Raw genomic sequence first — 67,148 nt, 5'->3', positions numbered from 1 at the left:
TATTTTGTTATTTAAAATTTTAAGTTAAATTAAATTAATTTAATTTATCTTGTCAAACCACCCTTACTGATTAATTAATATTCAGATAATAACCTTTTTTGTGCAAGAAAGTATTTCTTTTAATTTAATAATAATATAATTATAAAAGATGTAAAAAAATTTATAGCGAAGTGGGCCGGACAAATAAAGGAAAAGAGAACATATAAAAAAAAAGGTATAGATGCTGTGTGTTTCTTTAGAAATACAAAATACATCATCAACCCAATCATTTGAAAATACTCTCATGTTTCATTTAGCCAATCTAGCAACATAAAAAAAACTCATGTCAGATTATCTTACACATCAATTTTACAAGAAAGATGTTCAAATCGATCCGATTCATGAAAAATATTACGTTTAAAAGTAAATTATTGCTTTTCATTTTAAATATGAATCATATTAACTCGTTTCACGAAAATAGATTTACGAAACCGTCTTACAAAAGATCTACTCATTCAAAAAACACTGCAGATTATAGACACTTATGGTTTTATCCTAAGTTATTACTTGATAATAATTATATAATTCAAATTTTGTAAACCTTACAACATGTTAATCATCATGTTTCTATCACTATCATTATTTCTATTCAATTCGTGTTTATTAGAATTAGAATTTTCGAGTATAGTAAATTAAAACTTAAAAAATTAGTTTAAATAATTCTTGATTTTTAAAATGAGGGGATTTAAGAACGTACATGGTCTTATTATTGAGTAGGTCTCTTATAAGACGGTCTCACGAATCTTTATCTGTGAGACGGGTCAACCTTACCGATATTCACAATAAAAAGTAATACTCTTAACATAAAAATTAATATTTTTTTATGGATGACCCAAATAAGAGATCAGTCTCACAAAATACGACATATAAAACTATCTCATTCAAGCTTTGTCCTTATTACTTTATTGGGCAAAAGATATAACAAGATCTTGATTGGCTTCATAACATGGCCTAATTTCTCGCACAAAGCACATGAGATGCTGCTCTACACGGAAATCATTAGCAATTTCTATGGGCTCCATCTACTCAAAATATGACATAGTTAATTTATCCACCTCATTCCTTTGTTCTCAACCTAACCTTATAATAAGTAATAAATAATCTCTTTCAGCTTCTAAGCGGTGTCCGATCTCGACCATCAACACATTTTCGGACGAGCTTGTCGTACAAGAATTATCCAATGTAATTTATCTGACTAGCATGTGATTTTGAAACGAGCTTGGTCTGTATGTGGAGATTAATGTTTGGAGATGCAATTTAATGACATGGTTAAAATAGTTGTATATTTCATGACCTACCCAACTGAAGTTGGATAAATAAGAGTTTTATAATTAGCGATGTAGATATTGATGATAGGAATCTCTTTGCATGGATTCACGACTTTATCATTTAAAAAAAAAAAAAAAACAAGAAGAAGTCGTGCTTTCTATTAATTATTTCAACCATGACCTACTCGGCTAACCTCATCAAGAAAATATACGACAAAACGACAAAAACAGTGACATATATAACTTTGAAAAAAACATGTAAAGCGACTGAATCTATTTTTGCTCGAATATATTTATTTTCAGACATAATCGAAAAAATAAAAGATGATAAGCTCAACCAAACCGTAAATTTCAAATTCAAATTGAAATTGAATCTCATTCCATATGTTAGGGGTGCAACACCATTATTATCGACTATAACTTTTGGTAAAAAGACAAACATTTGATCATACTGTATAAATGATATTTACGGTAGGACTTATGTTATACACGTATGGACCATATATATGCATATACTCATGTCGAACATGGTACTTGGGACTTGCAAACTAAAATCAAATTTCAGTTATTTTTTTATATTTGTGGCAGTACAGAGCGCACCTAATTAGGTGCTAATGGGACACGTTGTTAGGTCCATGAATCGAGAAAGTGCATGTCTATCTGCTAGTACTGTTTCATATCCCTTAAATATCAGTTTTATCATTTTCTTACTGTCGATCTGACCCCAACAAAGACATTATCACCCATTAAGATCTGACGTTCAACTAAATCAAGCGAAGAACACACAATAACTTCCTGAGATATCATTCATCTCAATATTACTCACACTCATACGCGCTTAACTCAATATTTTTTTATTGGAAAATTAGGATCGAAAACCTGTCTCACAAAATTGACTAGGAAAACAATATCATATGAATTTTGTATGTTTTTATCAATCGTATTTTTAAGATTAAAAGAAAATATTTGAAGTGAATCCAACTCCAATATTCGATGCACACTTCTTCCTAAATATCTGCTTTCTCGAATTCAATAGAATTATCGATTAGTTAAAGTCAATTCAATCTGTAATTGACTAATTAGGTGCACTTTGTACTGCCACAAATGCTTATGTCAAACATGGTACTTCGAACTTGCAAACTAAAATCAAATTTCATACTGTGGTTCTGTAATTGGAATGAGAGGACCAAGTACTTTGGTTCGATTTAGTTCGGTTCGATTTCAATCCCAAGGAATGAAAAACTGAAGCCATATGGAATAGAAATTGTATCTGTAAACTAGTCTTAAATTAAATAAATTTTCTTGATGAGGTTAGGGACCTATCTGTAAAAAAAAACAATATTATATGGGTAAATTTACTTTAAATTCTTACACTCAAACTTAAATTTGCATTTAGTTTCTGTTATAAAAATTATGATCAAAATTTTTTTTAAAAAAAACGAATGATAAAAATAGCACATAATGTGAGACATTAAGGGGAGGGATATTAGCCCAGTGGATCCGAAAAACTGGGCCTGAATTACTCAAAACGATTTAGGCCTCCTTATCAGAAATTTGATTTGACCCTAACAAATAAAAATCCACTTGGTATGTAATTCTGTTCTATCAATGAAAGAATCACCCCATTTCGTTATCCAAATATATTTGACAGTAAAACTTGTAATTCTATTCAAATAATATCTAAGGTCCAAGATTACAAGATTTACTAATCAAGAAGGAAAAGTCCCTGACATCCACACAAACGAGGATGGGAAAAAATAGCAAAAGAAGCTAATGAATGTGTCACTTTATTCGCTGAGCGCATCACATGGCTCAAAGTTATGGAAGCATGATTACCTATAAGTCGTCGGATATCAATTGCAAAAGTGCCAACATAGCTAAAGTCCTCTTCTGGTCGTGTGACTGCTTGCACAGCTAGAAGAGAATTCGAGCAACTTTGATGAAGTTGAAGGTGATGATCCTGTACTAACGAGAGTCCCTCCGCAATAGAATGAATCTCCAAAAATTTCCTCATTTTATTTAGTTGTGTCAGGTCAATCTATATCCAATTTTTTATTTTTTTTTACAAAATTACAAAAATAACAAATATAGTTAAATAAGAGTTTAATTTGATAACGTTGAAGAGTCAAGTCATGAGATAAATATATATGATCGAAAGTGTAGTATTTCATTTTACAAAATTTATAACCTAAATAAAAAATATAAATAAAATCATTAATCTAATTAAATTTTGATTTTTTCGATAGGTTGGATTAACACACATAACCCGAAAGTTGGTGGTTCGAATGTTTTTGGAGGTGGCGGCAGAGGCTGATTGAAGATTGAGCCTGCTGGCGGTGGTGGTAGAGGAGGAGGAGGAAATGGTGGAGTGTAGGTTACTGAAAGAGGTGGTGGTGGTGAGATTTTGAATGAAGGTTTCGGTAGGTTTTGTGGGATTGGAGACACTGGTACCATGGCGGCAGCGTAGCACCGGTGGAAATGGCGGCTGGACCGGTGTTATGTTAAAGCATCCTATTGCATCAATTCCTCCATTTCCATGTCTTCGTTTCTTGGTTAGCAAAATTGCCACGAATATAAATGTTAATCCCTATATGATTATGTTGGTATGGTATTCTTTTGACTTGGGAAATCAAGGGATAGAAATAGGTAAACCAAATGGCTATGAGAAAATAGTCGAGGCAAGAGTTTGACTCTTTTTCCTTAAAACGATATTGCCCCGCCCCGGTGCTCACAGTTGTTGGCAATTCGTTTCCCAAGATACAACGACTACGGCTTTAAAATAGTAGCACTACAAATTTCAAAGCCACACGAACTTGAGATGTTTAGAACGCTATCAATATGGTATGCAAACTTTCTAATTTCGAATTCTAAGCGTTAAACTTAAAAATCCAATTCCAAGAGTTTAAATCTTGCAAAACTTGGATTTAAGCGCAAATGCTTAAAAAACTCAAAACTAGAAGACAACTTTCAAATTTAATTCCAAAGTTCGAATTAAAGCGTAAAAACTTAGAAAATTCAAACTCAAGATTTTATATCTTGAAAATTTGAACTTTAAGCGCTAATTAGGGATGTAATCGAGTCGAGCCGAGCAGAACTCTTGAATGTTTGAGCTTGGTTCGTTTATAATCGAGCCTAAACAAACTTAATAAATATGAATTATACATTTAAATTTTCATTAAATTAATTAAAAAGTAAATTATATATTTTAAAAAAAATATATTATTCTTATTAAAATTTGTAAATTTATTATAATAAATAAATTTAATAGATTTTTCTATATATCTCATAAATAATATGCAAAATCAATAAATCAAATATCAAAACTATTATTTTTTTCATTTAAAAGATTACTCACGAAACTTACCAACGAACATGTTCACGATCTAACGAGCCAAATACTGTAAAGCTTGAGTTTGGTTTGGTTATCTTAACGAGCCTCATTAAACGAGCTCAAACGAGCTTTTATCGAATCGAGCTTCGAATAGCTCTCACAAACGGTTTGGTTCGTTTACATCCCTAGCGCTAATGCTTAAAAATTTGCATATAGAAATAAATTAGAGAGAAAGGAGAAGAAGAGAAAGGTGTAATGAATGCAAATGAGAGGGGTTCTATTTATAGTAGATGAAAAGCCTTCATGAAATGATGCATCACTTCAACACATCACTTCATAATTGAATCAAAACCATCTTGAATGGCCAAGACCAAAGTGAGAGGCGCCATATTCACTTGGCCGTGTGATTTCAATATTTTTTTTAATTATATATATTTTATAATATATATATATATATATATATATATATATATATATATATATATATATATATATATATATATATATATAATCCTTTCGTTTCAATCTTTTCGCTTGATAAAATTGAACTCAATTAATTTCTTATTCACCCTAATTGGTAATCGAGAAATAATTCCGTTTGCTACGTAGCATTTTTCAAATTATTTTATCGATTTTAAATGAGTACAAAACTCATTTTTCCAACAGATTCATTGCAGAAGACAATGTTACGTTCCTAAAATCTTGGAAAGAGATCGGTATAGGAATGTTAAGGAAGAGAGATCTTCTCCATGCAATCTTATGATTGAAGTTGAAGATTTTGAGTGACCACACATAATAAAAGTGTTGAGACATCGAATTATCGCACCAAAGACGTAACAGAAGTTTAAAAATTTTGCGTCTCGACAATCAAAACATTGCTTGGGTGTCGTGTGTTAAAAAATCATTCATAGGGAGTTTTGAATTTATACATGCGCATATAAAACGCTGGATTTCAAACTATTCCGATTTTTAAGCAGAGATAGTCCTTCTTGTAATTCCATACGAACGGAACTCGCCTTCGATCGTCTAATTGGGTCCATGAGCTAATAATGTCTTCTTCGCTTGGATTGCAGTAGAGATCGTAAGCGATTTGCGCGTTGAGACTATAGCCTCAAAATTTCCAAAATTTAGTGACAAAGCAGCGACGGCGGTGCAACATAGAAGAACAAGGGATGACCGAATTTTTTTTTCAAAATTCTTCATGTGGCTGAACCTTGATGTTCAAAGGATATAGTGTTTTGCCAATTTTTTGTGTGAAAAATTGTGAGAAAAAATTATGTACAAATTATGATTCTTCATGGTGTATATATAGAGTGAGACTCCTAATCAAACTATGTGTCCCAGTCCCACAATGACTCCTTTGTGGTGGTAGAACTCTTATATTCCATTATATTAAAACTCTCATATAATTAACATATAATATATATATTTATTAACTTTTATTAATACATGATATATTAATATCATATAATACACACATATTTTATATCACCATATAAAATATATATGTATATTAATTAAATTAAATAATCATTATTTAATTTTTAAAATTAACTCATTAGTTAATTTAATTCTAGACTCCTATAGAACATTTATAAGAATTTGTGTATGTTAGTAGTCACTACTACTAGCACAAATATTTAATTAGTAAATTCTCAATTCACTAAATAACTGATTCCGAACTCATTATAACCCCGATCGACAATCCGAGAACGTCGATATATCAAGGATACAAATCTTGTTCATATAATTAAAAATAAAAATTTCGAAGATCAAAATTTTCACCTACCATATTGGGAAGCTGTCAGTTCAGTGAATCCTTTACCAAAACAGTCACTTCCACTCTCCTTCCTTAATTAACAATTAAGCTAACTTTTATTTCTTTCATCTTACGGAAGAAACTCATAAACTTTTTTATAAGCTTCATGTTTGATCTCCATCAAACTATAAGTCGTCAAGTTCAACTCTTTGAACTTTGATTTTCTCAACGGGAACACATAGTCTGATACTTGTGTGACTCTCAATGGTACAAGGATACAGTTAGCCGTGGGTTTACATCTCAATGTGATTCAGAATAATATTTATTCTCATTCGGACTTACCGTAGTTAGTCACATTCTTTTCATTAACTTCTTGATCAAGAATGTCAAAACTCATTTCTGATTGCACCTATCAGATCATGTTAAGAGCATCTAGTAGCACTGCCTCATGATCTTTTAGGTATCACTGCTAGTGCCTGCAAGAACCTTAAGTCATGGTTAGCGTACAGGACAGTCTCTTCAACACATATAAACCTATTGAATCTTCAACTATTGGTATATCGAGAGTTGTATATGAATTCGATAACGATGTCATTTATCTTTGAGTAGATATGTGCAACTAGGAAAACACATTTCCCTAAAGCACATTTATTGCTCTAGCCAGAGACTCCTTTCACTATTAACTCATCATATCACATACGATATCTTCACCAGCAAGCAAACGATGAATTCCCGACTACAATGCATTTGCTCTTACGTATTTCGAAACTACACTCAACCTCGTTACCTGATGACCCTCAATGGAGTCGGTAAACGGATTAAAGTTCATGCTAGTACGTATAACCCCTACATTGTCCCGGGTCAAAAGGACTAATATTGTACAACCATAACCGGAGATTATTTCACTTGATAAGTGAGAACCACTTGGACTGTCCGAGGGAGGGTTGTTTAGTGTATCGTTATATGATCACCCATCTGTGTGAATGGACATCTCCATGCCCTTGTCAATGAAACACGTCGTTTACATCACAGATGTTAGTCTCGAGCTCAAGCGACCTTTATCCTTGTTTTAGGCGACTGATTCGAATAGGAACCTGTTTAGAATATACGATACACTTCCTAACGAGTTTCATTATCTTACGTTGACAGGCAGACCTCATGGTACCTATTGTATATGTTGGGTGCAATAATTGTCCCTGCTTGGTAGAGCGATCGAACCGTGGTACTTGAGCTGCTGTGCGATTTAAAAGATTTGAGTTGCACCATTACCACCAGCTATAGCTTTTGGTAAAGTGAAAAGCACTCGATCCTACAATTGGTATCATAGCCAAGGTCACGGGTTCGATTCTCATTGATCGCAAGGAGTGCAACTATTGGGAGATAGATTGTTGGATGCAATAATTGTCCCTGCTTGAAAGAGCGATCAAACTGTGGTGCTTGAGCTGTTGTGTTGTTTAAAAGATTTGAGTTGCACCATTACACCATCTATAGTTTTTGGTAAAGCGGTAAGCACTCATCCTACAATATATTGAAAGACTTTATCTATGCAGATTGTATGCGTATACAGATAAATTATAATTTCATAATTGAATAAAATCGTAAAATATTATTAAAAAATAAATGTTGATTTACATTAGAGTCAATAAAAATCCGAACCACAAGTTGTTTTGATCGACACGTATTCTAACAAAAAATATATCATCGAACATTGGACATAGAACATAAGATTTAATCATTAAAAGATTATTCTACATGCAACGAGGCGATCTTGTTCGTCAAATTTTTTTTTTTAAAAAAATTGGGAGGTGTTTCTCTTCAAAACACCATAAATCAACCTTTTCTCTTGCATCACTTGCCCCGCGAAAGCGTACCTAAAGATGGTTTCTTCTTGCGTTCTCCGCAATGTACGAGTCCAACAATCTTAACCCTCACATTGTTGCCTTGACAGAAGCTTAGAGCTAACAGTAACAAGACCCAACAGATCGTAAGCTTCAGTTGAAGCTCCATGGAGAATTTAAACAACTCGATGAATTCGAAAATCGAGTAAGAAACACTAAAAACTTTTACTCAATATGATGGATAAGCCCATACGAATGCCAAACCAGTGACAGCTAGTGATTTCAATATTTCCAAATCAAACTCATTTTTAACGAATTTTGATTTTGCAAAAGATAAAAAATGGCTATTACGAATCTGTTCTTGGGCCTACATCATGCAAGAACAAAAGCGTAAGGATCATGTACTAAAGCCAATTGCATGTTGAAAGAATAAAAAAAACACGGTTCTGCCAGTCCAAGTGAATCTCTTTCAACAAACCACAGTTCTTCCCGTACAAGTGAATCGTTTTGGTTCAATGCTTCCTTTAAGTAGTTTACCATTAATACTCCATGATGATCACCAACTTTTAACTGATGTCACGGTACAAGAAGAGGAAAAATATGCCATTTTAGTTTACCGTATACACCAAGACATAGAAATCAATCCCCGTGAATCGTGTATCGCTCCCATTTCTTTGTTGGATCATATATCTGCCAAGGACGCAACCAGAATTAGATAACTGGGGAAATGGTCTATTCATGATGCAAAATAAAACGTTCACCATAAATTGTGACACAATCAGCAAACTCACAAAAGTTTCTTCTTTTAGAGAAACGTCTTCTAGGTTGGATTTAATGACGAATTTTGTTTAGATGGAGGGACTTAATTGAAAAAAATTCCAAACCTTGATATCAAATGACTAAGATCTTGGATGTATTTAAAACGCATCACAATTATTAATTATCATATAAGTTTTAAGTTGATAGTGGATAAATTTGACATTATGCCACTAAGGTCCATTCAAACAAGTCAAATGAAATGAAATCACATATTTGGGATCCGTTATTTCAAATTATTCGCTCCAAACACAATCTTTGTAAATTTCAAGATATACCAACTAAAGAAGACAACACAGGATCGTATTGAAATAATGCCACATTTATATGACTTCAACATTCTTATTGTCAGTCAAGACTCGACAAGTCTTACATGATAAGGAGCTTATACAATGATGTCTGTAATCGTTCAACATTTTAGAAGAAGAGTAAAAAAGAGACTTCTTGGCAGTTATTTAACCCAGATGCTATAAGCTCTTACATCTAGTTTTATCAAAACGAATAAGAATCATCTTTAAATATTATACAGAGCGTAAAAGTGGAGAGATTTACCTCCCATCTTGAAGCTGGAAATATGTGCTTATTCTTCTCATACCAATGTCTCTCCACAACTTTACCAGCATGTGACTGTTGAACAAGAGGGACCCATTAATCAGTAAACTGGTTTACAACTACCAAAAGGGCCAATGAAAAAAATAAAAAATAAAAAAAAATAGAGTGAATCGTGAAATGCTGAATTTCTAGATCTAAAACAACCCAGAATACCTCGTGGCCATGTAATAAACATTATGCAAATGATATTTGTGGAGTATGATGAGAAGGAATGGGGTTGAAATCAGTACTGAAGACGATTGATTAAACATGTTTCAAAATCGATTGCATACTTCAGAAAAACTCAAACGGGATTTATGCTGAATAATGAACATTACTTCCATATACCCGGATATAGATGTGAATCATGTAAAATACAAATATGATTTATCCCAACATGCTGCTGGCGCTTTTCATGTTAGTTATATAGGACCATTCACGAGGAAAATTCTCAGGCATACATACAATCTTATAAATCATGATACTAAGATGCATACCCGATTGAACATGCATTTATATCTTCTAATAAGAAAAACTCACAAGTACGCTTAGATTTATTACCTCATCCTTCTCGATTGTAGCATCAGCAATGGTTCGAACATCCTCATGAACATCAAAGTGGAAAAGCTGTATAACAAATGCAAAAGGCAAAACACACTTAAGAGGTTTTCACAAGCTAGGCCAATTTTATTTATTTATATATTTATATAATATATAAAAATATAGAAAGGTTCGAATAACATGCATAATGAAGTAGTAAACACAAGATATGCAGAGCGAACAAGCAAATTAAATACACATGAAAGTTCAAAACATAATAAATGAAGTTGACCAACAACAAGAACAATTGCAGAAATGAGGCCTCCCATTCTTAAATTTTTTTAGCATGTCTCACAACTAAATACTGAATACTGCAAAAAGGGAAAAAATGAAATAGAAAAGGAGGAAGAAAGAGAAAGAAGAGGTAACGGAGCGAGGGAAAGATTTTTGTCACTGTTTTAGAGAGATTATATCATATGATGCAAACGTATAGATCCCTAAACTAGAGAATGACCTAAAACATAAAAAAAAATACCACAACTGTTCATTTGTTCGCAGGAGTTCCGTCTCATAAACTTTCTGGGGACACCAATTAATTTAGCCGGTTATTTAACATCAATAATGGGAATAATATGTCACCTAACAGTTTGGTCTGAAACTTTTTTATGCTAAGCAGTTCATTAGATAAAGTCTCTCATGATATTGCTTTGTCAATAAATGATCTAGATGAAATTTAACACATCACTGATCACACAAATCATGGTTTGCCACAAAGGACACCAACCATTACACGGTGACATCTACTAAGCAGAAATAAATGTAGTACAAGTAAAGTTGTGATACTGATTTAAGCCAGAAGACGACATTACCGGTCCACTTTTCCCTCTAGCCTTGTTCACGATCAAATCATAGAAACTGTGTTGCTGCAACAACAAAAAAATATTTTTACAATCGTAGCAAGATGCACAAAACACTTGCTTGTGGTTACTTTGCTCTTATATTTTAAGATCTAATGTGGAGATTGGAGATTTTTTTGTCTTTAGCTGAAGATCTTACATGTGGGATGATGAGATCTTCTTTCACATAAAGTAAATTCTCCACTGAGGTAGTCCGAACCTCTCGAAATTCAGGTGCAAGCTGCTGCTGAACAGAGCGAAGAAACTCCCCAATTGTATCACCTTTCCGAACCTATATTGGTGTAAATGTGTAATGATAATACCAGTAGACAAAGTAAAGAAAAAACTGTACGAGGATAAAATTTCACCAACATGTAGGAGGGAATGGAATGAAAGAAGAGAAAAAGTAAATCTCAACCTGAATCACTCGTCTATGGCCAGTACCATCCCAATAGCTGTAAGTAATTTCAAGAGGCTCATCTAACACAAAAAACAGAAAGCAAACACGAGAATCAGAAAAACAATCCTTAGCACATCAACACTCATCAGAGCTATAGGACTTCTAGACAAACTTTTGATCTGCTGTTGTTCTCGAACCCACTGTTTCCGCAACCTTTCGCGCTCAGCTTGTTCCTCAGCCTCCCTCTCACTGTAAGAGTATGCTTCAAACTCCAAAGGCCAAGGATAAGTAAAGAACCAAAAGCAACAGAAGGTTGCGGTTATTTGTATGAGGGAATGATAGCTCACCTATCCGGTAAAAAGCTAGTTTCAACTGTAGGGTCTTTGCCAAATTTTCTATGTGCAGGCCTTTCAAAGTCTTCATTGTCTTCAGACAGAAGGTAAACGATGTATCAAAAGGAATACAAATGCATAAGAATACTCGACTTTATCCCAACGATAACGATGGGAAATTTCAATTTTCTCCAGTTGCAATGAAATATCTTACATGCCTATCTCCATAAATACTCCATAGAGGTAACACCATTTATATAACTGTCCTACATACTTGGAAAGGGAGTTCCGGTTTTACAGCACCTATTTTCAAACAGATGCATACTATATTTTCAACATTCCACCAAAATAACTTCAGACAACACAACCAAGCAAAATGTGGCCTTTTAAGATAAGATTTTGAATCTTCATCTTGACAAACAGACCAGAAAAGACATAGATAAAGCAAAAAAGATAATTACAAACAACCTGTTCCAACAAGAGACAGAATATCAATGAAATAATGACCAAAATAAAGAAAAAAAGATGCAAAGACAAATCTAAAAAATATGTAAAACAACCAGGGGCAAGTAACAATGACCAAAAGACTAACTTTGTATAGCCATCAGAGAGAAGTAACCACAAATCAGCAAAAAAAATATAAAGACCAACCACGGAAACATGAGAATCATGGATTTCTGTTTACTTCCAACAACAATTATACTAGAGCGCACTGTCCAAAAGATCGAATCATGGGAAAATAAAGTGGCTCTTGGAAAATTTAAAGGGAGCTATCAAACCTTAGTTATAATAACATCAATGTATTTCAAATTCGATTCAAAGAACACCAGTAGCAGAGATAAATAGTGCAAAAGGGTCTAAACTGATAGTACTCACTGTTTTCCTCGTCTTCCTCTGCGCTGTTCTCAAAATCATCAGCAAAAGATAGTCGAGGGTCTGCCTTTATTTTCCTCTTCTTCAGCTTCTGCAGCTGAAGCTCCTCCTCTCTACACAAAGAAGAAATGATAGAAAACACTTACATAAAAGCCTAAGACCAAAATGTCAAATATTCACCAGCCAGAAAATTCACTCACTCTTGCTGTAATTTTAGGAGTTTCTCCTTCTCTTCCTCTTCTATTTTGTTCTTAATATTCACTCTCTGAAGCAGGAAGCATCATTTCAACAAGTAACAACCCAAAAATCCAAAAAAAGGGGGAAAGAGTGTAATGCACCTTCTCAACATATTGCTCCCGTGTGACCAAACCAACAGTTTCCTTCTTGAATGCAGTCTCAAGAATCTGGGCACAAATGACAGTGATTCTCCAATTAAATACAGAAGAATAACAAATAACAGGATAACAAGCATTTATAAAAACTAAACTGAATATTGGATATATTTTCTCTCGCTCACTATTTTAACCTTTTTTTTACCTGCCATTATACTTGGAATCATGTCCAAGCTTGATTTAATTGTTTATTGAGCTATAATCAAGTTTATCACAGTACCTACATAATTATACAAATCACAAACCCAGATTTGGCTTTTGAACATGAAACATAAAATTCAATCATGACTTGAATATTTCCATCAAGAACTTTACTGTGGTTAAGCCTGATTTAATAGCTAGCAAGCCTAACATGAGAAAACAGTGTTGTTCGGTCTTTTCCAAACATAAAAAATGAATTACAATGCACTTTCTGAGCTTGATCAAATTATTTTTAGGACCTGTGATAGTACTTGAACTTGGCTAGATTGTTTAAGGATCCAAAATAACTCAAAACTCAAATAAATCCATATCTTTTTTCCACAAAAAAAACCCCAGCTTCAGGTCCTTCTTTGATACGCTTGACCAGATTTGATAGTTTGAATACCTTGAATTCTCAATCCCATTTTATAAAAGTTAAAATAATACTTCACAAATTATAATCTATAAATTAGAAGGCTTTGATCATATTACACAAACATTAAAGCTTGGCAATACCTTAAGCAAGCAAATTACATTCTAGCTAAATTTGAATTAAATGTGGAGTAAAACCCACTTCAAAGCAGGAAAAACTCGAATTTCAAGCAACTTCAACAATCCTCCATAAAAGGTATTGAACGGAAACGCGATAAGAACTAAGAAGCCAATTTTAACTGTGAAAACGCAACGGTAAATTCTTCAAATGTTGGTGATAGGATACCTCAGAAGTGCTGGAGCCGAACTGGAGGAGACCCGGTTGGCCTTCAGAAGCGGCAGTTTTCTTCTTGAGCTCTTGGATCTTACGGCGCTCGGCTTCTCTCTGCTTCTCCAGTCGGCGGATCCGAACCGCATCCTGCGCCGTGCCCACGTACCCGTCACCCATACCCGCCATGATGATTCCCTCCTTCCACACAATCAACCCTAGGGTTTGATTTTATTTATTTTTTTAACCAAGATTTGATTTTTCTTTCAGCTGCCACCGCTGCTGGTGTGTATTTATTCAACTACTGCGTTTCTCCACTACCTATTATATTATATTATGTTAAAATAATATATCAATTTAGCCCAAATGTTAGCACTAAATTTAAAATTGGCCCAAGATTTAGAGAAACAACGAGAGTCTCATACAATTTAATTATAAATTATGTTCTCTTTTTGTAATAATAATGAAATTCTCATTCATTTCAAAGGGAAAAAAATTTCTCATTTACATTTAAGTATTTAGTGAATTTTCCAATCTTTAAATATATTTTCTATAATTATATTCATCCCAAAATACATTAATCAATGATAAGAAGCCGAATGAGCATGCTAAACTAAGTTAAAACTTGAAAAAACAAGTGTTAAAAAACTATTAAGAGAAAATATAATAAATAATAGGTCACGGTTAGAGAAATCATACAAAAAAATGGGCATAAATTGAGGAAATAAAAATTAAATGAAAAGATATATCACAAAAATTAAATAAAAAATATTATGTGGTGCAAAATGTAATAGATACATATAAAAAAATCGTGATGGGCTCAACTGATATGAATATCTGACCCGATACAAAAAAATATTTATTATGTCAAAAATTTTATTTTTCACTACATATATGTATTAAATCGATGTTAGTCATGGACAGTGTTCTAAAAAGTCCGCTTAAGCGCTTAAGCTTGAAGCTCGAAAAAAATGCCCCGCTTCGGAGAAAAGCGGAAAAAGTGATTAAACTGTAGTTTGATCGAATTAAGCGTAATTAAAACGTTTAATTAAGTGTACTTAAGCACAATTAATCAAATCTATTTATGATAATGATTTAACAAAAATGTAGTATTTTTTAATGTGATCTAGTTGCAAAAACAAATAAAGATTGCAATTTTAAGATTTTTATACTTTTATGAATATGAGAATTAATGCATCAGATTTAAATTTAGCATATTTATATATTATTTTATCTACAATTGCACTAAAAATAAAAAAATGTTTTTTCAGGCTTAAGCATGTGCTAATCTCGCTTAAACTTGAAAATCTTAGAGCTCGATATCTATGCTTCGGAGATATAAATACGTGAAATCGTACCACAAAAAACTCCAGATTTGATTTCCGTGTTTTTAGTTGGTTGGTTTTAAAAAAAGACTCTAAAGTAGGCGCTTTGTGAAAGATGTACGAATTATGAAGGGGACAACTCCAATAAGGCCCTAATTCAATGCGTAGTCGTATAGGCAAAGCATTAGTCTCAGAAATTGGGAATCCCACGAGGTCTGCGTTATCCGTTTTCTATGAATTCCCCCATTCCAGATTCCACCCAACAAGCTACTCTCAATTTTCCTTGCCTATGATGGATCAGTTGAAGTCCGATTCAATTTTTCAACCACTTCAGGACGCCAACAATTTCCAGCCTTCGCCCGATGTGCTAGTGCCGTCCACACGTCCCCACGCCGATTGCAGGTCTGAACCTTTTGATTTTTCTTGCGTTGCGTTTTTTCATTCATTTTGATATGATCATGTGCTTAGTGCTTACCTAGAGAATGCCGTAACTGTAAGTACACAGATAAGGTGTTGTGATAGAGAGAATTTATTATACTATTGTTGCAGCTATCACAAAAGAAATCCCAGCTTTTTTCTAGTATATACTTCCAACTCCGATTCCGAAACAATCAATTAAAACAGAAAATGTGATGGGAGAAGCTAAACACCCTGGTCCTTTTATGTAATAATAAGTGGGATTAAGGCACTACCACCTAGTGGACCATGATCTGCTCTTTGCTATTCCCCACAATTGAGACCGTTATTATATAGGTGCGATCATGGCTTACTGAATTTTGCCCTCGAGGGGACTTCGATTTCTTTGCACAGAGTGGAGGAGAGATGATTAATGGTGGTGACCGTTCTATCTTTTTCCTCTTTATTTTGTCACGAGAGCTGGTCTTTTTTAATGGACTTAAGCATACGCATTGAAAGAAAAGAGATGGTTATTTTACACAAAGTGAATTTGTCTAAATAGCATAAGAAAAACATTTATTGTATGTGAAGATAAAGAATGCATTTTTTGTGAAAAATTGTGCATCTTATTGAGGTAAGTATTGAGCATATGATTATATCAAAGATAGCCAGCAAATTTTTACATTTCTAACCAAATTTCTGAAAGTGTTAGCTTCGCCTTCCAAATAACACTGATTTACAAGTTTCGCTATCCAGATTGCATCAATGGCCTCTACCTAATTGAGTTCCTGAGTCGGTATGAGACTTCAATAATGATTAAATATTATCAAACTCGTGTTCTCTTCAGAAAAAAGCTTTTCGAGCTGTGTATGTTCTGTAGACCATGAAAATCTGTCACATATTGCTATGAATTGGAAACTAAGGAAATGGAGTCGAAATTAGTAAACCTGTTGTGTGAGTTTAAATGATATTTCATCGAATTTTAACAAGAAGTTTACCCTTAGTCCAAGCAGGCAAGCACTATCAAGTTGTTAGTGCTCGTACTGTGTGCATTTTTGGATGAATTTGTTGTCTTCGTGCTAGTTGCAACCACACACTATGCTGAATAGGAATTCAGTGGTTTCACAGTAGTTTATAGCTAACCTTCTTTAAGTTGTTTTGATTTATAATTCGAGGAAGTGAATTTCTCTTGATCTTAACGGTTGTTAGTTGTTACTGGGTTTCCGTAAGCTTTTTATAGTCATTATGTTATGTATAGGTTCTATGAAGAAATATTCATGTGGTATATTCATGCCATAAATTTATTAGTTCAACTTCAGAGCTGCTTTTGGAGAATTTGTTTTCTAATCACATGAAACTAGGTTCTTCATCATCTTATCGTGTATGTGACTTTGACTGAAGGATGGAAGCAGAAACCAAGGACTCTACTAATGCGAGAAAAGTCCAAAAGGCTGATCGTGAGAAATTAAGGAGAGATCGTTTGAATGAGCAATTCACAGAGTTGGGGAACACTCTTGGTAAACCCATGTGTGTGTGTGTTCAATAAATTATATACAAAAAAATTTGATTTTCGCGAGCAGGTCATGCTAACTGCAAAAAACCCAATGAACAATTTTGTTTACTAGATTTGATACACAATTGAAGAACTTGCAAGACTGGCCTCTTAGAGCACACTGATTTCTTTTCCATCGAGCACATGGAGCTCCGGAGAAGCTAATTTTGCTTGGCTAATAGGAAAGAATAGATAAATGTTGACACGGTTTCCAGACTAAAATTTTATTGTTCAGTATTTTAAAAAATTTGCGAGTTGCGAAATTTGTTTGTACCCCGGTCTTTTATTGGTTAAAGCATGAGGATTTATTTTATACCAGCCCATTGCGTGGAGCAATCATTTTATACCAGCCCATTGCATGGAGCAATTTTTGAACTTAAATTAAATTTCATGGAAAAATGTGAAAATATTTTGTTACGGGTGACCATTATTTGCAGATCCAGATAGACCTAAAAACGACAAAGCTTCTATACTCACGGATACCATTCAAATACTGAAGGACTTGGCTTCTCAAGTTGACAGACTGAAAGCTGAGTATGCAGCACTTACTGAAGAATCCCGTGAGGTAATCGTTGTTGAGATTTTTCTTTCTGCAATGAGACGATTGAAACATGATTTGTGCCTTCCTTTTTTTTTTTCCAAACAGTTAACTCAGGAGAAGAATGATCTCAGAGAAGAGAAGACATCTCTTAAATCCGATATCGATGGCCTCAATTCCCAGTATCAACAGAGAATGAGGGTCATGTATCCATGGGCTGGAATGGATCATTCTGTTGTCATGCATCCACCTTCTTATCCTTTTCCTATGCCAGTCCCAATACCAACTGGACCGATCCCTTTACATCCATCATTGCAGCCATACCCATTTTACGGGAATCAAAATCCCACAGTTCCTAACCCATGCTCAACATACGTACCTTATATGGCCCATAATTCCATGTTGGAACAGCAGTCCACGATCTTAGCGTCGCAAGTCATGCAGCAAGGTAGCGTTTCTCATAATTCAAGCAAACAAGACCCTAGAAACAAGTCGCCGGATGGAGAGAGTAGGATAGAGAAAAGTGATGACTCAAATGACATTGCCACAGATCTAGAGCTAAAAACACCTGGATCTGCGTCAGAGCAAGTAAGTACAAGCCATGTATGCTTGATAGTGAGCAATGAGCATGTTTTTGAGTTCTTTGAAACTAATTGTAACGATAATATCAGGATTCCTCGTCGAAGCAAAGAAAAACCAAGAAAATTTCAAGGAAGGAAACCAGCCTCACGGATGTTAGTTCTTCCAGCGGATGTTCTTCCACTCACAGTGTGCAGCCCTCCTCATGTGACAGTATTGCCGGTGGCAAAAAAGTAGATTCATGATAAAGGTAAAGGAACTATAATAATAGGATGTGTAGAGTTTCCTTTCTTCTGGAACAACATCAACCCCAACTGTTATTGTTTTCGTTTACTTAACGCGTCTTCACTTCTATGGACATGGCATACAGGCTTCAACGAAAAGGGTTGGAACGATAGCGTTTGATGGGACTTAAATGGATTCCTTAGCTGATGATTCTGGGGAATTATCTGTAACTTTTTTATTCTGTGATAGCTAAGAATCTTGTATTTCTTGTATATTTGATGATTGTGTTTTTTCAAGCGCCAAGCCGTAGCTCTGTTTAAAGGTTATTATAATTGTCATTAGTTTTAATTATAAAATGAAGCTTACTTTTTCCTTCCAATTGCGCTTGCCTCAAACCATCGCGTGACGCTGCGCGCTTAAGGTTTTTTTTTTCTCTTTTTTTTTAAAATTATTATAAATTCTTTAAAATTTTTAATTCACAATATAATTACGTATTTATTATCATTATTTTGTAACTAAATTAATTTATATAAATAATTGTAATATATTATTGATGTCATTGTTATTTTATAACTATGTTGTAGTTAAACTCTTTTTTACTTTCATATTGGGAAATAGCAAGTGTATCGTGAAACGGATTTTTATTCGGTCGATGAATGATTTTGTCAATATTTATAATAATAAGTAATATTTTAATATAAAAATATTAATTTTTATGAGTTATTCAAATAAAATATTTTTATCACAAAATTAAATCGTGAGATTTTCTCGCATAAATTCACGTGATTGAGAAATGATTTAATAAAAAATGTTGTTAAAAATAAAAAAACAAGTTTGAACATTTTAATTAATTACTATTAATTTGTATCTGGTATATTAATCTTCACGCTCCTGTGAGACGCGTGGCACGTGAGCAGACGAACAGCATGGACTTTAACGCCACACGAGAGGACTGACGCATCAACTCCGCTGACTTAACCTCCCAACCAGCGAAATCAACTAATGGCGGTTGTCTCCACGTCACTCGGCGCCGCCGCCGCAACGGCACAGCTTTCCACTCACTCCTCCGGCCTCAGGAAATCCGTTCTCAAGCTCGACAACTCTAACTCCACCTCTAGAGATTCGTTGTTGCAGGATTCTCATATCCGCCTCGCCTGCTGCCGTGGCGTTGTTATGATGGCTGGTTCCGGCAAGGTCAATTATATATGTGGTTTTTTTGTACCTTTTTCTATTCTGTGGATGATGTATTATGTACATTGCAGATGTGAAATGCAGTTCTGAAATTAGTAAAATTCGACGGATAGAAGTTTTGCTTTGATAAGCCTTACGTGATCTGCTCTTTCTATATTCCGTGCCTGATCTTGATGTTTTTTTCGCTTCAGTTCTTTGTTGGTGGAAATTGCAAATGTGTAAGTATCATTTTGTCATCGGAATGCTTCTTAGTTTTGTTCCATTGCCTAATTTTCTGGCTTCAACTTGAAAATTCTAAATTATCAAAAACTTTATACAAATATCTATCGCTTTAGATGTTGTGAATGATGTATCCATGTATCATGTAATTACATTTGACTTTGTCGTAAAATGTTCTTAGATTTTCCTCTGCTTCCGGAGTCAAAAAGAACATTGAACTTTCGGATTGGTTATACTTGTGGGCATAGTTTGATACACATGATAAACATGTGATATATAATATAAGGATAAGTTAAGGATAAATAAGATGTAGGATATTATATTTAATGTTTGGTATGATTTTAACAAGAGTGATTAAATTTATATGTTAGATTGTAATGACAAAATTAACCTTAAATTTTATAATTTCAAACTTGTTGCTTGAGTTCATATTTTTTATCTGTTCATGCGCCGATAGTGTTTGCATAATTTATTTTTTTTTTTACCTAATTTTATATATTACATAATATGATAATTGAGCCCTTGATTTCGTGATTCAAGTCAAATATTAATTTTTTAAGTTAATCGAGTGATACTAATAATTTTATTGATATTTATAAAATTAATTATATAATTATCTCGAATTTATTTATATAATTATCATATTATATAATATAAAAAATAAATAAAAATATTTATTTGATTTTAATTTCTTCCTACTAGCATAGATTTATAAAAATCATTTATAAATTGAGGGCAATTAAGTCATTTGTAGTGTATTTTATCATTAAATTAAAATTATCACACCTAATAGAAGGACATTTTATCATTCTAAATAATTATTTATCAAGGGTCCATTATATTAACATGGGCTTTTTAAAAAGTTACCAAACATGGGATAAGGAGGACTATTTATCAATCCCTCTTATACTGTGTACCAAACTATGCCATAATCTTTTCACAGTAACCTTTGATCACAATGTAATCTATCGAAACTGCTTGAATTGTCCATTCGCAGGACTTCTTTTTCATTGCAGTTTCTTCTTTTAGGTTATTCGAATAAATATTCTTTTTTTTTCTTAATAAAATTTATTCTAGTTACATGAGCAATTTCTTTGCAAGTTGTTTCCAGATAACAAAATTTGATTTTTTACGTGCGTGCTTCGTATTTTAATATAATGTAATAAATAAATTGTAATATCATAGATGTCAACTGTAATATTTTTCTCCTATCTTCCTTGGAGTATTTCATAGTCATATAACGTGATGAGGTCTGATGAATCATTTGTGTTTATATATCCTGGCCTTCCCTTTTTTCTCAGTTAATTTACTTGTTTCTTGAAACTTTACTTTAGAATGGGACCGGTGAGTCTATTAGCAAGCTGGTTTCTGATATAAACACTGCAACATTGGAGTCTGATGTTGGTGAGTTCTCCTTGTTAATATCTCATTTTATGTCATGTCATAAAGACAAATTCAGAGGGTTTTATGTTGTCTTTAATTTTTCCATTAATCACTCAAGTTTGAGGTTCTCCATTTCACTGGATGGGCTTCTGAAAAGTTAAATTATATCTCAAAATTTTAGCTTTGTTTGATTGCGATGTAGTTCTAAGAATATCATCGTGTGTTTCCTTCTGATTTGCGAACAAGATAACTTGGTTCTCTCACTTTTCCATACTTATTTCCTTTGAAAATCTGCATCTTGGATATAACATTTTCCCCATGGTTTAATGTGGCGAATCACCACGAAAGCTTATAAGCATGGTTTAAGCTTAACCTGCTGTTTCTGATATGAATTGCAACCATATCAACTGAGAAGAATTCCAATCCCTTAGGTTGTGTTTGGATTGGCGGATTTCAAATCCATGGATTTCAAATATATTCAAATTAATCTTACTGTTTTTTGCTTTTGCCCTTCATAGATGTTGTAGCACCTCCTTTTGTCTACATTGATCAAGTAAAGAACACACTATCTGATCGTTTTGAGATAGCAGCTCAGAATTGTTGGATTGGTAAAGGTGGTGCTTTTACGGGAGAGATCAAGTGTGTGCCACACTTTCTACTTGCAATGATTATGATATTATTTTTCGGTTTTAAACACAAAGAGTAGTCTTGTTTGTGACCGAAAGCACTTTTCAAATTTAATCTGTTTACTGAAGTACTATGGATGATGATTTGATGTTTCATAAATGTTACACATTTTTGGGATGTATTATGTGTTAACATTATTGCGCAGTGCGGAACAAATAAACGACCTTGGTTGCGCGTGGGTTGTTCTGGGGCATTCTGAACGGAGACATAATTGGAGAAGACAATGAAGTAAGAGAAAATGGAAAATCTTTTAATTTTGTCAGACTTATTAAAAGCGAAAAGATGAAAGGAGTTCATCGCGTTAAAGTTCACCATTTCCAATTCTTGCTAACTCTGCTCCATTTTAGAAAGCCTTGTTCACCCAAACCGTATGCAGATGCAGTTCATTGGGAAGAAGGCTGCGTATGTCTTGAGCCAGAATGTAGGAATAATCGAATGCTTCGGGGAGTTGTTGGAAGAAAGGGAAGCAGGAAAAACTTTTGATGTTTGTTACCAGCAGCTGAAGGCTTTTGCCGGCATGTTTAAACTCTTACTCTCTCTTTCTTGGTGTGTGAAAGTTGAAACAGGAATTTCATGCGAAAACATATTGTTTAATCTGTTTTCAGTCTTTTTGTGTGAGAAAGTTGAAACAGGAATTTCATGCGAAAACATATTGTTTAATCTGTTTTCAGTCTTTTGCTTTTATAAAATGCAGATGCCGTTCCAGACTGGGATAAAATTGTGATTGCATATGAGCCTGTTGGGCAATTGGAACTGGCAAAGTGGCTACACCAGATCAAGCACAGGAAGTTCATGTAGCTGTTCGGGATTGGCTCAGTAAGAACGTGTCTGCTGAAGTTGTTTCTAAAACTCGGATTATATATGGAGGTACATTATTGTCAGTTTAAACCTCTAGTTTTCAGAAATTGACCCTCATCTATATTTCCATGAAAAAGAAAATTTGTATTTTTCCTGCTATTACTCAGATTATTTAATTTCAAACTTCCTATCTGCCATATGCTCAGAATGCTAGTATAAAACTAAATATACATTGTTTGTATGTTCTGTGAACATTAATGAGTTTTTTGTCAGGTTCGGTCAATGGAAGCAACTGTGCCGAGCTTGCAAAGCAATGGTGCTTCCCTAAAGGTGACACTTCTATGCTTCAAGAACTGATTTTACCTTCGATAATTGACATGCAAGAAAAATATTATGATAAAAGTTTTTTGGTGGTGGGAGACACTTCTTTCTGGTTTTTACTTTTGGCTTTTTAATCTCTTGATATGTTGATGTCCACACTTACACGTGCTACAGGGTTCCGTGTTTGCCACCATTATCAATTTTGTTACTTCCAAGAAGGTTATGGCTTGATTGTTTGTTGGACACAAAAAAATAGATTGGAGAATCGCTCGTACCAGATGGATTAATGGGTAACGTCACTACCTGTCATTCCCTTATCTGGTATCTAAATAGCATCCTCTTACAGTGTCGCCTCATCTTCCTTGGTAATTTTGAAAAACAAATATGATGGAGCCGGGATTGTAGAGTTCACTGACATTTTTTTCCCTGTAGCAGTTCTATTATGGGTATTATGCACTCATATTAGCTAAGTGATGTCCTGGTTGATTACCACAATTTGTAATTTGTCTCTCAACTGCTCGAACATCTGAAAATATCGAGACCATTATGCTTTATTTTTAATGTGGCATGAGTAGAGTCGAGCATCTTGAATTTAACATGTTTAAAATCTGTTCAATTATGTGGTTAAGATAGGCATCAAGCCTGAACATCTTTAATAAATCCGCACTCAAAGCATATATGCTAAAGCCACCTCTGGAGTGAAAGCATCTCTCGCCTTTATCCTCCTATATTAAACTACTACTCTGCAAAAGGAAAATGAAAGAAATGGATTGGGTTTATTCTAAGAGAAGGGGTCCAGAGTGGAAACAAGGCTGGACTGATCAAACCTTGGCTTCCATCTCCACCCCACCGCTTCCACTCGTGGCAGTTTTCACTATCGTCATCTTCTTGTTATCGTTGTCTCAATACTCTACATACAAAGAGCATTTTCAAATTAGTGTGACAAGTTTCAAGTTGTTGCTCTTCTTGGTGCCTGTTTTCTTGATATTCTTCATGCGTTCGAGGTTGCTATCTGGTGGAGGATTTGACTTGTCAAATTTCTCGCACCATGGTCGTCAAGTGAAGCGGGCATTCGCCCGTGGGGTGGCGGGATTCCCATGGAGCATCGCGGTGCTCGTGTTGTTGATGTTGCTGTTGGTTGTGCTGGTGTCGTACCAATCCACGTTTCAGTCCAAGTGGTTTCCCTTTGGCGGATCCGATTAATTATTGAAGTACATGCGGTTTGGTGTGAATCTAGAAAGATGAGTAATTTCCTTTTATTATGTTCCCCGACATGCTATATCACGTTCATATATGGTATATTGGATATTTGACAGTAACTTATAAGCGCTCTCTAACACTAGCAGCTTATTAGCTTTGAAGAGAGGGTTTAAATAAATTTATGGCAGAAATTTGTGTGAGATGTTCTCACGAGTCGTATTTTGTGAGATAAATATCTTATTTGAGTTATTCATGAAAAAATATTACTTTTTATTGTGAATATTGGTATGGTTGATCCGTCTCACAGATAAAGATTCGTGAGGTCTTAAAAGAGATCTACTCTAAATTTATATGTCACAATTCAGGCATCGCAATGAATAAAAAATGGACATGTAGTTAATCCGAAGATGGGTCGTCCCAACTCGTCGTGTAGAAAATATATGTTCATACGGAAGAAGCACAAGTATTCCCATCGTGATTTTACTTCTTGAAGCATAAGTATTGTATAAATTCTAAATACACGAAATAAAAAATTAATGTTTTTTTTCTAATATGTGGAGCTTTTAAATCATGCTTAGTGTCTGTGTGTGCTTGTATAATTTTTTAATTAATTTAATTTATATTATATCAATAAGAGTAATATTATAATTATAAAAATTACTGAAAAGTCATTTTGCAATTTTTGAAGTTTGTGAGACCATTTGTCTCTATTCTTCACCTTCTTAATCTAGATTTAGATAATACACATTGTGCAGCTGCTTCTTTATCAACATCTAACTTCACCTGGTTGGCCAAATAATGATGGCAAAAATTTGTGTGAGACGATCTCACGAATCGTATTTTGTGAGACAGATCTTTTATGTGGATCATCCATGAAAAAATATTACTAGAAAGTATTATTTGTTATGCTAAGAGTATTATTTTTTATTGTAAATATCGGTAGGGTTGACCCGTCTCATAGATAAAAATTCGTGAGACCTTCTCACAAGAGACCTACTCAACAATGATTCTTTGATTTAGTCGATTAATTAATTATTACATTCAAATATTTTTAAAAACAAAATAGAACAATTAGAAAGGTAACTCGTTTCAAATAAAACTATTAAAAAATTCAATCATAATTCATTTTCAAAAACTTTAAAATTTTATTATGTTGTACACAAAATTTTACGATACGTACAAATCAAAATCATCATGTCAGTCCACGTTCAAGACGACAACATCATATTAAATTGCTAAACAAGCAAGTTTGTATATTCATGGAAATAAATAATAATCTTGGATATAATATTTTTCAGTTAAATTAAATAAAACCATAGCAGCGGGGGACAACATAATTGCGTGTCACGTTCTTCATAAATTTATGAAAGACATTATGATGACCAACACTATATGTCATATTTAATCAAAGGTTAACGAATAACACTCGTGTAATCAATTTATTTTCGACGGTATTCGAGTTGACGGAGACAAAAATTTGTAGGTTTTACTCATCGTATTTTGTGAGACGGATCTCTCATTTGAGTCATCCATTAAAAAATATTACTTTTTATGCTAAGAGTATTATTTTTTGTTGTAAATCTCGGTAGGATTGACCCGTCTTACAGATAAAGATTTGTGAGATCGTCTCATAAGAGACCTACTCTAAATATAATTTATCTAGTTAGCGTAGCTTGTATTTTATTGTGTTAGCTCGCTTTTTTTTTTTAAGTGTACGGATTATCTTGTCATAACAAAAATCATATAAAGAACTTCTTGAATTCTGAACAAATTAGCACGACACACATTAAATTTTGACCCAATAACTTGATCAATCATAACAATAATTAATGTAGAAAACGTGAATAAATAGTTTGGATAAAAGAGAAACTTGTCTAAGAGAAGTAACTGGTTACATTTTTTGGTTCAAATAAATGACTATGGAGAGTATATCGATCCACGATGTGTAGTGACCCTATCGGTCTATAATAATTCTGTTTAATACTTTTACTAAATTTTCTAATCTTGGTGTATAATTTTCAAGGGTTAGTTATAATTTTTGTTTATCTATTTCCAAGTTTTGAATCGATATCTAATTCCATAAACGTGAGCAAAATATCCAAGATTTGGTGATTGGGACTCCATGGAATCCGCTTCTTGTTTCATGGTAGCTTTTTCATTGTCCACCCACTGTGTTTGTCACTGTGTCCACCAATAAAGTGACATTCATTTATTAGATGTGATAGAAACATATCTAAATTATACATTCAATAGATGAGTGTCACCTCATAAGTGGGCACGATAGACAACATATATATAGTTGTAATATGTTGTACACTCGTCGTACGCTTACATTTATATCAAAATTGTACATCCAATAGACGAGTGTCATATCATCGATGTTCACATAAGTGTACACGATAGATGTACATCATGTCAAAATTCTCTCTATATTTAAGTATATTAGTGTGATTAGAATATTATCGTGTCAAATTCGATCATTGAGAAAATTGTGTATTTTGGTATCTCATGTTTTTCTTTTTTCAAATATAGCAATTCATATTGTCAAATTTTAATCTTAATCTGTTATATTTATTTTTTGAAAATTTCAATCCTTTTTTTTTCTGCATCAAGCAGTCATGATCTTTACAGGAAAAAAATAAAATTTTAAAGCATAATTCAAACTAACAAAAAAAATAAAAATTATAGAATTTGACTCAATTTTGATAACACAACACAAGAAAGAAAAAAAAAACAACATTCTATCCCATCAAAAAAACTTCATACTTTAATTAATTTTTACAAAGATACCTTCACTATTTTATGATATACAAGTCGAAGCCCAAATCTCGCCTGACCCTTACAACTCATATAAACCAACTATCACGAAAAACAGACTGATACTGCATAAGAACAAGCAACAGCACGATCACCGCCGCCACGCCCCACGGCGAGCTGCCGCCCTCCGACGTCTGGAAGTACGACGCCATCTGCCTCCTCTCCCACGGAGACCTCCCGTAGAACCAACATCCTGAATCCTCAAAACTCGATAGCCACTTGACAGCAAACACCAGCACCAGGGTCACTGCCATCAGCACCCATCCCATGTTTTCTTCTGTGGATTCCACCACAGACTCGAAGGAAACGTACCATTGGAGTCCGAGGAAGACGAAAATGAGGGCCAAGATCAGCAGAACTGGATATGGCGGAGGGTTCAGAGAGAAGACATCTAAGATTGAAGAGGCAGTGTTCCTTCTTTGGTAATACATGAGCGAAGAATTAGTGTGATCACAATTATCAGATGTGTTTGTGGACTAATTCTATGGTAGTTGAGATGGGTGGCCTAACTATTTATAGCACTCACCGGCCAACTTTTTTCAATATAAAAGGGAAGTAACATCCTACGTTTGATTCAGAGGATAAAATAATAAAATGATTAAGACCATCTCCAATCATGGCACCACATTGGTGCCACTATTGTGGTGCCATGATTTTTCACTCCAATCCAGCACCAAAAGTGGCGCTGGATTGGAGCAGCTCTACAAGCTGCTCCACATGTGGCGCAACAATTTTGCTGCGTCACAATTTTTTTTTATTTTTTTTAATTTTTTTTAGTTTTTAATTTGATTAATTTAATATAAGTGTTTAATATTTAATTAATTAATATTTTTTCGAAATTTTAATTATAAAATTTTTAATATTTTGATTAGAAATTAATTAAATGTAAAAATAAAAAATAAAAAAATGTGTTTATGTGAACAATATAGTAATTCGAATATTTAATATTGTATTTTTGTTGTATTATTAATTTAATATCAAATGAACGTGTTTTTTTCAATGATATTTTGATTTTATTAAAATATAGTTTGTATTAAATAATTGTACGTAAATCAAATAATTATTTTGTTAATATGAATAATTAATTCAAATTTTAATATATAAATTAAAATATTTAAATATATAAATTTTAATATATAAATTATAATATTTAATTATCATTATACTATCAAATTATAAATAATTAACATAAAACAGAAATATTAATATTGAAAAAAAAAATATCCTTGGAATATTCTATTATAGTGCAAAATGTAGTGCAATGTGGTTGAAGATATTTTAGTGTAACACCAATGTAGTGCAGAATGTAGTGCAGTGGATTGGAAATGTACTAAGAGAGAAATGATAAAAAGAATGATCGAAGTAGATAATGATAAAATAATATTATGTTTGGTATGATTTTTAAGAATGAGATAAATAATAATCTTTTGATGAATTGACAAAATTGTCCTTCCAGTTTTGTTGCGGTGGTCGGTGGCGGCGATGATTGGCCGGCCAGAAGCGGCGGCGGTCCGACTATCGGCCGGCGCTCGGCCGATAGGAGGAGGGGGTGGTCGGGCGGCGGCGGGCGACAGCAGCAGTGGTCGGCATCGGCGGTGGTCGGTGACGGTCGACGGCGGCGGCGGTCAGCCGGCGGTCGGTGTAGGGAAGTGGTGGTGAGTTTGAATTTAAGAGAAGGGTAAAATTGGAAAAATAGGATGAATTAAGAGTGATAAATAATCTTAAGGGGTGAAGAGTGATTATTTTATCACACCTAATATAACCTAATCATTCATAGGAGGGATAACTTTGGTTAAATAATCACCTCTACCAAACATGTGATTAGGTGAGTTAAAAAAAATAAACCCACCTAATCAACCCCTACCAAACGCATCGGTATAGTTATATAAGATAAATATAAAGATATAAAACTTATATTTATTAGTGAATAATTAGATAATATATAAAAATATAAATTTATGTATATATATATATTTTTTTAAAAAAGTAAAAGGGAAGATGCGAATTATTTAGTTGCTTTAAAGATTTTTTTTACATTTTTTTGGAAAAGTTTAGGTATTATTTATACGACTACACGCAATTAACTCTAATAGATTGAATAAACTATTATTTACGTATGTTTTTATAAATGTACAGAGAATTTCATCAACATGAGGAACTTATGATTCCCCCACAGCTCCATCCATCAGTTCATTAGAGTGTTGACATCTGTTATTTTGATTGCGTTTTACCAACTTCTTCCAATTTCTAAAATCATCTTTCGAGAAAAAGATTGCCTCATTCCCTCACCTAATCAAACGTGATGGAATCGATAGCTTTTTCTTTATGAAGGCCATATTACAGGATATCATTATATACTTATTTTAAGTGTTCAACACATATTTCATTTGAGTTGTAAAAATCATCAATCCCATTAGATTATTGGGTCTACTTCACTTCCAAGCTCCAGCAGTACTCAAGTGATCACTACTGCCATTTGTCAATAACAAAGTTTGATGTCATATTCATCATGCTTAAAGCCACCAATTTATCGCTTCTTTTGCTGATTTTTTTTTTAAAAAAAACCCATTGTTTAATTATAAAAAGCATTTCACTATCAATTTGTATAATCTACGTTGGTTCATGACTTCTTTGAATATATCTATGTCGAGTTTATTCTAAGTTGCAGGCCGAGCGTAAAAGTAAAACAGATATTGACACTATTATTACATTTTCTTGTGTTATACAACTCATGCTACGTTTGAGATAAAATTATGAAATGATTAAGAGATAAATCATAAAAAAAAATGATTGAAGAAGAAATATAATATATACTGATAAAATAATATTATGTTTGGTATGATTGTTAAGAATGAGATAATTAAGAATCATTTGATAAATTGACAAAATTGTCCATCCACTTCAGCGACGGCATGGTGGCCGGCAGTCAGCGGTTGTTGGTCGGCAGTCGGCGGCGGATGTAGTCGGCTGTCGGTCGGCGGCGGCCGGCAGTTGGTGGTTGTCGGCCAGCGGCGACGGCGATGGTCGGCCGGCGGTCGGTGGTGGTGAGTTTGAATATAGGAGAAGGGTAAAATTAGAAAAATAGGATGAATTAAGAGTTGGATAAATAATCCTAGGGGTGAGGCTAGGAGGTATTGACTAGGTTAAATAAAAATCCTACCATGAGATTAGGTGGGTTAAAAAACTATAAACCCACCAAATTCCTCTACCAAACTTAGCCTCACTATCATACAAAATTTCTACCTTCTACTCTTTGAGAGATGGGGAAAAAACCTAAGTTACGACAAATTTAAATTTCTATCTCGCACTTTGAAAAGGATAGCTTGATATTGACCTTAAATTAAGGTTCCACGAAGCTCTGGCTGGCATCGGCACCAATTCACAGCTCGTTTGAGTATAGTTGAGTAAATGAACAGGTCCATGTTAGCCAGAAAATCCGATAAGAACGTGAAATCAAACTTTCCCTTGAAATTGAAAATTAAGTTTGTAATCATGTTGTAGGGCTGCCAGAGTGCTTCTGCAAGGTCCCTCTGTAAAAACAAGCGGGTAACATTCAGGCACATACATCAGTAAATTCTTGCTTTTATTTTGTGTTGCCAAGCACCGAGCTCGTGTTTGAATATGGAATTTGATTCAACGGAAATGTTCACCTTCAAAAATGGTATGAAGAAGTTGAAGATCCTCCACTGAGCAGGAGTCCATCAAAGCATGGATGCCAGGTTTCAATGCTTCGTCAACTTCCCTGGAGAGATGGAAAATCAACTATGTTTATTGCAAGCGACCATATGTGGATGTGAGTGGCAGAAATGAAAGCATCGCAGTTAAGGTACAGCAAGCTAAAGAAGCACACTAGAAAAGTACCTTCTTATGCCTCTTTTAGCCGGTCCATGTCCACAATAAACCCATATGTAGCGGGACAAAAACTTAGATGCATGTTGCCCAAATTTTTCCTTCTCTTGTCGTACCTGCAGTATACAGCAGATGAGTAACTCAACCGCAATGAAATACATAAACAGCAGTCTGGAAATATGTCTAGACATACAACAGGAGATACAAGCTAATGTGCCCTTGACATTTTTCAGTCCAACCATACAAAATATAACTTAAACTCAGACCCTATAAATTGTCCCACCATATTCTAACAAGGTGTTTATTGTTTCAAGAAAGGCAATCTATTCTCTCGATTCTTGGAAAGGTTCCACATTTATAAGAAATCTGATTAAATAATGCGTGCAAATAAGAAAATTATCAGCCAAAAACCTTTCTATCCACCATGCAGTTGTTTTTGGCACTACGTAAATCGGTATCACTTCTCATCGCCAAAACAGACATGGTGATTATTAAGTGAAATAGCTGTGCAAATGACTGACTTAAACATTAGCTACAGATGGACCCACAAACAAAGATAATCAAACACACATTAGGGTCATTTAGAGAGACAAAGTCGGTGTCAACTCAACATGCATCACTCACAATGATTTGATGTAAATTCCAAGTAAAACAGCTACATCAACAGAATTTCATAGTAGGGAACCATTACACCTATGAACAGTGATAACAACTAGCAAAGAATGCTGCCAGGCTGCGAGATGTATTCATAAAACAAACCTCTTCATACACTCTCCGTGGGCTACTGGCACATTCTACTGCCTTGCTTACTTCCCACGCATTACTGGCTCTTTCAACAACTGGATCGGTATTAACTATCTCCAAGCTATGAAGAAGAACACTAATTGAATCATCAAGAAGAGCTATGAACCGCCGGGTCTCACTATCAATGAAGAGGAAAGGGATTGAGATTAATAAAGATGTGTTTTGGGGTGTGTGTGTTTCAGAAAGTACAGTGGATGAGAAGGGTTCAGAAAACAAGGAGAATACTTTTTGTGATGTTTAAGAGCAGTACACAACAGATGGCAACACGCAGAATATAGCTCTGCTGAAAACTTTTGGTCAGCATTACTGTTGATTCCAGATGCAGTTCTTGTGAGAACCGAATTCCCAGCAGCTAACAATTCCAGCAACAGTCAATAATTCAGAAGATGATATTTTCCAGCAGAAGCTATTATTTCAGAAGCTGGTATCTTTCCAACAGATTAGAATCCAGCAGCAGAAGAGCGAATTCCAGCAGACAGTTACTGATTCAGCTTAGACTTGTAACTGAAGCATTAACATGGAATAAAGGCTGTTAATGGCAGATTATGGTCATTAATAGGGAAGCTAACATTCAGATTTTGGCCTATAAATAACACCCTCAAGTCTCTGAAATGGGTTACACAAGCTTTGAGATTATCACTTAAATTTCGAGTTAAGAGAGAGTGCCTTTGTCAAGCAGTAAAATCCAGTAGCGAGAGCAGCCAAATTCCAGTAGACTTCAACCGAAACTTTATAGCAAATCACAGTAAGTGGGCTTATATATAAATATCTTGATATCAGTTTGATAATTCTGTTTTAAAGTACAGTTTCTGTATGTGTATTTCTGATATATGATTTTGAAGCACTGAAACTCCCTAGTGAACTAATGGTAGGAATATATATTCTGAACATTTCTGAATTCTGATTCTGATTCTGGCCTCACCCCTTAGAGGAGAGAACATATAGGGGACTGATATCAGTTTAGCCATGAAATTCACTAGCGTGCTCAGTGCTTACTAATTCTGATTTCTGTTCTGAAACCTGTGATTTCTGAATTCTAGTTTCTGTTCTGAAAAGATGAGTTTCTGTATATTATTGTATTACTGTTTCTGTTGAAAATAATTTCGAAAACTGGGAGTTATTCCCGCCCCTGCTTACCGAGTGACAATCATATCACTCACCCACCAAACTCATCTCAGATAAGAACGAGAAAGAAAAGTTAGAAGAAGAAGAGCATATTCAATTTTGGGGCTGGTGATGAAGATTGTTGTTCTCAGTTCTGATTTATATTTTAAATTTCGCTGCATCTGTTTAGATATTGTAATTCTGGTTTTACATTTCCGCTGTAAAACATTACTAATTGAGTTGTATCAGACATTGAATATTCAGTATTATGATTAAAAGACTGGTTTCTGAATTTTGTAGTTCTGAGGCTTGTTGTTTTCGAATGTAAATTTGAGAGCAACGCCGGTGTCAACCAACCCCCGTCCCGGGGCGTGACATTGAAGTGGTATCAGAGCGAAACCGGGTTTCATAATCTGGGGAGGATGAACTAGAAGTAATAAGTTCTAATAGACTTCTGAAAATACGTTCTGAAAATTTCGGGAATAGACTACTGAAAATAAGCTATTGTAATAGACTACTGAAATGATAGACTGAATACGTACAGTTAGGAAAATCAGTAGGGAAACAAAGCAGTAGACCAGTAGATCTAAAACCAGAACCAGTAGATGGAAACCTGTAGTATCAAACCAGTAGCCGAAAACCAGAACCAGCAGAAGGAAACCAGTAGATCTGAATGCAGAAGATTGGGTCAGTAGACTCGGAATACAGCAGACTGGTTCTAATAGTGCTGGAAAGACAGTGGATTCCAGCAAGCGAATGCAGTAGACCTTGCAAATGACATGAAAGTTGAGGTGTTTTTCGCGCAAACTTCAAACGGCCATAACTTTTGATCCAGGAGGAATTTTTACTATTAAAAGTAGGCGTTGGAAAGCTCTCGACGAGGAAAACCTAACCTAGAACGATTCAATCATCAGAACACCGCCGACGAACCCCAAAATCCATCGTTTAGATAGTGATATCGTCATTTCCGTGAAATTTTCCAAATTTTCGAAACTTTGAGAAATTTTCATTTCCAAATGGCTTAGTATTTTTGCACCAAACTTGGCACCATTCATGTTCTTGATGTCAAGAATTTTTAGTAAATTTTTCACGTAATTCTGAGACCGAAAATTTTTGAGCTAGTTCTTCTGTTAATTGTAAGGATCAGAATCAGCAACTTGTGCATCAGCATAATCAGTATTGTGGGCCGACGGATGCTCAGATTCATGAGTTGCAAGACACTGTTGAAGTTCTTAGCGACCAGAATGCAGTTCTGCATGGTCATATTGAACATCTAGAAGCAGTAATAGCCAACCATGAAGATGAACCCGAGGAGGATCCCGAAGAAGAAGAAGAAGTTGAAAAGGATCATATGGATTTAGATTTGGGAGAAGTGATAGATTAGAACATCAGTAGTAGTTCTTTGTAATAACACTTGTCCCATTTGCATTTCTGTTTTCATTTCGAAGTTCAGTTGTAATTGCACTTTCTTGGGAAATCAATAAAAGTTATTTTTAGCCATTGGTTTCATATCCAAATTTTGAGCAATTACTCAATCATTGTGTTTCTTTTCTTGAGTCCATATTTTGCCATCAACCTTAGAACTTTCGTATTTGTAGGAAATGGACGGAAGACCAGTGAGAAACAACCGCAACCCTCGTTACAACAATCGTAACAACAACCGTAATGACGAAGAGGCACAACAACCCCAACAGCAACCACCAGCAATTGGCCTCAATCAAGTGGATTTGATGGCTATAGCCACGATTGTGGCAACCACGCTACAAGGGTTGGTCAACCCTAATGCTAACCAGCCACCGCCACCACCTCCAGCTCAGAATGGGACGAAACAGCAATATGAGGCTCTCCGAAGAACAAGAGTTCCAAACTTCGATGGAAGCTCCGATCCTGAGGTCGGACAAAATTGGATGAAAGAGGTGGAGAATCATATTCGGCTGCTTGAGGTTCCACAAGGGATCAAAGTAGATGTGATTACACCTTTTCTTGTGGACAAAGCAGCCAAATGGTGGGAAGGAGTCTCACCAGCTATGGTAAGGGCGGGACTTATCACTTGGCAAAGGTTCCGAGAGGCATTTTTGAAGCATTACTTCCCGACAGCAGTCCGAGTTCAGAAGCTGTCAGAATTTGAAATCTTGGTTCAAGAACCAAACATGACAGTGGTAGAGTATTCATCTAAGTTCCATTCATTGGGAACTTACTCCCCAACCATCATGGGAGACGAGGCCTTGAAGATGCATCGCTTCAAGAAGGGATTGAACAGCCGTATTCAATCTGCCCTTGCCGTTATTGAGCCCAATAGTTTTGATGAATTGATGGGAGCCGCCATCAGGGCTGAGAATGACATCAAAAGGCGTGAAGGCGAGAACAAACTCAAACGTCCTCAGCCAAGCCAGTACCAATCGGGCCAGCAATTCAAGAGGCATAGGTTTTCAAGCAACCAATTTACCAATGCTCCATCCAAAGGAACTACTTCTTCTCAATCAAACAAAGAAGGAGTCAAGTGCCAAACTTGCGGATTCACACACACTGGTGAATGACGTAGGAATTCTGGAGCTTGTTTCCGTTGTGGAAAGATGGACCATCGCATTGCTCAATGTCCTCTTCCAGATCCAAGGAACGGACCAGCAGGAGGAACAACTCCAAACAAGTCCAAGGAGAACAAGCCAAATGCTCGAGTTTATACTATCACTCAAGAGGAGGCCAACAACTCAAATGATGTCGTTGCTGGTACCATTCTAATCGATAATATACATGCTTATGTGTTATTTGATTGTGGTGCTACGCATTCATTCATGTCTAAAAGATTTGCCAAGAAGTTAGGAGCTAAGCCTGATAACTTAGAAGAACCATATAGAGTAGCAACTCCTGCTACTCGAATTTTAGAAACTCGCACTCTATATCGGAATATTGGTGTTCTCATAGAAGATCAGAATTTCAAGGCAAACCTGATTCAACTAAACATGGTGGAATTCGATGTAATTCTTGGAATGGATTGGTTAGCCAAGAATCATGCTTTAGTAGACTGTCATGGAAAGACGGTAACAATCCAAGCTGCACACCAAGAGAAACTTTTATTTCATGTCAAGACCAAAGAACGAAAGACTCTTCTTTCTGCTTCTCAACTTGGAAAGCCATGAAAAGTGGAGAAGAAGTTTACCTAGTTATGTTAAGCGAGGTAAAGAGAGAAATCACACTTACACTAGAAGAGATTCCGGTAGTACAAGAATTCCCGGATGTCTTTCCTGAAGAACTCCCTGGCGAACTTCCCGACCGCGAGGTGGAATTTGAGATTAATTTAGTGCCCACTGCACCAATCTCAAAAGCACCATACCGAATGGCTCCGGCAAAGTTGAAAGAACTCAAAGAGCAACTTCAAGAATTGTTGGACAAGAAGCAAATCCGACCAAGCGCATCTCCGTGGGGAGCTCCTGTCCTATTTGTAAAGAAGAAGGACGGAAGCATGATGATGTGTATTGATTACAGAGAGCTGAATAAGATTACAATAAAAAACAAGTATCCACTTCCAATGATAGATGACTTGTTTGACCAACTCAAAGGAGCTTCAGTCTTTTCCAAGCTCGACTTAAGGTCAGGCTACCACCAATTGAAGGTCAAATCAGATGATATTCCGAAGACAGCCTTCAGAACAAGGTACGGACACTATGAGTTCACAGTGATGCCGTTCGGATTAACAAACGCTCCGGCGGTATTCATGGATCTCATGAACAGAGTGTTTAAACCATTTCTTGACAAGTTTGTTGTGGTATTCATCGACGACATTCTAGTATATTCGTCAAGTGAAGAAGACCATAAAGAACATCTTCATCTCACCCTCCAGAAGCTGAGAGAAAAGGAACTATACACCAAGTTCAAGAAATGCGAATTTTGGCTAGAAAGCGTCACATTCTTGGGACACATAATATCAGCACCAGGAGTATCTGTGGACCCTAAGAAAGTAGAGGCAATCTCAGATTGGCCTAGACCAAAGAATGTGACAGAAATTCGAAGCTTCTTGGGATTAGCAGGCTATTATCGAAAATTTGTTGAAGGATTCTCTTCAATAGCCATACCCCTCACCAAGCTCACACAGAAGAACTCTAAGTTTCAATGGAGTGAAAAATGTGAGCAAAGCTTCGAGACTTTGAAGAAGAAGCTTACATCCACGCCAGTGTTGGTATTGCCAACTGAAGGCAAAGATTTCACCATCTACAGTGATGCATCTAATGAAGGTTTAGGATGTGTACTCATGCAAGAGGGAAGGGTGATTGCATACGCATCAAGCCAGTTGAAGCCGTATGAACAAAATTACCCAACACATGACCTTGAATTAGCTGCAGTGGTATTCGCACTAAAGATTTGGAGACATTATCTTTATGGAGCCAAGTGTGAGATTTTCACCGATCACCAAAGTCTCAAATATTTGTTCACACAAAAAGAACTAAATATGAGACAAAGACGATGGATCGAACTCATGAAGGATTACGACTTGACAATAAGCTACCATCCAGGCAAAGCCAACAAAGTAGCAGATGCTTTAAGTCGAAAAAATATGAGTAAGGTGATCCTGACATCACTTTCAGCACAACCATGTCTTCGAGAGACCATCAAGATAAGTTAAGATAGAGATTCAGCTTTGGTGAAACTAAAAGAGCAAGTTAAAGAAGGAAAATCACCAGATTTCGAGACGGATAACAAAGGAATCTTGTGGATGAAAGGACGATTGTGCGTACCAGACACCGATAACCTTCGACAAGAAGTAATGTCTGAGGCACATAAGTCGAAATTTTCAGTCCATCCTGGCAGTACCAAGATGTACAGAGATTTGAAGAAAAATTTTTGGTGGAGTGGAATGAAGAAAGACGTGGCAATATTTGTTTCCAAGTGTCACATGTGCCAGCAAGTCAAGGCAGAGCACCAAAAACCTGGAGGACTTCTGCAACCTCTAGAAATTCCAGAATGGAAATGAGAACACATTTCTATGGATTTCGTTGTGGGTTTACCAAAGACGAGACAAGGTCATGACGGAATATGGGTAATCGTAGATAGACTCACAAAATCTGCGCATTTCTTACCTGTCTGCATGAACTATAATTTGGACAAGCTAGCCATATTGTACATGAAGGAGATCGTACGATTGCATGGAGTTCCAGCCAGCATACTATCCGACAGAGATCCTAGATTTATGTCTCGTTTTTGGAAGAGCCTTCAACAAGCTATGGGGACTAAAGTTACGCTTAGTACGGCCTACCATCCGCAGACTGATGGCCAAACTGAGAGGACAATACAAACTCTAGAAGATATGCTGAGAGCATGTGCCTTGGACTTCAGTGGTAATTGGAGCGAACATCTGCCCTTAATCGAGTTCGCATACAATAATAGTTACCACAGCAGCATTGGAATGACACCATACGAAGCTTTGTATGGACGAAAATGTCGATCACCACTATATTGGGATGAAGTCGGGGAAAAAGCCATCGTGGGACCCGAACTGATCCAAGAAACAATGGATAAAGTTGCTTTGATCAAAGAAAGATTAAAAGTTGCACAAGATCGACAGAAAAGTTGGGCTGACTTGAAAAGAAGACCCGTGGAATTCGAAATTGGAGAGAAGACATATGTGAAAGTGTCACCCATGAAGGGTGTAATCCGATTCAATAAGGCTGGGAAACTTAATCCCAGATACGTCGGACCATTTGAAATTCTTGAGAAAGTGGGAACACTTGTTTATAAATTAGCACTCCCACCCGACATGTCAAGAATTCATAATGTATTCCACGTCTCGCAGCTGAGGAGATATATTTCTGATCCGAGTCACATTCTGGAAGCTGGACCATTTCTGGTTGAGAGCAACCTGAATGAAGAGCTGAAGTATGAAGAAATTCCGATTCGAATTGTGGATTTCAAAAACCAAGTACTGAGAAGACGAACTATTCCATATGTCAAAGTACAATGGTCCAACCACACCGAAAGAGAAGCTACTTGGGAGTTGGAAGAAAAGATGCGAGATCAATACCCTTATCTCTTTGAAGATCATGTATAGCCAAGTTTCGAGGACGAAACTTCTCATAAGGAGGGAGGGATGTGAGAACCGAATTCCCAGCAGCTAACAATTCCAGCAACAGTCAATAATTCAGAAGATGATATTTTCCAGCAGACGGATTTCCAGCAAAAGCTATTATTTCAGAAGCTGGTATCTTTCCATCAGATTAGAATCCAGCAGACAGAATCCAGCAGCAGAAGAGCGAATTCCAGCAGACAGTTACTGATTCAGCTTAGACTTGTAACTGAAGCATTAACATGGAATAAAGGCTGTTAATGGCAGATTATGGTCATTAATAGGGAGGCTAACATTCAGATTTTGGCCTATAAATAACACCCTCAAGTCTCTGAAATGGGTTACACAAACTTTGAGATTATCACTTAAATTTCGAGTTAAGAGAGAGTGCCTTTGTCAAGCAGTAAAATCCAGTAGCGAGAGCAGCCAAATTCCAGTAGACTTCAACCGAAACTTTATAGCAAATCACAGTAAGTGGGCTTATATATAAATATCTTGATATCAGTTTGATAATTCTGTTTTAAAGTACAGTTTCTGTATGCGTATTTCTGATATATGATTTTGAAGCACTGAAACTCCCTAGTGAACTAATGGTAGGAATATATATTCTGAACATTTCTGAATTCTGATTCTGATTCTGATTCTGGCCTCACCCCTTAGAGGAGAGAACATATAGGGGACTGATATCAGTTTAGCCATGAAATTCACTAACGTGCTCAGTGCTTACTAATTCTGATTTCTGTTCTGAAACCTGTGATTTCTGAATTCTAGTTTCTGTTCTGAAAAGATGAGTTTCTGTATATTATTGTATTACTATTTCTGTTGAAAATGATTTCGAAAACTGAGAGTTATTCCTGCCCCTGCTTACTGAGTGACAATCATATCACTCACCCACCAAACCCATCTCAGATAAGAACGAGAAAGAAAAGTTAGAAGAAGAAGAGCATATTCAATTTTGGGGCTGGTGATGAAGATTGTTGTTCTCAGTTCTGATTTATATTTTAAATTCCGCTGCATCTGTTTAGATATTGTAATTCTGGTTTTACATTTCCGCTGTAAAACATTATTAATTGAGTTGTATCAGACATTGAATATTCAGTATTATGATTAAAAGACTGGTTTCTGAATTTTGTAGTTCTGAGGCTTGTTGTTTTCGAATGTAAATTTGAGAGCAACGCCGGTGTCAACCAACCCCCGTCCTGGGGCGTGATAGTTCTAACCGGAGCTTCAGAGATCTGAAGACTGAGAAAATATTGAAAGAGTGGCGCGGGCAAATGCAGGGACTGTGCAATACGGTAAGCCTCTATTTAGAAGGAGGGTTTTCCATAAATTTTTGTCAGTACTTCAACACACATGAGAACAAGCGATCCAGGATCAGGACCTGCACAAGCCTTCATGGAATCAATATTTCCAAGAAAGATACTTGCAGCCTGCAAATGCAAGATGACATTGAAAAGACATGCAACTAGTCTGGACGTGTCTTTTGATCATATTCAAACGTGTATGCCCTGCAAACCACAAAGAAACAGAAAACGCAACATCAATAAAATGATACACCAAGTAGACAACACAAATGGCTGGTTTAGCAAACTTGTTCATCGAGCCTCACATCCTAAATAAATAGAGAAGCCAGCAGAGAGGATAAGAATGACCGTTGATACAGAAAATAAGATAGCATGACCAGAAGTGCCGCATCAGAACAAAGAGTTAGCGGAAAAGCTATTAAGGGTAAACTCGGCAGGCAGCATAATTTTTTGTTCTCAAACTTTATCCAAGTTATCGTCACCACCCACCCCATCCACCTTGAAGCCTTTCACCTACCAATCTCATCAACCTTAAAAGATGGATAGTAAGGTCATTTCTTAGGGAGTAGTAAATAGAAGTAGAAAAGTAAACTGATTCCAGGAATACACCATATAAGGAAATCAAGGCCAAATGATCATTTTCAATAAACCGTCCATCCCTTAAATGATGGTGAAAAGTGATGTTTATAACAAACCTCAAAACAATGGATCCTCTTATTGCATATAAATAATATGCAATAGCAATGACAGCTCAAATAATTAAAGCATTGCACCATAAGCAAGATGCAATAACAAACGTACTGAATTTCAGAATTACCTGTTGCAAATTCAAGAATCAAATACAAGCAATCAACTCCTGCTGCCACATCAGTGGAAACCTCTTCTCCATCTGAATTTCCACAAAGTATTTCATAATTTGTCATCGAGCCTTCCTGCACCCCAACTAAAGCTCTCTCTACTGCCTGAATGGCTGATAGTAAGTGGAACTCAGATGATTTCCTGATATATGATGTAAATGATATCCTCGGTGTTGCCTTAAGCTCAACCAGTTTACTTGTTTCCTCAGAAAGACGAGATTCCACAATACTAGCCAGCATTTTAACATGCAATCCTCTCTCCTGAGAAGTTAATGTTGCTTCTTTTCCTGTAAAGAGATGCATTTTCCAATTGACATGATGTGTAAGCCAACCAGCTTGACGTACAAATCTCTGGACGATGAAGGATCAAATTGCGAAAAGTAACTGCGCAACTCTTCAAGAAACTTAACACCACCAAGTAACCAGACAAAGGCGAATTGAGAATTCCAAGAGTACATGTATGATCCATCAGTGAACAAATAGCAGATTGCACTTCAAAGGAAATATCTTCTGGAAATGCACTTCGAAATCCAATAACCACAAACAATGACTTTCGAAGCCAGGATAGAGGAAAAGAGTATTCCGGAAGTTTGGAGAGGAGTTCAGGTTGTCCATCAATGTTTTCTTTGCAAGAAGCTGCTGTTAAAATTTTGAGAACCCTTCGACATGATACAAACAATTGGAAGATCTCAAGAGCACTCTGCATATTCAATGCATCGTTCCATCGTAACAAACTGCCAACCAGGAGCCTGTATTGCACGGTACTCCATCAATATGGGATGAAAAGATGAGAATAATTGGCAGAATAGGTCAAATAAAGGCATTATATAGGTTCAAATTCAGTGTCAAGGGTAATTTCCAAGTGTACAAATGAATGGAGCATTTCCTAAAAGTTGAGTGGCTCTTTCCTTCATCCTGTCAAATATTCATTAGTAACAGTCACGTGTATTTTATATCTGCCCTTGTGCGCAGCCACAGACACTCTCCATTCACCCATCAACAAAAGTAAAGGCACCAATTCTAAATAGGTGCAAACTAAGATACAACCTTTTGTTCATATAAAAACAGAAGAAGCTACCTGAAAACAATCCCACCCATGTCAGAAAAATGACAAGTTTTGAATTGTGTTGTGTGCAGATCACGTTGTAAAACTGAAGCATAGAGGGACTAAATAAAAGTCAAAACCTACACACTTTTATGAAGTATCGAGTCTTTATTTTTACTCTAGGCACGTAACAATCAAGAACAGTGAATCTCCCCTCGTTTTCAGGTTGACTATTTCTAGAAGTAGCAGATAACTCCACACAAGAAAACCATACATGCACCATATCTTTTGATTCCAAAAACAGAGAAACCATCTCAAACGACGGACACAGTATCAATTACAAGGGATTGCAAATGTAAATCAGTTAGAATATGTATGAAACAGAAGTATTAAACTTACATGTGTTCTCTTCAAGCCTTGTTTTCATTTCAGAAGAAATCAGTGCTAAATGCACCCAGTTATTCAGGTAAACTAATGCCCTTGAAGTGTGCATCACCTACAAACACTGACTAGTATCATGCATCTCTTCATTACTGCTTGTTTTTGCATAATCAAATGCTAAACCCACCTTTCTGCATCGTATTTCTGTTTTTCATCAAAAACTTATCATATATCCAGCAAACAGCTAATTCCTAAAATAAAAATATGAGCCCTTTAATAGGAATCCTTTTGAGGCAGAAATAAAATATCATTATCTTTAAAAAATTATGATTAAAAAGGTAGATTGTGCAAAAGCAGAAAACATAAATACAGCAATATTTTTTTTCATTTTCCACAGAATTTCTCATCCTCCAAAATAAAAACAAATACTATCATTTATTTTTATTCTCTTTCTTCAAAACAAATTTTCCCTCTTATTCAAAAAAAAAAAAAAGAAAAAAACACAACACCTACATTTTGTTTTCCAAAACATTGTCCAAAAAAAATCCATAAATTCTTACCCTAAAACTCCCAAAATAACACCAAAAGTTGCAATTATTTCTCCCATAAAATTTTCATCAGGACGAATGAAATAAAGTTACATAAAGAAGTTAAAAGTTTAAGCCTATCATAGAGGAAAATATCCACACTAAGAAACTAGTTCTGTAACAATAAAATCCTTGCCCAAATAATAAATTGAAACTATATTTCATCACTTCAGGAGTTCTAATTTTACAATTACACAAGCATTGAGAAGCAACACAATATTCAACTTTCAACAATACTTGGAAAGAGCAACAAAAATTCGGTAATGATTAAACGCAAAAAAGGGTACCTTAGAAGGTCGATATTTTTGTACTGGAGCGACAAAACTAGCTGCAAATTCCTCCATGGAGAACCTTCTTTGAGGTCGATGCTTCCTTCGTCATTCTCGTTCCCTCGACAGGAAAAACGAAGTTTTGAAGGTTCTCCACGGAGGTCGCGCTCTTCTTGTTCTGCTTCGACATTGTCAGCATTCATCTTCTTCCTTTTCTCGCTTCTCTTCTTCTCTTTATAGTGTGGTTGGGGTTCGGAAGTCATGTCTTCTGCCTCCATATCGTTGGTTGTTGATTATGATTACACAGGTTGTGGTTCTAATTCTGAAGAAAAATTCTCTCTTTTTTTCTTCACAAACGGATTCATGAGAATCCAATAAACTTGATCTTATTGGATTATTTTCATTTTAACTCGATCAAACAATCTAAGTGAATTAGATAACAAATTTAGTTAGTTAGTTCAGCAAATGTGTTAAAGGCTTTAATAACAGAGCAGATCTACGTGATGTTACAAATTTTTATCTGTCCGATATTCACAATAAAAATTAATATTTTTAACATAAAAAATAATATTTTTTTATGAATGACCAAAATAAGATATTCGTATCACCAAAATACGAATTGTGAAACTACCTCACATAAATTTTTTCCTTTAAAAATATTGCTTATTTCATTTGAAGTTATTGTTGTTTATTTTAATTAATTGGACCATGCTTTTAAAAAATAATAAACATAATAAAATAAACTATTCGCAGTAACTGTAGAAGATAATAATTAATAGGCATAAATTTAAAACCAATAAAGTGTTTCCTTCGGAATTTATGCTCATGTTCTCATATTATATATCAAATTGAAAACAACTTATATTGCAGTAGTTTTAATTGTGCCAAAATTAATCTATTTTATTCTAAATATTTAGTTGTTAGCGTCATATGTTTAGTAGATAAAAAAACATAATAAGTAATTTTCTTAAACATTACTTGTTGATAAGATATATAAGTTTGGGTCAAAACGATGATGGTTTTCCTCGAAATTTATGCTCATATTATCGCTTTATGTACCAAGTTGGAAAAAAATTATATTGCAACTGTTTATATTTAATTATTTATGCCAAAATCAACTTATTTTATACCAAAAAAATTAGTTGCTAGTATCTTGTATGTAGTAGTTAAAAAATATAATAAGAAATAGTTTTCATAAACCTTCTCATTAATGAGACATATAAGTTTGGGTTACGACTATGGTGTTCATATTCTCACGTTATGTACCAAATTTAAAACAAATTATACTTCAATTGTTTTAATTTTTGCGAAATTAACCTATTTTATACCAAAATTTTAGTTGATAGTTGTAACGCCCAGAAAAAAATTTAAAGGTCCACGCGAACCACATGCATGCAATTATTAAATTTTTTGTGTATTTTAATTAAATGTTTTAGTTGCATTAATTATGTTGTGCATATTTGCATGTTTAAATTATATTTTCTACATTGTTGCATTAAACTGTATTTTTAAGGATTATTCAAGTTGCGATCGAGGAACGGAGACCGATGGCTGAAAAATAAAAAAAAATATTTTTATTGGTTAATTGTTTTTAATTATTTAAATTATGGGTGATGCTTTTTATTATTTTTGAAAATAAGGGTTTCTGAGGTGATTTTATACGCCGAGACGTAAATTTTATCGGTGTTGGTTTTTCAATAAAAATGCTAGCTTTTTGGCAACCTGGCTAATAAATTCACAAATTTATTTAAACAAAAACTTTGATAATATTTTGTTAAATCATAATTAAGATTAATGGGCCTAATTATGAGCTTATTAGGACTAAAGCCTTGTTAGTGAAATAATTAACTATATAATATTGCTAAACCCTACCCTAAACTCTTATTCTCCACGCCACTTGCCCTCCACCCATACAAAAATTTGCAGCAGCATACACAAGCACACACGACACTTTCAAGGAGTAAAACAATCAAGGTGTTGAAGGAAAGCCATCCTAGGGTCTCCTATGTTAGAGTTCCTCGCATCGTCAATGAATAATCGTGCGTTTAAAACGCAAAGACACGCCTTAATCTTTTTTTTCTCATCTTTCACATCATATTATGTGTTTGATACATGATTGCATGAAAAACATGATACAACTTTTATATTTTCGTTTTTATGGCTATACATGCACAAAACAAGAGTTTTTCTTTTTCAAAACTCCTCCTATTGATGCACAAAGGGCTGCCATGGTAGGGAAACTTGAAAGGATGTTTTTCCACATGTTTGAGGGTCCATAGATGAAGGTTTAAGGGCTGGAAATTAGGGTGAAGTATGATGAACGAAAATTGGAGATGCATGGTCTTAGGGTTTCGATTTTTCTCACTAGGGGAACACGGCTCTTGTCTACTGTTGGGGGGGGGGGGGTGGTATTCAAGGGACCTAAGAGAGGCTAGCCATGATCCTAGGTTGACCACAAGAGGGCGGGAACGAATGTTGTGCACGAGTTGCTCCATGGGAGCCGCACATGGCTTGTTCGGGTATGGGTGAAGGGACGGCTGCTGTCGGGGTGTTAGCGTCTGTCCAGGAGATTACCTAGGGTTCGCTGAGGGTCCTAAGAGGGTGGCCAAGGGTCTGGTCGTGCGGCTAAGGGGCTGGGGTCGAAGCTAGGCTAGGTTTGAATCACACTAGAACTAGGACTCTTTGTGCAGAAATTTCAGTAGGTGATGGGGGTGTGGTCGAGGGTTCTAATTAGCTTATTTTGGGTTGAAAAAGGTTTATTTATGTGTGAGGAAGCTTTGGTCCAAGTTTGGTAAAGTTTGGTTAAGTTTCGAGTCTATACGAGTCAAAATCGGGATGTATATCTAAGTTTAAAAACAAATCGGGAAACGCCTAGTTTAAGCCTTATAAAATTATGAAAAATTAGGGTTAAACTTAAATAATTATTATAAGTCTAAGTTTTTAATTTGAGAATTTTATATTAAGGTTTGGTTTAATTCGGGATTAAAACGCATTAGTACGTCTTATTTGAAGATTAATTTAAAAGTCCTCGATTTATGCTAAAGTAAAATATGGGAAAATTCATATAGGCTTAAATAATTATTTGAGACATGTTAGTGTCAATGAAATTAAGAAAAAAACAAAAACGGGAAATTTTACGTCCAGGGGTAAAACGGTCTTTTTACACCAAAAATTAGTAAACGTCATGACAGTGCCCTAAATGCTATTTTTAGGATATTATGATTATTTTTAAATGTTTATGAAATGTTCATGATTAAATTATGATTTAAATGTCTAGGGGATTTTTATGATTTAAGGAAGACATTTAAAAGACATGTTGCATGCTTGGTTTCAAAAACAAAATGTTATGTTATGCATGATTTTTATAAAGTGATGAGAATGTAAATGTTGAAGGAAGTGAAGTGATTGTGACTAATTCGTTAATGTTAGCGACGTCGTGAGGGTTATGGTCCCAGTGGGAGCCCGACGATCGTGTTTCCATCATTACGAATATGTGGTAACGGTTATGTGGTAACGGTAAGAATGGAAATATCGTGAGGGGAAAAGGCCCCAGAGGGAGTCCATTTATGGGAAAAGGCCCCAGAGGGAGCCCCGGCGATCGTATTTCTATTCGAAAAATGATAGGCCAGGGCCCAATTGACCGGTGAGAGTGTTGCTGATGTCCCCCGCCATCCAGTATTGTGGTTACATATAGATGGATCCATCGATTTATGATCATGATCAGGAAAATCACAATTAACGATCTGAATTCAACAAAGGAAAAAAAAAAAAGGAAAAAGAAAATGTTCATGATCATGTTAAAGGTTTTATGTCATGTCATGAGGAAAAAGGAAATTCATGTTTGCATGTCATGAAAATGTTTATGCTTAAAGTTGATGCATCATTATGAAAATGTTTCTATTTAAAGTTTATGCATCATTAAAATATTTATGAAAATGGTCATGTTTGAAGTTTATGCATCTTCATGAAAACAATATTTTAAGTACAAGTATTTTTAACTGTTATATGTTAACTGTATTACATATTACTCATTATCAAGAATATGACGTGTTGAGTCTTTAGACTAACTAGGTGTGATTAATGCAGGTGATATTGATTATGAATATGATAATGGAGGTCTTGATGGTTGACTTGACTGGACTGAAGGTGCACATAACCCGAGGACCGACGCTAGTTTTCCGCACTAATTATTATTTATGATTTTAAGTAATGTTAAAGATATTTTTACGTCTTTTATTTATGTTATGAGATATTTTTGAGAGGTTATAGTATGGGCTATACTTTTCAAATAATGTTTTCAGGTTGGTAAAATGTTTGACGATTTTATGCTTTAAAATATTTTCCTTTGGATTTTTAAATGACAGTTGGATGTTTATTTTTAAAATGATGTCAAAAATATTTTATGGTTCGGCCGATGCTAAGTGAGGTTTTAAAAAAAAAATCTAGCACATTTTAAGAAAACGAATAGCAGACGTTTCAATAGTGGCTTGTGTTTAGTAGATAAAAAAACATAATAAAAAGCAATTTTCCTAAAAAATACTCATTGATAAAACATATAAGTTTGGGTTAAGACGACGATGGTTTTCCTTGGAATTTATGCACATATTCTCATGTTATGTATCAAATTTCAAACAAATTATACTGCAATTATTATGATTTTTGCATAAGTTAACCTATTTTATGCTTAAAATTTAATTGCTAGTGTCTTGTATTTAGTAGATAAAAAATAGTTTTTTTAACCCTTACTCTTTGACAAGACATATGAGTTTGGTAAATACAATGATGGTTTCCCTTGGAATATATATATCCATCAAAATCATTGCGAAAAATTCATCGCCTTTTTCATTTGTTCTAACATGCAATGTCACTGTTTTTGCCCAAAATATTTGCGAAATAATAGAATCAACAAGCATCGTATGTGCTGCTTCTTTTAGAGTTTTATTTCTTTGTTCAACCACTCTATTTTGCTAAGGCGTTTTGGCTACTGAATACTCGTACTGAAAAGTTCACTGCTTTTTCCCTCTATTTTACCATAATTGGTAACTATCACATAAACTGCACTATCTACACCATTTTTGACTCAAAATATTTTAATTTTGGGATATTTGAATGCAAATTTAGTATTATATCAGGATCCATATTAGAAATTTTCTTCGAATTGTTTCGATTGTGTTAACAATGCTAAAACTTTCTTTTTGTCATTAGAGTTCTCAGCAAGTCAATTAGTGTGAACTGTGCAGAAAGCTTATCGAAATTGGTTTGAAAAAATGGCTATTCAGTTGGGTGATTAAGAGAAAATAAACTAAATGATAAATGAACGCATGAATGTTTATGAATGTTCGGAGATTTCGATACTCATTTGTCGTCCCTTCTTCTTCAAGGAAGATTTGTACTAAAAGACTTTGGTAATTACAAGTGATTAGAAATTACCTACTTCAGCAGGACTTAACACCGTCTAACTGAAAATAAAAAACTTAGAGCAGTAGAGTTCCTTGCTCAAAACTTATACGAACTAAACATAATACTTATGTGCACAAATACGATCATTGATATGATCAGATAAATAACGAACCAATATGTGCTTCTTCTTTAATCTGACTTCTTGTAATATTTTTGAGAGTTGGCTTTCTTTTTAGTAGAAGATTGTTGCTGGCTGGTTCAACTGATCCTATATATAGTCCCAATCTTCAATAATAACTAGTATAATTAAATATATTTCAAAAAAAATTATAAACACATATCACACAATCTACACAATTTAAAGAATATTGGAACGCAGAACTGAAAGCTTTAACCCACTAAAACAGTTTCAAACTGGAAAATCAAACCTAAAAATGAGCACAAATAATCACAAAAGAGGATGCAGTAAACAAAAACACACACTCATATTAAACTGCATTTTTTTCTTCAAATTATACTCAAACAAGAGGTTTAAATTCAATTTACCAAATTTTTTTAAAAAGAAATCTGCTCCTCTCTTTTGGGTGGAAGAAATTATGAAGAAAAAAGATTAATATTAAATAAATATAAGGCTACTAAAGTCAATAAAATTAAATTGAAGGGTAAATAAGAGAAGTTCTCACTATGGGGAACAATTGAAAAGATTTGACCAGTTTTAGGAAGTGCAAATATAATTTCATGTTTGATATTGGGTTGTCACAGTCCTTGACACTATACCTTAATTAATGCAATCAATGAGAGAGATGTCTGAAATTTTGTCCACAATGTACAATGTTTTTTTTTTCCAATTATAATGGATTATAACACTATATATATTTACATAAAAAAATTTATAAAACCATTACACGAGTCAATTTTTTTAGATGTATCTCCAATTTGGGTCACTCATAAAAAAATATTACTTTTATGTCAAAAAAATTATTTATTATTGTAAATATAGATATGTTTGACTCGTCTCACGGATCCGTGAAACTTCTCACAAGATACCTATTAATTTATTTACCATATTATAATACATGAGAAACCTATAATAACTAATTTTGAGGTCATAATATAATTTTTTATAAAAAAAATACCTTTATCAAATTACAAAAATACCTCATTTCCGTTTAATCAAAAAATATCATAAAAACTAATTTTAGTAATTGTTTGTTTATCTTTAATTATCGTATCTCCATGAAATATTCACTTATATTTATCTATATTTTTGAATTTTTAAATTACTACATTACCTGTGAGGACCCGGACGCTAATTCAATTCTTAATAGTCATTAGAATCAATTTATTAATTCAAGTAATTTGGGTCATAAAAAAAATTTCTTTAATTGCGGAACGTAATGGAATCTAACTAATATACAGATTCGTATAAATAAAGTACAAGTCCTGTACAATTTATATTCAATAAAAACTAAGGTTTAACAACTAATTATCAAGTGTTCAAACCCTATCTTTAATCCAAGTCCGTAGTCTCCACTCTAATCATGATCTCTCTCTCTTCTTGTCTTGATCCTGATCCTATCCCACCTGTTGTCATGCACACATACAAACAAGACAACAGCCGGATAACTCCGGTGAGAATTATATTCTCAGTATAAACCATGTATACATGCATTTCATATAAACAATATAAAATCATGAATTAAACATTCATAAAATATATCAAAATCAGAACATGAATCAAATATTCATCACATGTATTATAATCCTAAACATGAATCAATATCAAGAATAAATTATATTCTAAACATATACCATCATCAGGAACATAATTCCATATCAAGCAATGAATCACTCTCCGTGATTCTCAGACTCAGACTCGACTCAGTCCTAATCTAGGGATCCCGATCGGAATAAGAACATACACCCACCTACACTCCCGATCGGGGTGGTGGTATGTTCTTATTCACGGACTTGGCTCTTTCCATATCGAACACTAGTAATAGAAGAAACTTCAATTCTATTCACTCCGATATAGCCAAACGTCCGGTGTCTTGACCTAACCGTCACAGACTTTGGCATTTTCACCAATATCCTATCATGTGACAATGTGCAAAGTGCCGGTGACGATTCCATCACTATCCGGCACTACTGTCACAAGATTACTCATTCACAATTAGGCGTATCCGCTTAATGACTCAGTACATAAATCAATAAATCAAATGCATCGACTTCATACAATTGCAAATATCGATGCAATAAAGTAAAGTATGTGATTTTGGGAAACTCAAGTCAATCGGACTCGAGTTGTGCAATCTCACATCAACATAAATTTATACCTTTGTCTTCGCTGTCTGACGAAGTCGAAGTCTCGAAGTCAAATCTGTCCATATCAATCTGAAATACAATATCGCATAGGCATAATCTCAATATGCAACTCAATTCAAAATCTATTCTGATCAATACTCAAATCAAACATAATCTGATCCATATCGAATCAAGACACAATCTAATCCATATCGACGATATCACAATATAATCGAAGTCACTACTGAATCTGATCAATATCAATCCACTGGTGTTTCGACGGTATAACAATACAGTCTCAATAACCCCAGCAATATCAACATCACAGATATAATACCACGAGGCATAATCGATATCAATACAACTCATAACCCCAGCGATAATAGATTATAATTTCAATTCTGATATCAAATCGGTCTAATCATAATAAATCAACCCTGAAAATTCATAACAATTTCATACGGTATTCGTTCTTCGATCCGGTTTCGATTATACAATGTCTGATATCGCAAAAACAACATATAGAAATTCTACCCGATTCTGGCAATACCATAATTTCAAATCGTATATAAACGTAACAAAACTTACGTCCTGTTGTAGCTGTCGTCGCTAGGAACTTGGTGTCGTACTCGGATTCAAAATCAGACGGGCGGATTTAACACGATTAAAATTTGAAGCACACGAAACTAAAATCTTTCCCGGAGACTTTCGTTCATTTCCTCAGAGGAATGAAAGGTGATTCATATATATATATATATATATATATATATATATATATATATACACACACACACGTTGCATGTAAGGCAAGTGGAGCATTGTGCATACTGCACGTCTCGCGCATATGCGCGACCTGTCTCGGCGCATATGCGCGAGACCATAGGTCTCGGCGCGTCGTTCACACGGTAGCTCGCGCATATGCCCGCCCCATCGCCGCGCATATGCGCGAGACAAATGTAACTCGCGCATATGCGCGCCTCTATCCGGCACATATGCGCCAACTTCTCTGGACATTTCGCGCATGTGCGCGTCTTTAGGTCGCGCATGTGCGCCCAGCCTTCGGAACCCGAATTTCACCTTGTGCACAGCTCGCGCTTATGCGCGACCACTTCTCGCGCATATGCGCGAGGTCTTCTGCCATCCACGCACATATGCGCGGCTCCTTGTCGCGCATATGCGCGAGGTGTTCTGTCCTCGCACATATTCCGTGTTTTCTTCCGTCTTTTCGGTCTAATCCGTTCTGTCCTCGCGCATATTCCGTGTTTTCTTCCGTCTTTTCGGTCTAATCCTTTCCGTCTATAATCATATCAATTATCGCCAAATCATTTCAGATTATGGTAATCCAAATTCTCGGGCCTTACATTTCTCCCCCCCTAAGATACGATTTCGTCCTCGAAATCACAGGCAATCAAGTCAAATATCCAATCAGATACCAAATGAGGTATATACAGAAGCTAAAAGAAAACTCACCTCAAGGAAACGATGCTAGAATCTTTATTTCATCTCAGACTCTGTCTCCCAAATAGCTTCCTTGATGCCTTAACCATTCCTTTGAACTTCCAACCACGGAATAGTTTTATCCTGAATCATCTTTCTTCTGCTGATTCTGATTTCAATCTGGAATAATGCTTCAAGAAGTATAACCTCATAATACCACTCGAATAACTGATGATAGAATCAATCTTACAATACTGGCTATACAACATCCATATATACCAATTAACAGCTCATAACTAATTAATACTATCATCTCCTATCAATCTGATAATTTCAATCAGGGTTATATTCAATCTTCGACCTTAAATATCAACAGTCATCATCCGACGTTGACATATTCAGTCTATTTATTCTGAGCTGTCTTTATTCTCTTCTGAATCAGTTTCAATTTCTTTTTCATATCTGTGATCCTATCAAATCCAATTTCGGGTATCACCGAGATATAATCCCCATACGAAGACAATCTGCAGTTTTCACTGTACAATGCCTTGAATGATGCTATCTCCATACTCATTTGATAACTATCGTTATACAATAATTTACAAGTGACAATACATCATGTCAACCAGTGCTAACATCCAGCACTACAGTTCCTGGATATTCTCCAGTATCAGGATAGTTCGCTCCGACTATCTGTTGATCTATAAACGATAGGTGAAAGATCTTGTTGTATATTTAGCTCAAAAGTACAAAATAATCCGAAAATCGGGGATATGATAAAATCAACTTTGGCATTCAGTGCAATTTGCCTACTTTTCTGACATAAATCTCAGTCGTCTGGTCGTATCTGTACGTCATCCTGTACAACATCATATAAGCAGATTCAAGCAATTTGTTAATCATAATTACATCATAGCACAATGTTATCCAGATTTCAGTAGTGTCGTCACACAATCCATAGAAATGTACTCCCATTTCTATTCAAGAATCGATAATCTATATAACCAACCTCCTGGTTTCTATTTTTCTGTCTTCATCTGTCGACGATGCATACATTTCAGTACAAACTCTGCTACAACAGATCTCCTCTGTTTATATCAAAACTGTCTTTTTGAATAATCATACATTTTCTGTCACCAGAATAAATACTGAATCGACTACCGTGCGCTTCTGACTATATCTGTCATTTCAGATTCGAAATATTCGGCACAAACAAGTCGATTATTTACATATAATACAGTATTACCTACTTGATATTCTGATCGACACCCTGTTCTGATTATCTAAACCGAGTTCTGAACATTCTGATCAAACTACTAGACTGCTTTAATTCACGAGTTTAGCTCTGATTCGGCTTGAACTGTATATACTCTCAACGGTTTCCAATAATCTGTATCACATCTTCGACGTTGTTTAGATCAACTGCTATATCATCTTCGGATGTAATGTCCCCCAAACAATATAATCTGTCTTAAATACTGTTTTAGAACAATAACAATTCTCAAGCAATTTCACAACAACAGTCACATATCATAATCTGCTAAACTCATGAAAAAAATAAATTTCTGACATTTCTGACTCGGTGTCATTCTCAGCCACTGATCACTGCCTCAGCTGTGCTAATATCAATCGGTATACCATATTCGGATATCACATACTCGGAATACAATCTGTTTCAATCAAGATTCATATCTGCACAATTTCTGTATACAACAATTTCAGTTCTCAGATCCTTCAATACAAGATATTCGATTTAGTCAGTCATATGCCACGAGTATATCACAAAATATCATAGATAAACGGCATAAAATCATCAGAATACCTCTGAATACCGGATTCATCAACCCATAATCAGAACTGAAGTATTTTACAGAGAAACACACAATCAGATGTAACTTTCGGTCAGTAGATCCTCTAACTGATATTTCAATTATTTCAAATCAATCAGTATCATTCTGTACGGACTTCTAAAATAAAACCAGTACCTGGTATCAAATCAAGGCGGAAATCACTATCCCTGATATAAGGAAAATCCGGAATTTCATCTAGAAAGACTTTAGCAATTCTCCTGCTACTGACAAATCAGCTCATGGTATATTCATTTTCAGTAATCAACTGAATGCATAAGGAATTACTCCATTCCTTTCGGTGATCATCGAGTCATAAATAATATAGATATCAAAGGAATTTTAAATCGAAAATCCTTACCATATATTGTTCACTCTTCGGCCATTTCAGGTCCGAATCTCACCATCTCCTGGCAAGAATCTACAATAGTTCTGTACTTGACAATACATCAATATCAATAACGCAGCCAAAATCAGACAACACAAGTACAACACAGTATAACTCAATCTCATTCTCACTTCACTGCAGTATACGATATTTACAGAATTCACTGATATCAATCTTTCCTGGAGACTTTCGTTCATTTCCTCAGAGGAATGAAAGGTGATTCATATATATATACACATATATACGTTGCATGTAAGGCAAGTGGAGCATTGTGCGTACTGCACGTCTCGCGCATATGCGCGACCTGTCTCGGCGCATATGTGCGAGACCATAGGTCTCGGCGCGTCGTTCACACGGTAGCTCGCGCATATGCACGCCCCATCGCCGCGCATATGCGCGAGACCTACTGTCTCGTGCCATGTAACTCGCGCATATGCGCGCCTCTATCCGGCGCATATGCGTCAACTTCTCTGGACATTTCGCGCATGTGCGCGTCTTTAGGTCGTGCATGTGCGCCCAGCCTTCGGAACCCGAATTTCACCTTGTGCACAGCTCGCGCATATGCGCGACCACTTCTCGCGCATATGCGCGAGGTCTTCTGCCATCCACGCGCATATGCGCGGTTCCTTGTCGCGCATATGCGCGAGGTGTTCTGTCCTCGCACATATTCCGTGTTTTCTTCCGTCTTTTCGGTCTAATCCTTTCCGTCTATAATCATATCAATTATCGCCAAATCATTTCAGATTATGGTAATCTAAATTCTCGGGCCTTACATTACCTTTAACATAAAAACATATTGTGAAATACTATTTTAAATTTTCGTCTTTCGATATGATCTCTAGACATTAAAAATATATATTTAATGTCAAAATAATTTAATAAGTATATATGTATCGCATACCAAGATATGTTAATAATAATAATACGCATTTATGGCGTGTCAAAGCCGATAATAATAACAACAACAATAATAATAATCCTGAATGTTATTTTTTGTAAAAAAAAAAACCATGAAATATTCAACCATTTTTCGAATATTTTTTAAAAAAACCCCTTCGACTATATTTACTACACATTTAATCTAATTAATGATTAGTTGAATTTATTCAATGAACATATCATTAGTTTTGGAAATTATTTAAAGTTTTCAAAAACTAAACTCACTTAATTAAATATTAAATTTTTTTAATAATTTGAGAATTCAAGGGATACAATTTAGTACATGAACTATTATCATAATCCAATTTAAAAGTTAATTTTACTCATATTCTAAATTGTTTTTAAGTCCAATTTTCACTATCGCATTTTTTTATACAACGATTTAAAAATTTCAAATTTAAAAGTTCAGTTGTACATAATTGAATTTAATAATAATAATTGAAATTTAATTTATTTTTTTTAATTGAATCACGTATTAATTAAGTTATTTACAATAATTCATACGAAAATTTATCAAGTTATCAATAGTTCATACCAAGATATTTTTTAATCATTAAAAAACAGGTGATCGTTTAAAATATGGTAAAAATTCGTGTAAGACGGTCTTACGGGTCGTATTTTGTGAGACATATCTTTTATTTGGATCATCCATAAAAAATTATTACTTTTTGTGCTAAAAATATTACATTTTATTGTGAATATTGGTAGGATTGATCCTTCTCACAGATAAAGATTTGTGAGACCGTCTCACAAGAAACATATTGCTAAAATATTAAATTTGTTTGATGATCGATTCTTTTAACTCTAAAGCCTTTTTCATTCTAGAGAGTACTCAAATCATCAATCAACCATCCACCATAGATTTTGCGTCCAATTGGTTGGAGAGGAGCTGTCCTCATTTCTTTAATCATGTCATATTTTATTTACTATATAAATTAAAATCAAATATGAATTTATATTTGAAAATTTATTTCAGAAAGAGCCTTCACTGAGTTTATCACTTTTATAAATAAAAAAAATTCATGTAAGACGCTATCATGGATCAATTTTATGAGACAAATATTCTATTTGAGTCATCTATAAAAAAAATATTACTTTTTATTATAAAACATGAATATATTTGACTCGTTTCATGAATAAAGATCTATGAAACTATCTCATAAGAGATCTACCATATGTGAATTATGCATTTAGGGTAGCCTTTCTCAAATAAAATAGGTTTATATCACTTCACACAAGTGATGATTGTGGCAAAAGAACCTTCATTTTCTTTTATCTTTATTTCTTTTATATAAGAGTATGACTATTGTGAGACGATCTCACAAATCTTTATCTGTGAGACGGGTCGATCCTACCTATATTCACAATAAAAAATAATAATCTTAGCATAAAAATTAATAATTTTTCATGGATGACTCAAATAAGAGATCCGTCTAACAAAATACGACTCATGAGACTGTCTCATACAAGTTTTTACCTTTTATAATGAGAGTAAATGTTTACGATTATAAGCCTCGAACTCGAGATTTGTTCTTTTTTATTGAGATGTTAATGTTATTAGGCAAATAGACTTGTGAGTTGTGATAAAAGGTCTTATATTTCTTTTTAATTTGGAAAAGTTCTTTTATAATTTGAAATATCGTCATAAACTTAAAATCTTTTAATTTAGAAAAGTTTTTTATAATTTGAAATATCGTCGTCTTAAACTTAAAATCTTGACAGGAGTAAACGGTTGGCAAAGGGCCTTCATTTGATGTTAGCTAACATTTGTGAAAAGCGCGATAATTGCTGCAAGGTAATTTGTACAACGTACATCATAATATTTATGTGAATGTTCCTCTCTCTCTATAGATTGGATAGACTTCCAGAAAGAATACAGCTGTGAGACAACCATACATACACAAGGACATTATATTCAGTTCTCATCGGATCAAATCTTTATTTTTTATTTTTAAATTTATGTACTACTTATGTTCACATGTGTTTTTTTCTTAAAAAAATATTAAAAATCTGAAATTAATATATGATATTTGAACAATGAATGTTTTAAATTTTATATAAAAAATAAAATTTTAAGTATAGAATAAAAAACACTATATTATATCAACACTTGTTTGTGTACTCAAATATCGCATATTTGTACCAGATCCTAGAGAGTTGATACTGAAATATCATATATAGTACCATTTTTTTTAATGTTTTGTGTTGATTTTCATCGGGAAAAAAAGACACGCGTCAGTAATATCAATGACTGTTATACATGTTTGCGCACTCAAAAATCATATATTAGTATAAAATCTGAAACATTTTGTACTCAATATCATATATTAATGCTATATTTAAATGATTTGTACCGATTTTTATTTGAGAAAAGACGTGTCATTAATACTACTTATACATGTTCGAGTACTCAAAATCATATATTAATGTCACATATGAAACATTTTATAATCAAATATCATAAATTATTATCATATTTTTAATGTTTTGTACCAAATTTCATTTTATAAAATAATTGGAGATTCAAGAGTGCAAAAACAAATTATTATTATTATTTTTAATGTGAATCAAGAGTATAAAAAACTTGTTGATCTGCTGGACCCGAATATAACAATGTTTTTGGAGATTATTGACCATTATTATTAGAAGGGCAAATTTCAAAAAAATACCTCTGTACATCTTTTGTTTAAGATTCAGTACTTATATGATTTTTTTTACAAATCAATACCTGACAACTATACAAACTTAGTTTTAGCTCCCTACAAAGATAAATTTACATTTTTGCCCTTTTATTATTTAAATAAATATATAATTTTATCCACCAAATTAATTGTGTGTTTTCCATCTAACAAAATATTAGTACCTATTATAGGGTTTCAGATACTTGATTTTGTTATTTGAATACTCCAAATGTGTAAAAAAATATTATATTTTCGAAAAATAACAAGAAATTCAGTCATTGTTGGTTTTTCATTAAAAATGCATTATGATGACTTATTCATGTCATTTTATTTTTTAAAAAATATAGTTGTTCACTCATCATGAAATAAGATTAAGTACTTATTTTGACATATAAAGTATATATTTTGAAGTTCCAGATACTTGATTTGACTCTTTAAATACTCCGAATGTGTAAGAAAATACGAAGATCACCATAAATTTAGTTATTGTTTGTCTTTTCATGAAAAGTGTATTTGGATGATATATTCATCTCATTTAATATTTGTGAGGCCCGGGGCCGAAGAGGGCGGGGGGTGATCGCCGGTGCCATCAGTTGCACGGACAATGAGCGGCTCCTGGCAGGCTTCTAGGTGGAGGGAACATGAATGAACCGACCCACACGGGAATGAGAGGGATTCCGAGAATGTTCAATGTAATGGACTGTACAGTCGTCAAATCTGGAGCGTCACAATATTTTTTTGTAAAAAAAATTAAATTCCAAACTAAACATGTAAATTTTAAAATATTTAGTTTTACTTGAGAAATACCTATTTGTAAATTTTAAAATATTTGGTTTTACTTGAGAAATACCTATTTTGAGTTTGCAAATACTTGATTTCGTAAAAAAATATACTCACAATATGTATTAAAATACTGGAGATTCGAATAGACAACGTAAATTCACCAAGTATTGGTATTTCAATAGAAAATGCATTTGGATGACATATTCATCTAATTTAATATATATTTTTGTTAAAAAAACAAATTTTCAAATAAGCATGAAAATTTTAAAGTACTTAGTTTTACTTGAGAAGTACCTAATTTGAGTTGGCAAATACTTGATTTCGTAAATGAGATACTCACAATATGTATTAAAATATTATATATTTGAATAGACAACGTAAGTTCTCCAAGTGTTGGTATTTCCATGGAAAACGCATTTGGATAAGAAGTATCTAATTTGAGTTTGTAAATACTTGATTTGATATAGGAGATACTCATAATATGTCATAGAATACTGGATATTCAAATATGCAACGTAAGTTCACCAAGTGTTGACTTTTCATGGAAAATGCATTTGGATGACATATTCATCTCATTTAATATATTTTTTGTAAAAAAACAAAAAACAAATTCTAAAATAAGCATGAATATTTTAAAGTACTTAGTTTTACATGCGAAGTAACTAATTTGAGTTGCAAATACTTGATTTCGTAAATGAGATAATCACAATATGTAACAAAATAGTGAATATTCGAATAGGCAATGTAAATTCTCCAAGTTTTGGTATTTTCATGGAATATGCATTTGGATGAAAAGTACCTAATTTGAGTTTTCAAATACTCGATTTGGTACAGGAGATACTCATAATATGTAAAAGAATACTGGATATTCGAATATCCAACGTAAGTTCACCCAGTGTTTGCTTTCCACGGAAGATTCGTTTGGATGACATATTTATCTCATTTAATATATTTTTTGTAAAAAAAAAAAACAAATTCCCAAATAAGCATGAAAATTTTAAAGTACTTAGTTTTACTTGAGAAATACATAATTTCATATTGCAAATACTTGATTTGGTACATGAGATACTCATTGTAATGCCCGAGAATTAATCACTGTAATTAACGATGATTTATTTACAATTTTATGTGATTATGAAAGGATTAACCGAGACCCGATTTGAGATAACGCGTAAAAAGATGTATGTGCGAGGATGAGCTCTCGCGCATATGCGCGACCAGCCGGGCGCATATGCGCGAAATGTCCAGAGGACCTCGCGCATATGCGCGACCTGAACCCGCGCATGTGCGCGAGGGTGGCAGAGAGTTGGGCAGAAATTTGACTACCTCGCGCATATGCGCCGAATGAGGGCGCGCATATGCGCGAGGCACTGTGCACATCACGCGCCGAGACATATGGTCTCGCGCATATGCGCCGGTAGATGTCGCGCATATGCGCGAGACGTGTTGCATGTAGGATCGGCCATTTGCTTTACATGCGTGAAGGCAATATATATATATATATACAAACGTACGAAAATCCTTCATTTTTCCGAGAAAAGAGTCGAGAAAAGTCTCTGTGAAGTTGTGAAAAATCCTTACGCCTTTTGTGAAAAATCCGTCCGTCTGATTTTGAATCTGACTGCAGTACCGAGTTCCTAGCAACGTAGGCTACAACTGGACGTAAGTTTTACTACGTTTTGATATGATTTGAAATTATGATGTTGTCAGAATTGCATGGAATTCATATATGATGTTCTGGACATGTTAGACATCATAGAATTGAAGTCAGATTAAGAAACGGACTGATTATGGAATTGTTATGATGTTCTGATTATATTGATCTGAAATCGGACAGATTTGGATTATGGATGGAGTATAGATTGTATCGGATATGAGTTATGATTTGTAATTGATGTCTGTTTATATGGTATTGATCGGGATATCGGGATTGTGCGGTTATACAGTTGATTTTGAATTATTGATCAGATTGGTATCGATTAAACGGTATATTAATATGATATCTTTGATATTGCCATTGCCAGATCGAGGGATTGACAGAGTTTGAATTCCTGACCGAAACTACAAACGAAAGGTATAAGTCAATGTGGTATCGGGAGATCGACTTAAGTCGGTTTAGACTTGAGTTTCCCTAAATCACATACTTTACTTTATTGCATTGATATTTGCATTGATTTGATTGATGTACTTGTTTTCTTGATTAATAGATAACAGGTATTAGACGAGTAATCTTGTGACAGAAGTGCCTGATAGTGGCGGGATCGCCACGGGCACATTGCACGATGTCACAAGATAGTGTATTGGCGATAGCGCCAAAGTCTGTCACCGGATGATTGGCTATCGATGTGGATAGAATTTGGGTTTCTTCTATTACTGTTGATCGATGTCGTATCGGTGTGGATAGAATTGGAGCTTCTTCTATTACTGGTGATCGATATTATATCGGTGTGGATAGAATGAGAGTTCCTTCTATTACTGGTGATCGATACCATATCGGTGTGGATAGAATCGGACCTTTTTCTATTTCTGGTGATCGATACCTTATCGACGTGGATAGAACTGGAGTCTTTTCTATTACTGTTGGTCGATATAGGAATGCCAACTTCTGGAAACCGGGATCCCTAGACTAGGATTGAGTCTAGTCTAAATTGTGTAGCTACGAGTATTGTCGACAGTTTGATATTAGTTATGTTTCAGATTTTGATACATATTGCTGTTAGCTGTTACATGTTTTATACTTGTTTATATGATTGCATGTTTCGTTGATTTATACTGGGATTATATTCTCACCGGAATTATCCGGCTGTTGTCTTGTTTGTATGTGTACATGACAACAAGTGGGACATGATCAGGGTCCATGAGATGAGGAGAGATCGTGATAGAGTGGAGACTTCGGACTTTGATGTATATAGGGTTTTGGCACTTGATAATTAGATGTTGAACCTTAGTTTTTACTGATTTGTAGACGGTACAGGACTTGTTCTTTATTTTATACTGAGTTGTATATTAGTTTGATTTCACTACATTCCGCATTAAAAAGAAAAAATTTTATGACCCTAATTACTTGATTAGTAAATTGATCCTGATGACGATTAAGAACTGATTAGCGTCCGGGTCCCCACACTCATAATATGTAATAGAATACAGGATATTCGAATATGAAACTTAAGTTCACAAAGTGTTGGTCTTTCTATGGAATATGCATTTGGATGACATATTCATCTCATTTAATATTTTTTTGTAAAATCTTTCTATGGAATATGCATTTGGATGACATATTCATCTCATTTAATATTTTTTTGTAAAAAAAAAAACAAATTCTCAAATAAGCATGGATGTTTAAAAGTACTTAATTTTACTTGAGAAGTACCTAGTTTCATAATGCAAATACTTGATTTGGTACACGAGATACTCATAATATTAGACTACTTGATATTCGAATATGCAAACGTAAGTTCATCAAGTATTGGTCTTTCCATTAAAATATGTATTTAGATTACATATTCATCTTATTTAATATTTTTTTGGTAAAAAAAAATCTCAAATAATTTCAAATAAGCATGAAAATTTTAAAGTACTTAGTTTTACTTGAGAAGTATCTAATTTGAGTTTGCAAATACTTGATTTCGTAAATGAGATACTCACAATATGCATTAAAATACTGGATATTCGAATATGCAATCTTTCCTTGGAAAATTCATTATGATACTTATTCATATCATTTAAATAAATAAACATAGTTCATTATTCATCGTGGACTAATTGGAAGATGCATTATGAACATAGTTCGTAAATGAGCTTGAAGTTTGCATTTTAAGTATATCTATCGATTTTTGAATTAATGATTTATAAAATAATCATCAATATTAATTGACAATACTTTTGATATTCATTGAATGACTTATTTGACAATTATTCTTATTTGACATAATACTTATTGGTAATTATTCATTATACTTATTAGTATTATTTTCTTTATACTTATGAGTATTAATTTATAATATCATCAATATTCATTCACAATACTTGTTGGTATTCATTAAATGACAAGGCAATACTTCATTTGATATCATCCACATTAGTATTCATTCATAATATTTATTGGTAATCATTCATTATATGTATCAATATTCTTTCATTATACTTATTATCAAATTTGAGTTTTTAAATGATAAAATCAATTATCAGTTGAATCTAATTATGTAATACTTTTAACAATTTAGGTATCACATTTTTATTTCACGGATCTCATCATCAAAGGTCACTTAATATTGACTTTAAATTATATATTTTGACATCATCAAATAATCGAATTTGAGTATCTAATGGTAAAATCAAGTATTTGTGGACTCGTATTAGGTATTATTTGTATTAATTTAGGTATCACATTTTTACTTAACGAATGTCATCATCAAAGACCACACAATATTAACTTCAAATTATATATTTTGACATCCCAAAATAGTTGGATATAAGTATTTAGAGAGTAAAATCAAGTATTTGCGAACTCGCATTAGATACTCTGTGTACCAATTTAGCTATCATATTTTTAACTTCACCAATTTAGATACTCTTCGTATCAATACATCTTCCATGAAAAGAACAACACTTGGTTAATTTACGTTGCCTATTCGAATATCCAGTATTTTAATACATATTGTGAGTATCTCATTCAAGATATCAATTATTTACAAACTTAAATTAAATACTTCTCAAGTAAAACTAAATATTTTAAAATTTAAATACTTAGCTGGGAATTTTTTTTGTTTTTTTACAAAAAAATATTAAATGAGATGAATATGTCATCTAAATGCATCTTCCAAGGAAAGATAAACACTTGGTGAGCTTACGTTGTATATTCGAATATCCAATATTCTATTACATATTATGAGTATCTCATATACAAAATCAAATATTTGCAATCTCAAATTAGGTACTTCTCAAATAAAATAAGTACTTTAAAATTTACATGCTTAGTTGGGAATTTGTTTTCTTTTACAAAAAAATATTAATGAGATGAATATGTCATCCAAATGCTTATTCCATAGAAATATCAATACTTGGTGAACTTACGTTGTCTATTCAAATATCCAGTATTTTAATATATATTGGGAGTATCTCATTTACGAAATCAAGTATTTGCAAACTCAAATTAGGTACATCTCAAGTAAAAATAAGTACTTTAAAATTTTCATGTTTAGTTGAGAATTTGTTTTTTTTTTTAAATATTAAATGAGATGAATATGTCATCCAAATGTATATTCTATAAAAATACCAACGCTTGGTGAACTTACTTTTCTTATTCGAATATCCAGTATTTTAATACATATTGTGAGTATCTCATTTACGAAATCAAGTATTTGCAAACTCAAATTAAGTACTTCTCATTTAGGGAGTAAAATTAAGTATTGATATACTCGAATTAGATACTTTTTGTGCTAATTTAGGTATCATATTTTAACTTCACAAATGACACATCAAAAGTAACTCAATATTACTTGAAACTATATTTTTCTATATCCAAAAATAATCAAAATTGAGTCTTAAAAGAGTAAATCAAGTATATGTGAAATCAAATTAGGTACTATTTGTATCAATTTAGGTAGCACGTTTTTTATTCACAAATCTCATCATCAAATAACATTCAATATTATCTTCGAACTATGTATTTTGACATACTCAATCGAATTTGAGTATTTAGAAGGTAAAATCAAGTATTTGTGGACTCGAATTATGTATTATTTGTATTAATTTAAGTATCACATTTTTACTTCACGAATTTCATCATCGATGTCACTTAATATTAACTGCAAATTATATTTTGGCATTCTCAAATAATTGGATATGAGTATTTACGGGGTAAAATCATTTATTTATAGACTCTAATTAGATACTATTTGTACCAATTTAAGTATCACATTTTAACTTCACAAATGACACCATCAAACGTCACTTAATATTACTTGAAACTTAAGTATTTTTTTACACATTTGAAGTATTCAAATAGCCAAATCAAATATTTGGAACCCCAAAATAGGTATTTTATCGATCAAAATAAGTACTTTTTTCTAATTCAACAATGAGTGAGAAACTGTGTTTTTTCAAAAATTAGATGACATGAATAAGTCATCTTAATGCATTTCCAATTAAAAGACCAACAATTATTGAATTTATTGTGATAGCTCGAAGATCCAGTATTTTCTTAAACATTTGGAGTATTTATAGAGTCAAATCAAACATTTGGAACTCCAAAATAGGTATTTTAGGTCAAAATAAATATTTAATCTTATTTCATGATGAGTGATGACCTATGTTTTTTTTTTAAAAAAATAAAATGACATGAATAAGTCATCTTAATGTATTTTTCATTAAAAGACCAACAATGACTGAATTTATGATCAATGCTCGAAAATACAGTATTTTCTTATATATTTGAAGTATTCAAAGAGCGAAATCAACTATCTGAAACCCCATAATAGGTATTTTGTATGTCAAAATAAGTATTTACTTTTATTCCATGATAATTGAGAAACAATATTTTTTTAAAAATTATATTTTAAATGGAAAAGACACATGTAATGTTTGTGAATAGAATAATATATTTATTTAAATAATATAAAGGGTAAAAATGTAAATTTTGTCTTATAAGGATTAAAACTAAAATTATATATTTTCAGGTACTGATTCCTAAAAAAATATATCTAGGTGCTGAATCTTAATTGAAATATTGGCGGATGCATTTTTCTTAAATTTACTGTATTATTATCATTATCATTATTATTATTATTATTATAAAATGAAGATTCTGAAGATGGGACCCTACAGAATTTCAGGGATATACTATGCTCATTTAGTGATGTTTAATTTAATTGACTTTGTCGGTGGAACATGTCTTTATTTATAAAGAAAATTATATATAATTTTTGGAAAGGGTATTAAAAATATTTTTTAAGAGACTTGAAACCTTAGTTTATATGGAAAAAATTTATGTGAGACGGTGTCACTGGTCGTATTTTGTTAGACGAATCTCTTATTTGGGTCATCCATCAAAAATTATTACTTTTTATGCTAAGAGTATTACTTTTTATTGTGAATATCGGTAGGGTTGACCCATTTCATAGATAAAGATTCGTGAAACCGTCTCACAAGAGATATACTCTAGCTATATATATTATAGCCCATTTTTTGTTTTTTCTTTTTTTTTTCCCCATATTAGCAACGTATGATAAGCACGCGTGTTATAAATTATTTGGTGTTTACCAAAATAATGATAAATTAGATTGATAATTCAAAAAAAATAATAATGCAAAAAACAAATTAAATTAAAGTTGAAAAACCCTATATATAATTAATTACAAAATTTAGGTTATTTTTCACTACACAGTAAATAGATTATGATGGACCTCTATGACCTTAGACTGCATGGGTAGGTCGCTGGCGGGAGTATAAACAGAGTAAAATTATATATCTCAATTGTTATCAAAAAGTAGGAATGCACCTCTAAAATTCATCTAATTGACCCACATAAGGCATATTTCTGACGAGCCAAACTCATAATAATTTAATTAAAAATTAATTTGAGCGAAACAAAGATTTGTTGCCCAAGAGAGCAATTGGATGATCTAAGTGTATAAGGCCAAATTCCCATAGTAATTTTTATCAGAAATAAGATTTAATTGGAAAATATCCTTCGACAGACGTGAATTTCATGAAATAAATTATCGTAGAGCAATTTATTATTATGAACCAATAGACTAGTTATTCCTTTGTGGACCTTGCAGTCACTTGAGTCAAGTTAGTTCCCAAAGAAAGACCTGCTAAAGTATGAAGGAATAAATGTTCCAGGTGGGATTTAGGATAAATAACATATAAGCACAAAGTCATTGAGCTGATCCTTAATATCCCTAATATTATTGATACCCAAAAAA

General features: G+C 34.0%; 5 protein-coding genes and 1 pseudogene across 7 annotated transcripts; 3 read left to right on the top strand and 3 right to left on the bottom strand.

The window, feature by feature from the left end:
- Positions 1-8,637: 8,637 nt before the first annotated feature.
- LOC142518781 (protein XAP5 CIRCADIAN TIMEKEEPER) lies at positions 8,638-14,241 on the bottom strand. Its single transcript, XM_075621596.1, has 12 exons — positions 13,974-14,241; positions 13,022-13,087; positions 12,884-12,948; positions 12,687-12,796; positions 11,826-11,904; positions 11,651-11,727; positions 11,497-11,558; positions 11,239-11,370; positions 11,052-11,105; positions 10,204-10,269; positions 9,604-9,678; positions 8,638-8,925 (listed from the first exon to the last, which is right to left on the bottom strand). The coding sequence occupies exons 1-12, from the start codon at positions 14,142-14,144 to the stop codon at positions 8,875-8,877; spliced, it is 1,008 nt and encodes a 335-aa protein (XP_075477711.1). The 5' UTR covers positions 14,145-14,241; the 3' UTR covers positions 8,638-8,874.
- A 1,184-nt stretch (positions 14,242-15,425) lies between these two features.
- Positions 15,426-18,896, top strand: LOC142518959 (transcription factor bHLH121). Of its 2 annotated transcripts, XR_012813677.1 has the most exons (7): positions 15,426-15,682; positions 17,078-17,193; positions 17,666-17,793; positions 17,875-18,354; positions 18,438-18,595; positions 18,716-18,794; positions 18,844-18,896. XR_012813677.1 is itself a non-coding variant. In XM_075621823.1 (6 exons), the coding sequence occupies exons 1-5, from the start codon at positions 15,441-15,443 to the stop codon at positions 18,588-18,590; spliced, it is 1,119 nt and encodes a 372-aa protein (XP_075477938.1). In that variant the 5' UTR covers positions 15,426-15,440; the 3' UTR covers positions 18,591-18,595; positions 18,716-18,896. The 2 variants fall into 2 exon arrangements, 1 of the variants encoding a protein (XP_075477938.1); XM_075621823.1 differs by having other exon boundaries at positions 18,716-18,896.
- A 606-nt stretch (positions 18,897-19,502) lies between these two features.
- LOC142519038 (triosephosphate isomerase, chloroplastic-like) lies at positions 19,503-23,765 on the top strand (annotated as a pseudogene).
- Positions 23,185-24,428, top strand: LOC142519039 (uncharacterized). Its single transcript, XM_075621926.1, has one exon. It carries the CDS (start codon positions 23,926-23,928, stop codon positions 24,370-24,372), a length of 447 nt encoding a protein of 148 aa, XP_075478041.1. The 5' UTR covers positions 23,185-23,925; the 3' UTR covers positions 24,373-24,428.
- A 2,787-nt stretch (positions 24,429-27,215) lies between these two features.
- LOC142519814 (uncharacterized) lies at positions 27,216-27,617 on the bottom strand. Its single transcript, XM_075622837.1, has one exon. The coding sequence runs from the start codon at positions 27,615-27,617 to the stop codon at positions 27,216-27,218; it is 402 nt and encodes a 133-aa protein (XP_075478952.1).
- A 12,596-nt stretch (positions 27,618-40,213) lies between these two features.
- LOC142519427 (uncharacterized) lies at positions 40,214-43,834 on the bottom strand. 2 transcript variants are annotated; one of them, XM_075622443.1, is made up of 4 exons: positions 43,460-43,834; positions 42,604-42,789; positions 41,120-41,859; positions 40,214-40,506 (listed from the first exon to the last, which is right to left on the bottom strand). In XM_075622443.1, exons 3-4 carry the CDS (start codon positions 41,460-41,462, stop codon positions 40,400-40,402), a joined length of 450 nt encoding a protein of 149 aa, XP_075478558.1. In that variant the 5' UTR covers positions 41,463-41,859; positions 42,604-42,789; positions 43,460-43,834; the 3' UTR covers positions 40,214-40,399. The 2 variants fall into 2 exon arrangements, with proteins under 2 accessions (XP_075478558.1, XP_075478559.1); XM_075622444.1 differs by having other exon boundaries at positions 42,604-42,700.
- Between the last annotated feature and the right edge of the window lie 23,314 nt (positions 43,835-67,148).

The sequence above is a fragment of the Primulina tabacum genome, chromosome 11 (assembly GCF_025594145.1).
Source record: "Primulina tabacum isolate GXHZ01 chromosome 11, ASM2559414v2, whole genome shotgun sequence".
In the NCBI taxonomy this organism is placed as follows: domain Eukaryota; kingdom Viridiplantae; phylum Streptophyta; class Magnoliopsida; order Lamiales; family Gesneriaceae; genus Primulina; species Primulina tabacum.
This window is presented reverse-complemented; position numbering and strand designations above follow the sequence as displayed.

Coding starts and splice junctions, on each gene's coding strand:
- LOC142518781 (XM_075621596.1), bottom strand. CDS start 14,144: ATGGCGGGTATGGGTGACGGGTACGTGGGCACGGCGCAGGATGCGGTT. Junction 12,949..13,021: donor GGGAGCAATATGTTGAGAAG/GTGCATTACACT, acceptor TTCCTGCTTCAG/AGAGTGAATATTAAGAACAA. Junction 11,728..11,825: donor ACTAGCTTTTTACCGGATAG/GTGAGCTATCAT, acceptor ATACTCTTACAG/TGAGAGGGAGGCTGAGGAAC.
- LOC142519427 (XM_075622443.1), bottom strand. CDS start 41,462: ATGCATCTCTTTACAGGAAAAGAAGCAACATTAACTTCTCAGGAGAGA. Junction 40,507..41,119: donor GATTCTTGAATTTGCAACAG/GTAATTCTGAAA, acceptor TGTGGTTTGCAG/GGCATACACGTTTGAATATG.
- LOC142518959 (XM_075621823.1), top strand. CDS start 15,441: ATGCGTAGTCGTATAGGCAAAGCATTAGTCTCAGAAATTGGGAATCCC. Junction 15,683..17,077: donor CGTCCCCACGCCGATTGCAG/GTCTGAACCTTT, acceptor CTTTGACTGAAG/GATGGAAGCAGAAACCAAGG. Junction 18,355..18,437: donor CTGGATCTGCGTCAGAGCAA/GTAAGTACAAGC, acceptor CGATAATATCAG/GATTCCTCGTCGAAGCAAAG.
- LOC142519039 (XM_075621926.1), top strand. CDS start 23,926: ATGAAAGAAATGGATTGGGTTTATTCTAAGAGAAGGGGTCCAGAGTGG.
- LOC142519814 (XM_075622837.1), bottom strand. CDS start 27,617: ATGTATTACCAAAGAAGGAACACTGCCTCTTCAATCTTAGATGTCTTC.